This window comes from Chamaea fasciata, unplaced genomic scaffold (genome assembly GCF_029207755.1).
Source record: "Chamaea fasciata isolate MVZ Bird 193981 ecotype frontalis unplaced genomic scaffold, bChaFas1.0.hap1 SCAF_1, whole genome shotgun sequence".
NCBI classification, from domain to species: Eukaryota; Metazoa; Chordata; class Aves; order Passeriformes; family Sylviidae; genus Chamaea; species Chamaea fasciata.
In genome coordinates this window covers 122,461,651-122,533,739 of record NW_027094086.1, presented here as the reverse complement: position 1 = coordinate 122,533,739, position 72,089 = coordinate 122,461,651, and the positions used below count along the sequence as shown (strand labels likewise).

General features: G+C 38.2%; 1 protein-coding gene across 2 annotated transcripts; it reads left to right on the top strand.

Annotated features, from left to right (window-relative positions):
• Positions 1-19,796: 19,796 nt before the first annotated feature.
• Positions 19,797-69,062, top strand: ITGB8 (integrin subunit beta 8). Of its 2 annotated transcripts, XM_066196105.1 has the most exons (15): positions 19,797-20,068; positions 35,203-35,288; positions 37,875-38,049; positions 40,664-40,910; positions 42,664-42,829; positions 45,480-45,638; positions 50,375-50,470; positions 50,565-50,654; positions 53,272-53,406; positions 56,308-56,713; positions 57,837-58,062; positions 59,605-59,708; positions 60,823-60,986; positions 68,254-68,379; positions 68,627-69,062. In XM_066196105.1, the coding sequence occupies exons 1-15, from the start codon at positions 19,939-19,941 to the stop codon at positions 68,678-68,680; spliced, it is 2,364 nt and encodes a 787-aa protein (XP_066052202.1). In that variant the 5' UTR covers positions 19,797-19,938; the 3' UTR covers positions 68,681-69,062. The 2 variants fall into 2 exon arrangements, with proteins under 2 accessions (XP_066052202.1, XP_066052210.1); XM_066196113.1 differs by lacking the exons at positions 68,254-68,379; positions 68,627-69,062 and adding an exon at positions 61,080-63,877.
• The last annotated feature ends 3,027 nt before the right edge of the window (positions 69,063-72,089 follow it).

Below are 72,089 nucleotides of genomic sequence, written 5' to 3'. Positions count from 1 at the left end.
CTCCTATGACTGCTTTGCTTATCTTCTACGTTGTGTGTAAACCATTGTGCTCTACACTTCAGTTTTGGGGAGATTTTCTGGTCCTTGTGCATAACTGTGTGTGGGTGCAGGTAAAGCCTTCTTGTGGGTTTGTTTCTATAAAGTGCTCAGTTTTCACATACTCTAAGTAACACCAGAACTTTCATATGTGGTACCTTAATGTACTTTTTAAAACTAAAATACTAAAAATTTTCTTCCTGTTGAGAATATATAAAGAGACTATTCACATCTGGATTTCCGGGAAACTTGCTTTATGCAATAACTACGTGTTCTGCTGAAATATTTAGAGGAGGCAGACAATGAATTTGCAAGACCGGAAGGGCAGCCATCCCTACGGTTCTCAAGTTCTACTTTTCAACAAGTAGAACAACATTGCCTCTTACCTGTCCGTTGCTGATTCCTGGATTTCCAGCTATATTGTTCTATGTTGTCAATACCCAAATAACTCATGTCATGCTTGACCAATACCAAAAAAATTGGCATGTGCCAGAATACACAGTGGTGCCACAGCTTATTTAGAAATAATCATCTGGGTTTATGTCTTGCTTGCTGACACTGGAAGTGCATTTGTTCTGAATGTAGTAGCTCTGCTTGTCCAAGTGTATTCATTTTAATGCACTGCCTCTGCCTGAAGAATGCATTGCTTCTGCCTTGCCACCAGGCTCTGATTTGTTGTCTGTGTGGTGTGGAGCACGCTTTCTTCACTTGATAGGATTTTAATATAGCTTTGATTCTTACTAGTTCCCAAAGGTTACATTTTGCCACTTTTATCCGTGGTTTTTCTGTTTGTCAGTGGCATATATACAGCTTTTTCAATGCAAACAAAACTTTCAAACTACTAATTTTTTTTACAGAGCATTAGCATTTTGCCTTTCTGTTTAAGCTCTTAGTTTCACCCTAGTTACAGATACTTGGTTACCCTTGAAACTTCACCAAAACTTCAGTCAATTCCTGCCCCATTTTCAAGACCCAAACCATTTCTGTCCCACGCATAAATTAGCCTGCTTCAGACAGCACTGGGAATGTTTGTGTATCTTGGAAATTAAGCCTTCTGTCTAAAGAACCTCCATGGGCATACATAAATTCCTTTTAAACTTGACATTACTAGTGAGAGAATTAATCAGATTAAGCCCCTAAGAGCCCAGATAGGTTTAGGTAAAGAATAGGTACAAACAATACTTCTAAACTTCTAAGGCTGTCACTTTAACAATCTACTTCCAGAACTGAATGAGGAGGTGACAGTACTTCTTAACCTGGTCATTAGTGACTAGTTTTGGAGAAAAAAATCAATGTGATCCAAAAATACTTTTTTTAGAAATGAAAATGCAAGAGAAACAGAATTCACATTCAAGCATCAAGTTTTCAAGGAACTTAAACTCATTAAAGAAGAGGTATTTGTGCATATATAGAAGCACTCTGAAGGAGGCAATCTGGTGCCTACTTCCCATTTAGTCTAGCACTTATTTGGAAGGGTTTCCAAGTATTTTAGTTCTCTAGCAAGATTAATTCTGAGCACAGATACACATCTATATTAAGTAATACATATGATGTAGGGGACACATAAAAAAGCCAGTCATTTTCACACAAAAACTTGGCTGGTGGTCACAGTTGCAGAGAAATATTTTACAATCTGTGCAAATTCTTGTCAATAAAATATCTCTGAAGAGAAATCCTTTTTTTTTTTAATAGCTTCCAGATGTAATGTTAAGAACATATTAAGAACAAGGTATCCATGAATCTGATCTATCTAATCTATAGTTTGAATATTTTCTTCTTTGTCTTCACAGAATAACAGAATGGACGAGTTTGGAAGGGACCACAGTGGGTCATTTGGTCCAACCTCCCTGCTCTCAAGCAGGGCCTTCCTAGAGCACATGGCAAAGGATTGAGTCCAGATGGTTCTTGAATATCTCCAGCGAGGGAGACTCCACAACTTCTCTGGTTAATCTGTTCCAGTGCTTGGTCACCTGCACAGTAAAGACGTTCCTCCTCATATTCAACTGAAATTTCTTGTGCAGCAGTTTCTGCCCAGCGCCTCCTGTCCTATTGCTCAGCACCCCTGAGAACAGCCTGGCTCCATCATCTTGACACCCTCCCTCTGGATGCTTGTAGAGATCCCCTCTCAGTAGTCTCTCATTGTGGTACTACATGCTATAAAAGGCCATGTACACTGAATTCCACAAGCTACTTGCTAAAAATGAGAGACATGTGAAAATAATGCTTATAAGAAAAAATTACAGGAGCTATTGCACTTTTATAAATGCATTTCTGACCCTGGCAGTTAATTTCCATTTGGTGAATTACTGTGAAGATGTCCTTTGATCCAAAAACTTGACAAAGATTTTTGCTTATGCCAAGTAGCAGATGTATGGGTTTCAGAGCAGAAGTACTCATCATTTCTCTCTCAGAAGTTCCACATGGGCTCAACGTATTTTACAGCAATGAAGAAAAAGGAATACATTTTTACACATTTGTTGAGAATACTAAACTCACAGCAAGCAAGATCCTTTTGCATCATCTTCACCATTGCTTTTTCTGGGAAGTTTTATCCAATTTATTGCTGATTTACTCCTTTCTTTTAAGAACATTTAAGCAATATCAAAAAAGTTTCTTTTTTGTCTTTTATTAAAAAAAAAAAAAGGTGGACAAAATGTTAGAAGAATGGCTAACCTTTTAAAAGTTGAAAGGTTTAAAAGTTGTCCTAAAACAACAACAGATCATTTAGGATTAGGAATATTTTATTTTACATTTGGTGAAGAAAACAAGGCATACCAGGACACTGTTTATACTGTTTAAGCAGTGTACTTATGCCTCAAATTACATTACTCTGGGGAATCTTTTTGCATCTATATTTTGTCTTTGCTCTGGTCCATTTCCATAGCAACGTATTTGTTCCTATGGAGAATCTGGGTGGATAACTTCAAATTGAGCCTGAAAGTTTTGAAACAAGGTTTCAGTTCTCTGTAAAATAATTATGAAAAAAATTAATTTAAAAAAAAATAAAAAAATAAACATGATTTTGCCATTGTTTCTTTTACCCTACTCTAGGCATGATTAGCTCTGAACAATCCTTTGATCTCTTTCCCGTGATGTTCAGACTGGGAGCAGGCTTATCCACATGACTTCAGCAGCTGTTATAAAATCTGGTGGGGAATTTTTCATTCCAATTTCAATGGCTCACTGTATTCACTAATTATATTGTTATATACACACACGTTCCAAATTTTTACTCAGAAGCTGGGATCTACACTTAAAGAAACCCCTAATAAAAAAAACTCCCCTGAGGGGGAGGGGAGTTGGGAAGAACAGGGCAAGATGACTTTTAACATTACTTTCAAAACAATACAGTTCATTTTAGATGAGCACTTTAAACTCTTGCCAGTACCATTTCCTGTTCATATTTGTCACTGTCCACTCTTTCATTTAAGGGAAAGATTTTATAGTTGAAAATCATTGTTGCTATATTACAATATAATATAATAGTGCTAAATAATTTTTAAAAGATAACTGCTTAATTAATACTAATGAAACAATTGTTTCTTCATTTCTTCAAATGCATGCACTCAGAGAAATAAACAAAACTGTAAAGTTTTGGGGGTTTTTTTAAGAGGATATTTCCATCAGAATCCACTGGAAAATGAAAATAATTTTTAAAAAAATCAAAGGAAAGAAAATGAAGGAAAAAATCCCTAATTGTGGGGGTTTATTATGACTTTTCATAGAGTAGTAAGTCTCATAAGTTTAGTTGTAAAATGATCCAACTAGTTTTTCAGTCAAATAATTTCAGGAATTCTCTTGGAATTGCCAAATTTGTCTGACCAAACTTACCATTCCAGCAATGGAAAAAATAACAAGACTGAAAATCCTGTGTGTAAATGGGCATAAAAGAAAGGACCTCTGTTTTACTGGATTGGTCAGGTGATGTCAGCCTATTGAATCCAGCTCAGATTATGCCATTCATACAACTTGGAAAATTACTGCTGCAAAGATTGAACAATTTTGCGATATTTTGAGGCAGACCCAACATCTGCATCATGTGGAGATAATGATGCTTTCATTCTCTACGCCAGCAATTCAAGACTTACATCTGATACTCAGAAAGTTTTCACAGATGGTCCATTCCAACCTGCTCTTTTTCTGCTTTCCCTGGGTTTGTACTTTTTTAGGCATTTCCCATCTGCCTGTTTAAAAGTCTTTAAATAGGTGGAATTTCTGGTGAAAGGAATGAATACTTTTATTCTGCCTCCAAATTCTTTCCCAGTGATACCATATGCACATTAGAGCTGGCACGCCCATACTTTGAAAAGAAGCATAAAGTTAAGAAGAAAAATATGGACCTGTTTTATATAATAGTGAGTCACTGCTGCATTTTAGTCACAGGCTACAGACAATAAAAGAGAAATTAAGTGTCAATGATTGAATTGGGAGTAATAGATAGAAGCTCTGTAGAGACAGCATCATCTCTTTTCAACAGAAAAGAAACATGTTCATTTACAGGATAGGTGCCCTGCCATCAGCCAATGAAGATGGCTTTAAAAACCTACATGGCCTAAGTGAACAGTACATACAATCACAGAAGTGGTTCCTGAATATCACTCAGAACTATATGCTTGAATCATACAAAAATAACTGAGAAATAACTACAGAACAAAGAAAGATGGTATCAATAATTTTTAGTAAAAATGTTGACAGAAATAAATTCCTATTCCACAGTGGGGAAAAAAAAAAAGTAGCAGTATCAGTAACAATTGATTTTTATTAATACAAGCCCTACTTTTCCTAGTTCATCTAAGTTAAAAAAGGAACACAGAAAAGGGTAGCAGGTAGCAGGTAGGTAAGGAACTAAGCCTGGCTTTCTGTAAGAAAAATGGTGTGTGCAACCATCTTCAGATTTCAGATTGCAATCCACTTGGTTTCAGTGGGAACTAGAAGGAAAATCAGCCCCTGTGTAAGCTGGATATCCAAAATTATGTTGGTCAGTTCCAAGGTACTTTGAATCCAGGCCATTTTTGAAAATCTGGGTTCAGTATATGACAGTCCACTCATATTCGTAATTCAGTACTGCTGTTGGAAAACTATATGAACACCTGCAGAAAGAAAGAGAAGTATATTCACCAGAAGTGAAATCAGGTTCTGATTAATCAGGTTTGGGCAGTGTTAGTGTTTTCTGTCCAAAATGCAAGCCAATAAATATATCTCGTGTTGGAAAATCCATGTACCATGCCACAGTGAAAGCCATGGGCATTCATCAACTCATTGGAATATAAATTAAAAAAAAAAAAAGACAGTGAAGTACTGAAAGATGTTTTTATGTCACATGAAGATAGAAGAATTAACAAGCAAGCCATGAATAAAACTGAAATGAAATGAAATGAAGAAATGTGAGAAAACACATCAGATTCATTTCAATAAATTACAGTAAAAGCTGGAGGATAGATACTTCAATGAGATGTTATTAAAAGGCTAGAGGCCTTTTCCCAACAAAGTAATATTTGGAGACTCCCCATCTAATAGCAAACAGTCATGGATAAATAACTTCTTCTCTCCAAATCCATTAACTGTCTCTAAATGTCATATCCTATGAGCTATCATATGAAGCCCCTGGGAATACTGTATGTGCTTTTGAACACATAATAACAATGTGACTTCTAAGTGTGGTTATTCTGGCATCTGTGTCACACTTGAGGTTGTATGAGGTTACATAGGATAAGATTTAAACAGCTGGTGAAAAGAGCAAAATAAACCAGATTACTATTCAGTCTTTGGTACTGCATATATTTTGTATAGCCTCATCTCACTCTAAATAAATACTACACTTGTCTTCATGAAGGACACAGTGGAATGTCATGTTAGAACAGGTTCTTTCCAGAAATATCTTCCTATATATCTGTTAAAGAAAGACAGGCCAGAGAAATGTGCTTTGCACTTGAAAGATAATGGGAAAATAACTAGTGTTTTAAAACCTGTAGAATCCAATTCCACTTATCTTTCACATACATAAGTTTTACCTAAAAAGAGTTAAAAGAATTTTATGGAGCCAGAATAAGGGCACAACATACTATATCATTTGTGTACGAGACAGGCTGACATTCCTACTTACCAAAATCATAAGCTAGAAGGTGGGGCAATGTTCCAGAATTGAAACTTGTTGATCCAGGATATGCCTTAATTTCTATAATAGCTTTTCCACCTTGAGTTGGAGAACTTTTATCCATAATGAACTATGGGTATTACCATAGCCTATGTATTACCAGAAAATATTCTGATTTCAAAAGAGGAAAAAAAATTACAGCTAACTTCTTGATGGCTCTATGGAATCAGGAGCATGTTACTGACTGCTAGGATAGGACCTAGCTTACTGGGGATAATATTAACCATCAGAAAAATCTTCCTGTGGAGCATCCATAAGGAATTGAAAACAACTGAGATGATAGAATATGAATCAGCCAAATGTAAATGATCCTCAATTAGCCAAAAGGATGAACCCTTTAGACTCCTTAACACTCCCTCGACTCTTCTTGGTTGGCTTTATCACAGACTTCTGCCAGGAAATATTTTTATTTAATATTAAGTTGATAGCATGGTTCAAAGTGATGAACATTTGTTATAACATTGACATTTCACACTAAACACAGACACACTCATTAACATAAAATAAAATTCTTTATGTGCACCCTTATATGCAGACAAGTAGATTTTACTTGACAAATATATAAGAAGACAGAGCAAAACATGCTAATATAATAACAAAGTTGCCTACTTACAAATTATGTCCCTGTCAACATTCCCTAAGGCATACCCATTTGATTTAGTATGTCATGGATCGTGCCTTTCTCCATAAATATTCTTCCTCAGCAGTTGTTCCTGGAAAGGCTTACCCAGAAATGTGGATGTAATTTTTGCTTTTTCTATTTCATCACCTCCTCTGCGGCTCTGGCACTCTGTTGTGTTTTGTTTACAGAGTAAGAACACTTGTGCTTTAGTTTTTCCCTCCATTCAATACTGCTGTATAGCAGGCTGAGGGTGTTGTCTAATTTGAAAGCCTTGGCCACTTAAAACGTGGCTGTCAGCAGCAGTTGCTAAGAAACTACAACTTAACTGCTTTCAAACACGATATTGCTAAAGTGCAATTACCCACACCTGCTATTATTATTTATATGAGCTAATGTGTAATTCCTTCTTCACCATACTGGACACGTCCTCTCTTACCTCCCATCTCAATAAGCCCCTTCTTTCTGGTAACTTCTGAGATCATTCCTCATCTCATCCAAACAAACATTTCAAACCACCTCCATATCCCAAATATTCCCCAAGCAGGGAAATGGACCACAAAATATCTAAGTGTAGCTCAGAACAAGAGCACATAAATGCTCAGCTGGTCACTGTCACTTAGAAAACCATGATTGTGAGGCAGAGCCTCCAAATAAGTTTTCCCTTAAGAGAGATTACATGTTTGAATAGAAGTGGATGGGAATTTTTTACTTCAAGAAAATGTTAATGAAGTAATAAAATATTTAACTAAAAAGTAAGTAGATCATTTACTAACTCTGTTTCTATTAAGTCATCCTTCAATGTTTTGTTATATGAACAAAAAAATACCAGTAATAAGGAATATACATGCAAGAGGAGTGGGTGTCTTATGGGTGGAAAACTTTTGTCCTTACCTTTTTTATCTTGTAAACATCTACTGATGCCTCTTGAATAAAAATAGCATCCTTTAAAGTATTTTGGCTGCATTCCACATCAGCTCAGCCCATTCTGTTTACTAAGTAATTTCAACCATGTGAATTAGATGTCGCCTTCTTTGCTTTCCGGAGGTGAATGCAAACCCCTTGGAACCAGTCAAGCAGCAATATGAATGAGTAGAAGTTTGGGCCAGATAATGGGAGTGAACAATTCAAATGCAAAGAATTTTTAAAGCTTGATGCTTGCCCTTTTTCTGCAGGATGAGGTATGAAGCAATGCATGAGAGTAAGGGGGAACAGCCTTAGGAAAAGCAGACACTTCTTTACAGGTGGGAACACACAGCCTTGCTTTCCTCTTTCCTTCCACTCTGCTCCCACTCAGAGCTAAAGACACAAACCAAAGAAGAGGCTCTGCAAGGAGGCATCTGTGTTAGCCCCAGTCCAGCTATGCTTATTGCAGCTGTATATCTTCTGAAGAGACCCCTGCTGCCACATGAAGATTCAGAAATGCTGGAAATTGGGCTTACATATGTCTCCAGTCACCCACATGCGCTCACACAAAATAGAGAATGCGAAAAGGGGAAAAAAAGGAAAAAGAGAGTAGGGAAAAGGAAGAAAAAATAATCTTCTTAGCTAAAAAATACAATCAGACAGATCTTACACCTTCACAAACTCCTTAACAGAAAGTAATATATTCTAATGTTAATCTTGTTAGTCACTGAACTACTAGTTATTTAAGTTAAACTACTTGATTTTTAACATCTGGTTCACAGTCAGGGTACAATTCCTTGTCTCAATGCTGTATTTGGGTATTTGTTCTTCACATATGTAGTTTTTTGGCACTTCAATTTTGAGCATTTGAGCCTCTCGGTGGGGTGGTGAGGCAATGTATCCTGCATTAGACTGCAGAGGTAAACAACATGATTTGTAGCTGCATGTGATTGTTAATTATGCAAAGAAAAACTTTGGGAACAGTACAGTAAACAAATGAGGTTATTTGTAAATCTCTCATTCTCTAGTTCTAACTTTCAAACTACAAAATACAAATGCAGTCATATTTTCCTGAATGAAAATGGCAGCAAATTAAAAAAAAAAAAATAAAAGCAAGTTGTGCATCAAAAGATATCATTGTGTAATTATTTAGAAAAACAAAGATGCATTTCATTCCCTAAGGGAGACCCTTAAGCCTACAGTTTCTTTCAGACAGTTTTATTTTCATTAAAAACATTTTGACATCTCTAGATAAATTAAGAACACATTGTTAGAATATATTTCAACATATCTACTGCATAACTGCAGTAATGTAAACTCAGGAGAGCTCATTCTATGAAAAAATCAACCACGCGCCATTTTCACAGAACTCCGATTTAGTGGAATGGGAATAATAAGTTGGAACAATCATTCCTGAAGATACCATTTGAACGACCAACTTTGGAGCTGCTCAGGAGGTGTTACTTTGTGGGACAAGAAAGGGATCAGCCATCCCCACCACCCTTCTGTGATGGTCATCGGGCAGAGGATGTACATGCTAAGGCACCACAAAGGGTTTCCGACCTCCACCCTGATCTGCACACAAATTATCACTCATGTTCTGAGCACAACATGAAGGCACTAGATTGAATGCCATTTTTATGATAAATCTATCGATAGGAGTAAGACATTGGGGTTTAGGGTGTGCTTTTAAGAGCTCTTTGAAGGGAACAGAACTTGGTGGAAGGACAACAGACTGCAAAGAGTCCCAGGTGTACTCCTGTATATCCAGACATATCCAGCATTTAAAAGATTGTTTCATCTCCATTTTTACTTGTTTTACTTTTGTATGGATTAGAAATTCATTCTTCATCATATTTTGCTTGCTAACTGACGCAGAGACAATAAAACACACTACAAATAATTCTAGGGATTCAAACTGCAGCCCTTGGCTGCCACCTAAAGGTTTGCTATACTCCTTTAGAGGGATACCACCAGATTCCATTCCCGTGTTTGGAATAGAAAAATGCTTGTCTACTACTCTTACAGGCAACCTCCATGGCCACTATTACTAAAAGAGATTTAGGGAAAAAAATATTTGTTCTAAAAAAACCCCAAAAGGCCCCGCCAAAACAAAACAAAGGAAGGAAAAACCCCACAGTAGTTCAACAGTACTGCAGAAAGAATGATTCCTTGTTTCTGCATGCACCTTCAATGCCAGAACAAAGAAATAGTACAAACCACTGAAGAATTAATGGCTCAAGAACAAAAAAAGGGGTGGTGTGCATAGCCACCATTTGGGCAACACAACGAGGGCAGCAGGCAGTTTGTGTAGGCCTTATGCTTTCCACCAAGAAGAGATTGATCTCTCCAGACACTCTGGAAATTCAAGCTCCTTCAAAATAGAAGGAGTTGAGATGGAAAAGAAAATCCTGGCCAGGGCTCCTTTTAGCACCAACAGGAAGAATTCTGCCTCAATTCTCCCACCAGGTACAACTATCTGATTGTCATCAATTAACTGAAAATCACTGTTCCTTAGTCACAGGGTCTGTATTAGCTGGACAGTACTGACTTCTTTCAGAGGTTTTTTTAATCTATTTTAAAGTTTTCATTTTCAATGAACTATCAGTTTTACACAATGAAATAATTTGTTGGGAAACCTAGAAACGTATCTAGAATTTGTAACATTCCATGGTAAATGTTACTTCGCTCCTTGTATGAGGGGACCTTCTCTTTGTTTCTTTTTTTTTAGACTTAGGAATATTGGGTGAGGATCTGAATGAAAGTGACGTGGCCACCAGGCAAAAATGGAAAACTAGCAGAGAACCAGCCTACAGTTTGAAACTAACCTTTTGCATTACTAATGAACTTTTTATGACTTCTGCTATATGTTCATTGTATAAGTCTTATATCCTGCAGTACAAACAGCAAACAAAAGAATATATTAAGCAGAAGGTATTTCAAGATAGAAAAATACCCTGTACTATCATAGGCTCAAATTCTGGACAACAAAAACCTGTTATTTCCTATGGTTTGAGTTTTGAAGTTTAATCCTTATTTACACATCCAACTCCATTTTGACTTTTCACAGGATCTGTTTTATTTTTGCTTCATCCACTCCTCTTACAGGACTGACACCCCTCACGTTCTAACAGGGACGTGAACTGACAAACTGACAATGAAGCTCTAGATTGACAATGAAAAATAAACCAAGAATCTACAGAAAACTAGTGGTTTCCACCCACACATGGGAAGAAGCTTAGTGACAGTGTCATCTTGGCCTCCATTGCAAAAATGAAAACCCACAAGTAACCAGTAAACTCAAAATTGTGCATTTTCAAGCTCTGATCATTGTGTATTTGCAGTATTCCCTGGGGAACAGTTAATGGCTAAAGGCTAAAGATCTAGACATTCTCTTCTGTCCTTTTGAGTGATCCATATGTCTATGGCATCTGTGGCATGCACAGTTATATTTGAGGTCATTACCTGGATCATACTTCTTGTGATCATAACCTCCTGCGGTAGTTATTAGGATAGTTTGTGTGTAGGCAAGGAGCATGTCACTGATATCCTCTCATACTGCCTATGGTGCTGGTTCTTCTGTCTTTTGTTTTGGTTTGGCGCCTGTATTTCTCTGTTCAGCAAGATGAAGTTTTAGTTTAATTTGATGTAATGAAATCTTTACCGGTTACAGAGTCAGACAGGACATATCTGCATATTAACTTCATGTGTTCTGTTTTCTCTTCCAAGGCCAAGTCATATAGTTTTGTTAATCACCTGTAGAAATGTGGACACTTAGAAGACTGATAGAATTTAAATCAAGAGAGTATTGTAATGGTACCCTTTTCTGACCTCCTGTGTTTTATAGGTTATACAGCTTCACCTAGAAATATAACATGAATGCTTATGTTTCATCTATGGTCTTGTCTCTCATACAACCATTGAGCCTTGAATTCAAGACCACCCATGATGGAAAATGGTGCCAAAGGAGAAGTTTTATCAGGAACATTTTTCTTCAAACAGTTAGGATCACTAAATTACTCTGCAATCTCTATCTGCCTTCATCTTCCAGTGTTCATTAGTGTGTCATGTCACACGAGGATTATTTGCTGGTACAATATCATATTAACTAAATTTTAATGGAACAAAGTATTAGCCTGGCTGTAACTTAATTTTGTAAAATATTTTCCGTTTGCGATAAAAAGATACAGCCTGGCAAATCCTAAGGCAGCTGTGTACTCTATTCAAGCACATGCTAATTAGGGCCACAGTGTGGCCTTAATTTTGGTGCTCAGTTCATAGTGACTTTATATACTGCTGAACAGTTCAATTACTCCAGACTGCCTCAACTCAGGCTAGAACTGTCTGTCTCCAAAAAAGTGTCTGTTCCTTAGCAATACATTAATCCCATAGTCCCTCTCATGCCTTAGCCTGACTTTAGTCACAGCTGGTACCAGATGCTTCAGCAAAGATAGAAATCATCTTTAAAGGAACATGTCAAAGTGTGGTCGCAGAAGAAATTTCTGTGCCGCCTTAGAAAGTGCCAGTTCTTGTTCAGAGGTACAAAAGCTTACCTTTGTTATGAATTTTTATCCTGGCTAATGTAAAGGCACATACAATTCATATAAATATCTCATCTATTTTTAAATCCTACATATTTCTTATCTACAGCAAACGAATTCCAAGAGTTAATTATATGTTATTTTAAAAAGAATCTTTGCTTTGTTGTAGCTTAAAGGATGAACAGTAAAACAAATAACTACAGTGCCACTGGATCCTGAAATTAGACAAGAGTAGGCTAACTGATATGAACAAAAAAAATACAGGTAAATACCACACAGAGAGCAAGCAGGCTGTAATGTGCACACCATATTTCAAGGCTGAGGACAAGATCAGACGAAAGTCCACCAGAGATGTTCAGAATCTTTGATAATTCTGGAAAACCACCCATGTTCCTGTCCATGTTCCCCACCCCTCCCACTCCCCCCTACTGCTACACACACACACACAGTTTGCCTGCAGGATTTTTCCACTCATCGACCACTGCTCAATGCAGCAGCTTAGCTATGGGCAGGAGAAACGATTTGCATTCATCAGTTACCCAGGTACAAACTTCTGCTTTTGAACTGTAGGACACTTTTGAGCTTGATCCATACAGGTTATACTGAGCTAACGAACTAATGAACTTTAATTTCTGTTAAACAGCACTAGTGCTATTTATGAACCGCATCTTAACTTTCCCTTTCAACCTCTAACACCCAATTTCCTCAAAAGTTTCTCAGAAGGAACTTCAATCTTTCAGAAGTCCCAAGAAATATTTCCTACTTACTATCTACAATATTCTACCTACTTTCTACCAGTTCCTTGTAAAACATAACATAGGAAACCTCTGGGAAATAACAAATGAGCTAATGGTTGTCAGGGGCAAATATGGGAATTTTCTCTGAAAACTTCCAAAACTGTCAGGCCTACTGTACTATTACAGAATATTTCATCTGGACATTTGGTAACCCAAGGTCTTAAATCCAGGGGACAGAAAAGGGTGAAATTGCTGTGGAAGGAGGATGAGGAAGAGGTGAAATGCTGCTTGAGACAGCTGCAGCAGCAGCAATCACGCCCTTGGGACCTCGTTAGGGAAGGGAGAGACACAGAGAAGGAGTAGGTGGGGAAAGCAAGAGGCCTTTAACTATTTGAGGATCCATTCAAAGTGACTGGGCAGAGGGAGGGTGAGAAGAAAGAATAAAAACTTTTTAATGCAGATGAGTAAGAAGGGAGAATGGGAGTAATAGTATGTAATGGAAAAAAAATAAAAAGAGGAAAAAAAATTTTGAGGAAGAAGAAAATGAAAACACCTGAGGTATAGTACAGTCACGTGATGGGCACCTATGTTGGCTCTCAACACTAAGTGGAGATTACATACTTTTTTCAAGTACCAGAGAGAAAGACAGGGGACAGGCAACAAGAGCAGAGGCAAATGGGTGGAGGTAAAATAAAGCACATGGTGTGCCAGCGTTCTGTGGACAGTTTGATCTTGCAATAATAACAAAGTTTAAAAAAAAAAAAAAAAAAGTGTGTGACAGTGGTTGTTGTTCCTCTGTAGAAATAAAAATGCCATTTGTGCATGTCACCAACTATTCTGTGAAATGTGTGTTTTCAGAGCTCAGTTGACTCCGTGTCTGTGGATCTATACCCACATCTATCAAAATGAAACCTGGTCTTTTCCCATCCTCCATGGAACAGGGAAACAACATAGCTTCAAAGATACTATGACTGTTTTCGGGTGGGCTGCAGTCCTTTGTGAGTATAAAACTAAAATGACATGCTCTTCTTTCTCTGTTAGTCACTGAAGGAAAACAGGAAAATGGCACACAGATTAGTAACACAGGGTCAGGCCTTTGGCCCTTCAGGCCAAAGTCCCACTGAAATAAGGTTAATGAAATAACTCATCTGGCCTACTATTCACCCATCTATTCCTTTCAGAAATCAAGCCACGGTGACTATAAATCCATGAAGTAGTATCTGGAAAGTATTAATGCCAGCATATAGAAGAATCCCAGGTAAATTTTATACTTTGAAGGCAGACCACAGGGGAGCTCATATCTCTGAAGTCAGAAAGACTCAAAACACAGTGTATTTGTCGAAAGAAAACAATTCTGTCTAAAATACCAATTCTGTCACATAAAAATGCATAGTGGAAATACCAAAAAATCTTAGAGTAACACCGTTCTTTAAAACTTCATGTGACAACAACTGAAATGTTCTTCTTTCAGAATACATCTGTTCAACTAAATATACTACTGGGGTTTTTCAGTAATTATTTCCAGAAAGAGATTTTTAGACCATTTCAATAAACAACTTCAGCTTTGACCACTTGTTACAATACATATTTTCATGGTTTTGAGCATCCTAGGGGGATTACATAGATAATTTCTTATGCTTCCTTGTCTCTAAAAAACCCATCCCACTCTTTCTTAAACAGAGGACAGGAAACCTTCATTGAGGCCCCCTCAGTTCTGATTTACAGATTAGCTGTCTGCACTACAGATCTCTTTAGAAATGAGTGTCTGTATAGAATTTAAAGCACTGAGTTTAACCTAGTAAACCCTAAACAGAGTGATACCTTCTCTACCTGTGAAGAGACTGCTGTGTCTGTCCTAACTGCTTGCTGACCATTTCTCTGTTGAGAATCCAGCAGCACAGGATTTTTTCTTTTCTTGCAATAGTCTGAAGTATCTGAGGTTTATTGTCTTATAACACAATCTTCTTCAGGGGACTTGTCAGAAGCACTGAAGTACATAAGACCACGCTCTGGGACTTACATACTATTTTTTTAATATAAAAATTTTACAATTCAATTGGTTATATAATCAAGGAAGAAAAGTGTACCAGCAAGGTATTGCAAGTAATTTTCTCAGAAAAGCAGAATAGAGAAATTTCTGCCACATAAACCAGAAAAGAAAATCATTTTATAGTTAAAGCTTTCCAAATGAATTATGAATAACAACAACATTTAGATGCAGTATACATAAGTCACCAAGCTGAGCATATGGAAAATAAATAGTTGTATTCCACCTGTCTCTGCATGACATTGACCAAACTGTTAACACTGAGAGGGTAAATGAAAAAAGGTAGTGGTTCAGATGTTGTCAGATAATTTCATGCAGGCCTACTGAAGTTGCAAACCTAAGTAAGATTTGTACACTCACACAAAATGTCCACCTGAAATCAATGTAAGCCTTCACAAAAAATTAAATAGAGTATTGGACTATTTGGATTACTCTTTTACCTTAAAATGCACCATTTTCTCTTCGTGTCATGTACATCAGGGAGGTCAGTAGCATGGGCTGATAACTAAGGTAGGTATTAATGAAAAATGTAATGAAAAATACTGTTTTGGGGAGTAAAGAATTTTCTAGTTTGGAAACTGGCATTACCAGTCTGCAAAGAACTGAGCCTAGAAATGAAAATCAGTGTGCACAGTTTTAGCATCTTATACAGAAATGCATCTGAAATTTTTCAGAATTACAAAATAAAAGCATGTTTTGTAAAAAAAAAAAAAAGTGTACTGCATCACGCAGCTGGAATTATATGTAGAATTTTTCCATATTTAATAAACAGCATAGGTGGATTATTCATAGTCTGCACTTCTGAGGAAGAGGTCTATGGCTTCTTGGCAATTGTTCTTTGGGAATAGTCACTGATTTTGAATTGTTCCATCATTTTTAATTGATAGGTTATAAAGGATTTGCACAATACACTGACTTTTTTATACAAAACAGATGCAGTTTTAGATTCAAATGCAGTATAAAGAAATGAACCCAAGTCATAGCAAATGCAATTGTATCTGGCAGACAAGAATATGATTTTTCTAGTTAGTTATACTGCAAAAAAATTCAAATTGGCATGTCAGTGGGATCAAGTGAGGCCACCAAATCCAAAACAATTACTGCACTGTAGCAGGATTCTATACTATTAAAATAGGGAAGCTGGAGGAGAGTAAAATTAATTTAACAATAATAAAATGCTTTTTATGGGGATTTAAATTGTGTCTAAGATTCCATGATAATGTAAGAAATCACAAGATTGGATAATGAACACTTACTATTTAAAAAAAGTTTTGATATTAGAAGTTGTAAAACACCATCAATCTTCCCTTTGCAGTCCTGGTTTGGACTCTCCCCCACAAAATGGCACATTAAAGATGGTTGGAAACATTCAACCAAAAAAGGAACATGGTTTTTGTAAGAAAAGCTTTGGGGTTTTTGACCAGCTCTAGTTAACATTCATTGCAGATGCAATATTTTCAAAGCTGTTTCCTGAAAAGAGAGACTGTTCACCAACAAGGTGATAGACAACTGCATTTTGTTTCAATAAAGCAAATGTAAATACTGGAAAGAAGCCACAGTTATACTACTTCAAGAAATTTGGGATACACGTAATATAATATAATAGAATAACACACTTTCCACCACAAAAATTTGTAGAAAAACTTAGGTAGGAAAAAGCCCCCTGAGGCCCAACCATCCCTCTGCTCAAAACTGGTCCAATTAGTTCAGTCTGCTTGGGGAGATGTTCACCTGAGCTTCAACTCTCGCTAAGGACAGATATTCCATAAACTCACTGCTTCAAGGATTCATAGCCCTGTGGATGGGACAATGGATTGAGACTTTAAATCCATTTCCAGTGGTGTTAAATTCCTTGTTAAAGGAGTTTAAGAGTTATATACTCTCTTACGTGACCTTGGATGAGTCACTTTCTCCACTTGCAAGCCTAGAATTATTATTCAAAACTCCTGCCTAATTATAATATTGCATTATAAACACTGTCTAAATAACAATCTATTCAAAGATGCTATCACTGCAAAGTAAATGTTTTTAAGTCCTTGGATTCCACCATGGGAAGAACGAAGTTAAAGAAATAGGGCATTTTATATAAACCAGCAGACTACACTTTAAACTTTTACAGCAGCCTCTACACATTGAGGCCTAAACTATTGGCATCTTCAGCTCTTGGCTATTTTACTGGTGACTAAATTCAGTGTACATAGTTCTCACCCAATTATGGCATCCTTTTCACTATTTTTTCAAGGTTTAAGTTAATGACCAGAGTGGTTTCATTTTGGTTACCATATTATCAGATTTTATATGAAAATTATCAAATATTTTTTCTTCCACATTAAACTTTAGGTATTGTCTTTCTGCCCATAGTACCAAATCCTTGCATGATGTTCTCATCAGGAGTAGTGCATGTAAAGACTGACTCCTATTTGTATGCTGAACAACCTTTGATTAGAAAATCAGAAGATAATTCATGCTGTTGAGGACATAGCCATTTTCTTTATGCTGCTTATGATAATTTACATTCTGTCTAATAAATAGTTTCATGCACAATATATCTGTATGAGATATTTACTGTATCCTTCCTCCCATCTGCACCACTTAGACTATGCATGCAGGTGAAAAATCCAAAACAGGGAGATTCCAGTTTAAGTCACTTTTGTTTCTGCTGGCATTTTGTTTAAAGACATTTCCTTGAATTTCTTCATGTTTCATCTGACTCCTTTTTTCCCAGATATATTTGAATCACCATGAATTTGCAACATCATGATCTACAAATTAGAGTACCCAAGAGGAGTAAACTGAGTTTAGTTCACCCTTCACCCTTCACCAGTGTATCTTATTTCAAATAGCACCCAACTGAGTTCTGAAGGGACATGTAGCTCTCTACCTACAGTATTTGAGACTGTGACCTCTGAAATCATAGAGCTTTTAGGTTAAGAATGCCACAATATTTGAAGTCCTGTAAACGCTACACTTCTTTCTGAATGTCATTGTGTATGGCTTTCTCACATCCCATATCCCCATTTGGGCTGTGACCACTCAAGGAATGATAGTCAGATGTCTGAAATGGGGGATTTTTCCAAAATGAAGCAAAAAAAGATGATACATCATTTAAAAACTCCCAAGAGTGGGACCACGGGATTGCTTCATTGCCAACTCTTCCTCAGCACTGTTGAACAAACCTACCGTGTTTATTTCTGACCTCTGACATTCAGATGCTAAACCATCCACAGCTCCTCAAAGCTTAGCACAGGATCTGAAAAGGCTTCCGCAGCCCTTCATTCATAAAGACAGTGAAACAGCACATTATTTACACTAGTAGCATTTGCAGGACTTATTAACGATGTACCCTGCATAGGCAGACTCGGATGCGGCATGGAGATCCTTTTAGGATCCTGCGTGCACTGTTATCTCTTGCCGGCATCAGAAATGAAGGATACCATAGGACTGGCCATCAGAGACCCGAGGCCGGCACACCTTCCCCGTAACGCAGCCGGGCGGGTGCCCGGCCACCAGCGTGTGACAAGGGGAGGTGCCCAGGTGAGTTTTACCTGCCGGGAAACGCCGCCACCCACAGCCTCCCCGGGGAGCGGAGCCCTCCAGAGGAGCACAGCGACACGAGCTGCCGGGAGCTCCGCCGGGGAGCGGAGCCGGGCCGGCCGGGCGGCGGCCGGAGGTCGCACCTTTGCCCGGCGGGGCTTTCCTGGCCCGCACGGCGCGGTACTTTCCGGGCATGGTTAACCTTTGCGTTACTCCCACTGCGCCCAGAGGGGTGGAAACTCCGGGCAGAAATCATTCGGGAAGGGCGGTAAAGGAGGGGAGGTGTTTTTAGGTGACATGAAGCGACCGGGGGCGTTTTGCCGGCCCGCACCAGGGGCCAGCGCGCTGCTGCCAGCGGGACACCCCGGCAGAAACGGCGGCGTTGCTGCGGCCTGGGGCAGCGCCGCGGGCAGCGGAGCTGGTGATGGGGCCGAGGGTCGCACGGGCAAGCGGCGGCGGGGTCACATGGAGCGAGGCCCGGCCCCGCCGGCGGGGCGGAGCGGAGCGGCTGCCACGGGGCCGAAGCGGCGGGCGAGGTGCAGCGGGGGCTGGCGGCGCTGCGCTGTGCCCGCGGCCTTCGCCCGCTTCCCCGCCCGGGGGCAGCGGCCCTACTGAGATAGGGGAGCCGCGACCGGAGCCACCGCCGAACAAAGGCGCGGGCGGATGCAGTGACTTCACCGCCGGGCCCGCCCCCGCACTCCCGCCCGAGGAACCTGCCCCGCTGCCGTCTCCTGGCAACCCGCGGGCACCCGCGGGCTCGGCGCGCACCCTCCGCGCTGGGGCCGGACAGCGCCGCGCAGCGCCGCCGGCCAGGGTCTCCTGCCCTCCCCTTCCCGTCCTCAGCAGACCCCGTCCCCCCGGCGCGGAGAGGCGGCCCCGGCAGCGGCTCGGGACGGCGGCGGGCAGCGCCCACCTGGCCCCGGCGGGGGCGGGCAGGGGGCGGCTGTCCCCGCCCCTCCCTGCAGCCGCCCTCTTCGCCCGAGGGAGGTGCGGAGCCGCCGCTCCCCGCGCGGTGCCAGGAGCCTCCCCGCGCCCCCCAGGCAGGGCGGGCGGCGAGGCGCCCCTGGCGCGCCGGGCTGGAGGCGGATGGAGGGAGCCAAGCTCCGCGCTCGGCAGGGGCCCCGCTGCTGCCGGGGGGGGTGCGGCCCTGGCGGGGCGCGGGGGCGCGGCAGGCGCTGCCCCCGAGATGCGGCGGCTCCCGCCCGCCCGGCCGAGGGCCCTACCTGTGCCGGGCCCGCCGCCGCCCCTCCCCCGGCCCCGCCGCCGCCGCCGCCCCCGCGGGGGCCGGGACTGAGAGCGCCGCGGCGCCGAGACACGGCCCCGAGAAGAGGGTGAGGGAGCGGGAGCGGTGCCGGCCGCGGCGCATGATGTGGGTGCCGCTGCTGGCGTGCCTCACCGCGGGGATCGTCTCCGTGCCCAGGTGCCAGCGCGGCCCCGGAGCCTTCCTCGGGGCGGCCCGGCTGCTGGCGGCCGTGCCGGGACTCTGCCAGCGCTGTAAGTGTCCGAGCGCCTGGGGCTGCTCGCCGTGCCCTGGCTGGTTGGGGTTGTGGCTGGGTTTGGGTCTGGCGCGGGGTCGTGCCTGCGCGGGGGGCTCGCCCGGGCCCGGCGGCTGCCTCGGGGCGCAGCGCTGACAGCCGGGATCGCCCGGCGCCACCGGCACTCGCCGGCCGGGCGGGCCGAGCTGGCGGAGGGACGGTACCTGCGGGGAGAGCCGGGCTGGAGCGGCCGGCCCCTGCCCAAACCTCACACCGCCGGGGCCAGCCCGTGATTTAGGATTTAGTCGTCCGCAACGCGGGCGTCCTGCCTTTGGGGAGCCGTGGTAGCTCCCGGGGAGCCGGCGGGAGTATCGCGCTCCAGGGTGCTTCGGGTCCTGAAGTGCACCCTCCGCAATGCTCCGTGAAGCGGCACGAAGACCCGCCCGGGGATCCCAAGCTAGGGTTGGACAGTTCTTGGGGATGGTAATGCTCTGTTTTACGTCGTTTATATGGCAAGCAGTGGCAGGGTTAAATAGGGATAGAGCTACGAGAAGATTGTCTTCTGTTTACCTTGGGATAACGCGCATGTTGATAATGCCCCAGGAGCTACGGTCCTCGGATAAAACAGGCTCTGGTAAACGTGGGTAACCCCTCGTGTTGTGGAATTGCTTCCCAAAGCCCTGGGCATCAGTTTTAATATGTGCAGGCTGAGAGGAGTTTGTGCAAATGTACCTTAGAAAATGGAGCAGTTGACAGAGCAAGCAGGTTAGTCAAGTTTTTCATAAAGGAGCTTATTTATCTAGCAGTGGTCATAAAAGCAGATCTGGTTGTCAATAATCTTTCTGTATTTTTTCTGCTTGTGGGATAATTGGCATTTCCCAGTTCAGGCCTGGAGCTGATTTAAAATGTTAACATGTAACCTCTAAGATTTACAATGGGAACAATGTATTAGTCTTAAATTCTTTGTTGCATATGTGACAAATTCATGCCTAATTCAGTAGGATTTGCCCAGTGCTATTAAAAACAATGGAATAATTTGTTAACTTTCATAGGATAATTTATCTTGCTTTTTTGGCTTTGTATTTTGAATTCAGAACCAAACTCAATGTCAATAGGAAAAATAAAATATATTATTAAATTTCTTATGAAACATGGCATCTTGTATGCAGTATCCTAGATTCTTTTTTATGCAGTGCAATTGAATTGAAAGGCTAATTGAAACTTTATGAAGAGGATGGTTCTGTGCCTGAATGCAGTGTTGTGCTTGCTCATGAGTGTAGTTCCTGGGTAGACGCTAGTGCAAATAATACATCAGAGCAGAGTGCCACAGGGGGGAGGTTGTGCATGGGGCTTTTGTGCCAAAGGATGCTTGCTGTCTTTGTTGTGCTTCATAGTGAAAATATATATGGGTGATGCGTCATGGGTTATGTGTTTATTGTGACAACAGCTCTCAGATTGGGCAGACTGTAACTCAAATAGACCTTGTTTTTTTCCTTTTCATTTGAAATCTCTGCTAATTCATGAAAGCTGAAAGGCACACTGAATTCTTTCCTTCATACATAATCACTTTACAGGCTACAGCCACTGTTGAAGCAAGAAGAGTGTTCTGTTTTGTTTTTCTGTGAATGAACACATGAAATCTTTTTGTTATTATTAATGTTGTTTGTGATTTTTTCATTCGGTTGTGATAGCCAGTGCAGCACCACCTGGATTCTTTGAATGTCTGCAGGCTGCTTTGAAAGAGACTGGGCAGCAGCTCCATGTACAGATACTTGGCAGCAAGGCTTTGTTCAAGCAGCCACACCTCTTTGCTTCTGCATTGACAGTGCTGGGCATGGAGAAAAGCATCACGCTGTTCCCGTGCCATCGACAAGTCCAGTTTATTTATGTGCAGAGTTGGCAGAACCCACCTGAATCTCCAGTTCTAAAAGAAACTGGAAATATGAAATCTACATGGAACTCACATTTATTTCATTCTTGTTGGAGCATTTGTGGCTCTTCTAATTGAAAAATGGAGAGCTTGATACTACCTGAAGTATTTGTTCTGCAAGCTGCAGTTTGGGATGTGAGTCATTGCTTGGGGATAAGTAAAGGTAGAATTTGGCACAGGGTTTGAAGTTACAAGGAGTGCAAAAGGAAATCTCACAATGCTGTAAATTTGCAATTCCCAAATTACAGGTTCTGTAAGCTCAGATAAAAAGAGTAGTGTTGCTGCCTTCTACAAAGAGTCCCTTGTTCAATAAGTCTCACCAAAAGGAAATTTGCAGTTCAGTAAGCCAACTATAACAAATACCTGACCTAAGAATCAAGCCAGTTCTGTAGGGATTTCTACAGATCCCTACATTTATGTTTGAACATTAAAACCTGACAAACTCCTAAAGATGTAAACCAGTGAACTGAATAAAAGCTGGATTCTACAGCGAGACCATGTGCATGCATTGTGCTAGCCAGTTGAGTAAGTGCTCACTTCAGTGAAGGCAGTTCCCTTGCCTTGTTTGGAAACCAACTGCTGAAATTCTTATTTTTTACCTGCTGCATAAGCCCATGGGCTATATGGGGCTTTAGTACTGAAAAATGACTGATTGGTCAGGGTTAACAAAGGACATTGGTTCAAATCTCAGCAGTGTCCCCAAACCAGTTATAATTAATATTGAAATCTGAAAACTAAGGTATTTGGTGCTTTCCAAAATACCTAGGGAGTTATTCTTCTGTGAAGCTCAAGTAAACTGAGTGTACTTGTGATGTGCAAACAAGGTTGGGATGGAATGAAAATCTTTATCTTGGATTTAAAAGTTGGAGAACAGTCACTCGGCAATTCTCTTAGATAGTTGTGATTGACAGGTCTCTTTAAATACCAACTTTAAAATTTTGTATTTTCAGTCTTCTTGAGAGTGTAATTTGGAAAGACCACCAGGGAAAGTGAGGGATCTGTGATCATGAAGGGGTCAGTTGTAAATTGACTTATGCCAATAGCCTGACTTTTGATTAATTAACTTCCTCCCATCAAAGCCTTTGGTGCTTTGCCAGTCTTGTCACATCACATTTCATGTGTTCCCTCTACTAAAAACGTTTTATAAACCATGACTGTGTTACTTCTCAAAGAAATAAGAAAAGCTGTTCAAACCACTCATAGAAGTTTTTGAGGAGAGGTGATCAGGAAATGTCCCGTGACACGCACAGAGGCACACAAAAAAGTCTGAAATAAAAGATACATCATGATAGCTTTAATTGGTGTTTGTCTGTTAATTCTCTTGCGTACCCATGGGGCTCATTTCCCTTTGGGACATAGTGAAAGAAGCTGAGTTGTATGGAACACACAACACTGAGCCAGTTTGCCTTTCCTGAGGCTTAAAACAAACCAAGATGAAGAGAAAACCCATTTTTCATTTTCCAAGTCTGTGTGGGTGATCTGCTCCCTAGAGGTAATGGACCATCTTTGGGAAAGCCAACCTTTTGGGAACCTTTGGGAACCAGCCTTTGGGAAGAACAGCCTGGGTGTTTGAGAGGGCTGTAAGTTGCAGTTCTGAGAAATAGCCAGGTTAGTTTATGTGCGCATTGCTCAAGGAGCGTATTTTGCCAGTAACACGCATACATTTGCTTTGCAAATTGCACACTTCTCATAATCTGTTGTAATTTCATGTCTCTTCAGGGGGCTTCTGTGGTAAGGGGGTTTTTTTTATTATTTTATGGTGTTTACTAGTTGAATGAAACTCGTAGTTGCATGTATAGTATTTACAATGTTTTCATGCTACAGATGTTTGAGATGAGACTGGGAAAAGAGGAGAGGGACAACTGATGAACTAGTGGAGCAATAACCATACTCTTGATGCTCTGGGAAGGTTTTCTCTATCATTTTGGATATGCTATTGCTGAGAAAAGTTGTCAAGGCAGTCTGAAGATTGCATGCAGCAGTAATGCTCTCTACAGTTCGAAGAGTCAGTTGCTTCTTTTCAGGCCTTTAAACTTTCAAGGACTGGAACTGCAACTGTGAAAGCAAAAAATTACACCCTATTAGTCAAGAGGCCTGAATGAATAAATTTGATTTTCCATTAAAGAACAATCTAAGTTTAATTTACTTCCCCAGACCATCAGAAAGATGTCAGAATGTGAACTTCATGGAAGCTAAAGAAAATCTTTGTTAAAAGACCTCCATTCCACAAGAGAACATTAAAATGTCAAATTATAATCTCCCATATGCTTTATAGAGCACATATATTCTGGTAATATTCTTCAAATCCCTATGAAGAATTTGTGATGACTTGTCCATGTTGGGTCTTGAGTTTGGGACAATTAGAACTAACTACAAATTACTGTAGGGCAAGAAAAATTGAAGATATTTTATTTACAAATTGTGTGAGTTGATATGGGCTGCTGATATTTATCAAGACTTTTTCAGAAAGTCAGAGTCGTCATTATTTTTGTAAGTTCATACTTAGAAACTAGGGACTTCACATTTCTGGGCGCCTTCTCCCAAGCAGCAAGTTGTAGGATGAGTGGAAATAGCCTGAAGTTGTGCCAGGGAAGGTTTAGATTGGATATCAAGAAAAATTTATTCACTGAAAGGGCTGCCAAGCCTTGAAATAAGCTGCCTGGGGAAATGAGGGAGTCACCATCCCTGGAGAGATTTAGAAGACACATAGATGTGATGCATAGGAACATGTCTTTGTGGTGGGCTTGTTCTGGGTTAACAGTTGGACTAGAGGATTTAAAGGATCTTTTCCAGCCTAAATGATTCTGTGATTCAAGGAGGTACTCCTGAGCCTTTCTTATCCTCATCTCTGAGAAGTTCTGGCACTCAAAAGCCTGAAGAACAGAAGCCTGAGACAGGTGCACTTAAACTCAAGTTTTCTGATGTAAATATATATCAATGTAGAGGATTAGTGGTGGACTTGGCAGTATTGGGTTAAGCGCTTGTCTACATGATCTTAGTGGTCCTTTCCAACCTAAATTACTCTGATTCTATCCTGTGATTCTATGAATAGATCTGATATAAGAAACATTAACTTTAATATACAAATTAAATCTACATTACCTACATGATTTTTTTTCAACAATGTATGTTTTAAACAGTAGAATATAGGAAAACTCTACTTGTTTAGATCAGGATTGGTGTATCTTAGGCAGTGATTTGGATTTCATGAGTTCTCTCAGGGTAAGAAGGACAAGTGGAAAAGCTTCGTGTTCTGACCTTTAATGTTTGCTCAAATAATTAAATATTATTAAAATATATTAATGGCACTAAAGTCATATGTTATATTTTTGAAACTTATATATGTGAACTGTTTAGTGCTTTTACTGTAACTGATAATCCAGACATTTTGGTATAAATTTGACTTCTCATAATGAATTTACTGAAAACTGAAAACTGGACAAGAAAATCAGTTCCATTTTGTTAATAAACTTTTTGTGGGTTTTCTTTTTGTTTTAATAAAATTCTTAGGGCCTTGGTGCTTCTCATTCTACTCGCATCCTCCTTTTCAATGAAGTCTTGTTTTCAAAGTTCCTGTATCTCCACTACTAATTGCTGATTTATGTCTAACAGAGTGGAAAGATGTAATAATTCTTTCTCATCTGCTTAAGCAAACATAATTTTTGATGGACAGAGTAGGATATGGTCTGTTATTCCTTTTTAAGTACTTGAACTTTATTAATTTTTTTTTTTCTTTTTGGCAGTTTACATAAATAGACTTGGGCTATTTAGTTTAACTTTTGGGAAGGAAGTGGGGTTCTAATGAATTAGTTCACTGTACAGTGTAATGGAACCTTTCTCCAAGAAGAAAAGTAAGCCTCTTGCCAGCCATTCAGGATTCCCCATGTTCTGGTGGCAGAACAAGAATAACCCCTTGAGTAAAATGTGTTTCAGGATGATTGGAATTTACAGCATTAGAAAGCTTCCAAAAAAGCAACTTCTAGCTGAGGCTAAATTGGCCTAAATTGAAAACTTTGCAAAGCTCATAATTGACTTTTTTCTTCATATGTTTCTCTGCGTCCCATGACTTCACTGTCATATGCCTGTGGTGACTTCATGGTATTTACCCATGGTGGCAGGAATAGCAAGTCTGAAATATTTATGGTCATCAAAAGATACTGAGACAAATATTTTAACTATATTTATTGGCAGAGAAAATTTCTGTAGCTTCAGGCAAGTAGAATGATGTTCCTGAATGTTTGATTTTTATTTTACTTTGGCCCTTCTCTGCCCACTGATTTGGGAGTTAAGTTGTTAGCAGCAGTAGTAGTTCGTTCGGTTTAGATATTGAAGACTTAAATGTTTTTGATGTTTTGCAGTTGTAGCAGTGTTATGAATACTACTGCGTGATGTATGGTAGCATCACAAAAATAGTCCAAGTGTGATTAAACCAGTAGCTGCCCTTTCCAAAATAAATTCTGTTCCTTCTCAATGTTCAAGGGAATTAGGCTAAGTGAATTCTGTTCTGTGCTTGAGAGTACAACTTATTTCCATCTTACTCTGCTGGGTGGTACTCTTTGTACTGTGCTGAGGACAACTTGCTTCTCTCAGATGGGAGCTTCTTACTGGAAACAACCAAGTTCCCATCTTTTTGTTCAAACAAGACTACCAGGAAATAGGAAAGCTTGTACCAACTTACACCCTGGCACAAATGGCGCAAAATAACTAAATATAACTAATGACATCAGCAAGCAGGCTCTTCCAATCTAAGCAAAATTGTTGGAGTGCATTTTGCTGTTAAAAAATGTTGTGGCAATACTTCAGAACATTAAATAAACCACTACCTGTTTAAAACCTAGAATTTGCACGTTTGAAGTCTGTCCTTTAGAGAGCACTTAAGCTGCACCTGCAGACCATACATATATGTGAATGCTTCCTTGAGGGAGCAGAAGCAGAAGCTTGCATTCAAACAGTCTCTGTGCACCTGCAGTTTAGTTATAGTTAGTATGTGAGTCTGCATATTTTATAGCCCGCGGTCATGTTTTGTGCAACCTTTGCCCCCAAATTATACAAATGTAACAGGTTAAACCTAAAATAGAGGTTGGCCAGTGTCTGTTCCTAGACAGGTGGGTTGGGTTTTGAGATTTTCAATTATGAAAAAGATCCCAGAAAGCTTTTTACTAATTTGTCTCAGGGGCAATAACCATCTTCAGAGATTGAAAATCCTATGGAAAAGCAAATTACTGAAACAACAAATACCAAAGATTTGGTATTCTAGTAAACAGTAACATTTTTAAAATAGCCCTCTTGAATAAATTCTCCTCCCAATTTTGTGGACTACATGCAAGTCCTTACGGAGTGGTGGTTATTCTCTCTGATACCAGTTTTAAGTTTTATTTAATATTCTTGAGGTTTTCTCATTACAAGTGTAAACTATGTATTACATGTTCAATGTTTTATTTCAGCTCTGACCTGTCTCCCTAATCCACACATGCACAGCTTTTGGTTTGGGGATTTTGGTTTGTTTCAGGAAAATCTTCTGTAAAGGCACAATTCAGTTTATCATTTTGTGTTCAGAACTGAGGGACTTGTTCCCCTAGGTTGTCAGCTTTTGGAATTTCAGTCTAAAATGCAGAGCAGGTTTGTTCCAAACCACCATGTATGCAGATAAAAGAGAGTGAAGTAAGCTGTTTGCATTGCTATGGACTAAGAACCTATCAGGTGATCTTTGGTGACACTATGTGGGAAGAAATAGCTCTTGAGCTATTCTTAGCAGTTGCCAATCCTCCACACTGCTGCTGGGTATGTGAATGAAGACACAGTGCCAGGATGAGGTCATGTTTCTATGGAGCAGAAAGCAACAATTTGGTGATGATTACATAAGAAATTAAAAGGTACATTAGAGAAACAACTGGAGGGTTGAAGGCCTGGTTTGAGGTGGTAGAGCTATAGAAGATAGGTGGGAGATAAAGGTTGGGCTTGTCTTCTACTCAAGGTTGAACTTCTTAAGCAGGCAGAAAATAGTTATTTTTATTTAACTCTATAACCATGACCTAATTAGTTGAGACTTGATAGAATACACAGGAACATACCAACCATTCAGGGCTCTTGATGGGTTACTTGCTAGCAGTGCTTACTAATGCACAAGAAATTAAATTAGCAGTGATATATGGCAGTAGCCATTCCAGGCTTTGCTCAAGCAGCATGGCTATTCAATCTGGTCAGCTCCGATGGAGCTTCTAGCAGCTGTAGATGAGTGGAGCACAGTGATTCCTATGCCCATGTCCCATCCTAGGACACAGAATTAACACAACTCCACACATTTTGAAGTTTCCTTGAAATGAAGGGACTTAATAAAAAAATATTTTAGGCTCTCTGGTTCCATATACTTTGCATTTTTATTGGTGTAAAGGTGTGCTAACAGGACCACAGAACCTGTGCCATAGAAGCATTAGCTTTTATGACTGTGGGGAATGAGTCTCTTCTAATGATACAATCCTAGTACATTTTCCTATATGTTTTTATTTGTAAGAGACAGGATAGATTAGTTTCTGAAGCCAAGTAGTCTTTGACTCATTGTTTGCAGGCATGGATTGCATCAACAAAATGTAACCATCTCCCAGAAAAGCAGGAAGTTTCATAGAAAGGAGAGGTTACAAGTAAAGTTGGCCAAGAAACAAAAAATGTGTTGTGAAAAATTTCAAGGTTGCATTGCTTGTTTTCATTCTGTGTTGTGGCTTGGGAACAAAGTGAGACCAGAGTAGTCAATAGCTCTGTCTCTCATAGTCAAGGCCATGTCTGAGGCTGTGGTTTGAACATTGTGTTTTTGAGTCCTAACTGCGATACCAGTAGCTACTATGAGTAGTACCTTTTCTAAAATTCTGTTATATACGTCTTTCTGAAAAATAAACAAACAAACAAACAAACCAAAAAAAACCCCACCAACTTCAAAATTTATATATTCTTGAAAAACTTGGGTTGCTAGGCATCTGTCTGAAGCTTATGTTCCTCAAGTCTTCATCTTGAATGATCTGCAACCTTCATGTAAGTGTGGGAATTTTTCAGAGAGATGGGATTAAGACACAAGTAGACTCAGAGAATGTCAGGAGTATCTCCTTGAATCATAACATCATTTAGGCTGGAAAAGACCCTTAAGATTCTCTAGTCCAACTGTTAACCCAGCAAAAGCCCACCACTAAAAGATGTTCTTAAGCATCACATCTACATATCTTTTAAATATCTCCAGGGATGGTGACTCAACCACTTCCCTGGGCAGCCTGTTTCAAGGATTAACAGCCCTTTCAGTGAAGATATTTTTCCTGATATCCAGTCTAAACCTTCCCTGGCACAACTTGAGGCCATTAACTTTTGTCTTATTGCTTGTTAGCTGGGAGAAGAGACCAACCCCAGTCTTGCTGTCACATCCTTTTCAGTTAATTGTAGAGCATGATAAGACCCCCTCTGAACCTCCTTTTCTCTGGACTAAACAACCCCAGCTCCCTCAGCTGCTCCTCAAAAGACTTGTGCCAGACCCTTCCCCAGCTCCGTTGCCTTTCTCTGGACATGCTCCAGAACCTCAATGTCTTTTCCACTAGCAGCTTTCCAGCCCCTTTTCCCCTCAGCTTGTAACACCACATGGCGTTGCTCTGACTGAAATGGTGAACCTGCCACTTCCCCTTATTGAGCCTTATATAATTGGCTCAAAGCCTAGTATGAATATCATTCTCTTATTACAGAAGTAGTTCAAGAATGATATTCAATGATTGCACTTCTTGGGAACTCCATAACTACCGCGCCATTACAGAGCAGACTTATGATGCATTTTCTGTCCTCCAGTGTCAGCTGTGACTGTCGTTTTCTGCCAGGGCTTCCCTAATGCTGTGTTGACAGAGGTGTCCTCCCCTTTTGTCTGCACTGTTCAGCTGAAATCCAACGTCAGGTCTCTCTGGTGGCATCACTCAGACCTTGCACAATGTGCAAAAAAGGAAGATCTTGGCGTTTTGTCCTGCATGCTTTGCAAAGGCACAAAGTCAGGACGGGCAGACTGCTGCTTTGGTTTGCATTTTAATGACTTTTTAAATCACCTGAGTAGCTGTTACTAATGACCCTCATGTTTAAAAGATACTGTGTTCATACAGTAATGCAGATTAATTCGGGAATCCCAAAACTCTCAGGGGTATTGGCAGAGCTAGGAATGGAAAGTCCCTATCAGCTATCAGGACTTGTTCACTAGCGATTCTTTTCATTGCATTTATTTAGGTACGGGAAGACTTCTTACTCAATTCTCACCTCTACCTCTTACCATCTCTGTAACCACATTAGGGTTCATCTCTTCCAGTTCCATTTCTCTTTTTAGGAACACTGTAACAGTTGATTAGTTGGGGGGAGGGGGGTGCAGCGGTGGTTAGCTTGTTTGTTTGTTTGAAAAGGTGTTTTTATTCACTTGCCAGGTTTACAGAAGTATTTTTTGAGAGCTCAGAATTTAGCTGTGTTTTACACCTTTGTTTTACACATCTTTATTTTCTTAGCCAAAACATGTCTCTGCCATACAGAGTTTTAGTTTACTGCTTCTTCTGTTGCTGGCCAAAAAAAAAAAAAAAAAAAAAAAAATTAAAATCTGCATGCAGTGTTCTTCATTTCACTGAATAGTGAAACTAAAGTGCCCAGCCATTAATGGAGAAGTGAAACAAATCAACAAATAAAATATGTAATAGAATGAAAGGGACAGAAAAGTTGTTTGGTATTCTTCTCAACAAATCATAGGATTTTATTATAAAGCATAATATTCAGTGGTATTCAATTTGAAATCTCCTTTCCTGGGCAAGGTTGAATACCTTTTAAAGCTGATTTTGAGGGATAACCTGTAATTGTCTTGGAAAATTTGGTGATGACATAGTGTGTTTTTAAAGCATGGCACAAAAGGCAGAGAGAATTATTTCTTGTTTGGGGGGAAAAAAAAAAAGAAAAAAAAAAAAAGGGGGAAAAATCCCTAATTCCAGGACTGGGTTTTAGGATTGGCAGTTAAAGCACAGACACTCGTTTTTTTCCTGTAACCTGCGCAAGTAACAGTCCGACACAATAATCATGGAAAAATAGTCCCTCCTCTGTAGCATTTTTGTAATGCTTTTTATTGTACCTGCATGCTCAGCCAAAGTGAATCAGGAAGCCATGTGTTAGGTGGGACAGTTGCTGTCTGTCCCCTCTGCAGGGTCGTGTTGCTCCGCTCTGAAGACTGAAAGGTAAAGGTAACTGCAGTGTACTGCGTAAAAGCTGCAGCTTTCCTCGTAAATTAGGCTATATATGAGTTACTGAAGGCCTCATTCATTATCTGTGCAGAGGGGTAGCCTGGCTGATTGCTGCCCTAGAACGAGATTAGATGCACAATTGAAGATGCACAGTAGAAGCCGGATAATTTCGTATCTTCTTGCCTTCATGAGTGTCCACCAGACTGATGGCCATGATCAGAGAGTATAAGCTGCAAACTATATTTTGGCTTTCTCTTTTAAGAGAGCAAGTGGTACACCCTCCAAAACCAGCACAAGCATGTACCAACTGTGAAGCTGATACAAATCCGAATTCTTGGCTGTACTTGAACAAAGTTCTGTCTGTTTGAAAACCTGTTTAACACCCCCTCTGAGATGCCAGAGTGCTTTATTGCTATTTCATCTCTCAGATAAATACCCCGATTGTGATCAGGTTACTTTCATAATAAGGAGGCAGGATATAATTATACCAAAAATGATGTTTGTCTTGCCTTGATCCCTCTTGTTCTAGAGAGTTTAGGCTTGCCACACCTGTGATCACTGTAAATAGCTGCAGTTGTTGGAGCATGGTTGTAATTTTGTGGAGTAAGCTGGAAAAGTGTAGTTTAACCTGATGCACTTTTTATTATATGCATATGCCTGTACGGTTCCCAGCACAGAATTTGGCCTTGTAGAAAATACCTTTTGGCATACATCAGTACAAATGAAGCCAGTAGAAACTAGCCCTTAGCTTTGGCTGAACAGTAACTCAGTCTTGTCTGGACTCTGTTTTTGGTGAAGTGGCAGGAAAAATCTCAGTTCTTTTTTAAGTCAACTCATAAAAAAATATTCCTTGCTGTACCATGACTTTTTTTTAAAGCAACTGCAAAGTTTATACTTAAACAGTTGGGGTTTTAGAATAGGCTTACAACCAAATAATAAATATTTGATGAATTAAAGCATGTCCATAAATGTTACTGTTGTAATGGACTCTGTACTTGGGAACCAGAGTAGTGATGTAGACAGAATAATAAATAAAGAAATTAATTCAAGTTTTTTCAGTTTCTTGTTATAAAAAACAAAAAATTTCAACCTTTTTCTTCAATGGCACCAAGCTTGTCTATTGCCAACCTGTGACTTCATGTTGTGAAAATGGAGCTTTTGAGACTGGAGAGTTATCAGCACAGAGATTTCCATCCAGCAGTACTGTTTATCTCATTTGTTAAAGTCTTTTATCTGTTGTGATCACACTGAAACTGGATTTTAAGATTTTTTTTCTGTCTTAGCAGTCTGCAAAGGCACACAGACCCCCCTATATTTTACTAGACAGGCTGTATTAATAAACTATATCAAGTTTCAATAGATTCAATAAAAGAACCATGCAGAAAAAGAAATGGGACAGTAATTTTTCAGTCAGTTTTCCAATGCGTCTAGAAAATGGCACGTAGAGACATACTGCTGGTTTTTTTAGCAATTTTGCATATTAAAAAAAGGTGTCAGTATTTTGTTATGTGGTCAATGGCATTTAAATTAAAGTATGAGTTTTGCAGATAGGATTATATGTCTTAAGAAAGGAGTCTCAGATATTATTGTAGGAAATTAATTAGGCCATACTTACTATTTGACTTATTTGGTTTACTGATTGCAATGACAAGGAATTAATCTTCATTATTCCTTATCTGAATAGCTAGAAACACAGGTTTCTCTTTTTTTCATGTCAGCTATTTATTCTTATCAGAACTGCCCTGTTTCATACAATGGATATTAACTTGAATGGGTGACTTCAAACTTCATGTAATTTTCTCCCTATTTTGCTCCATGGTGGTCTTAAAACCACTATTATGCTGCAGATCAGGAACTTAGACTTTTCCTCATCCTTTGACACTTTTACTGAATCTCTCACTCATTTTCTTGTAACACCTTTCATCTCTGCTCTCTTTTATATCTAGTTGAAGATGAGTGGGGTGTTTGTGTGCCAAGAACAATTACATTCCTTTTATTTTTACTCCTTCAACAAGGTTTCATTCAGAGTCTTTGCACTTTATGAATACTGTCTAGAAAGGGATCTGTGGCAAGGTCTACAACCCTCTGCATGTCAGTACCTACCCAAAATCTTCATACATTTTTCCCGTCTCCTGCAGTATGTCTTAATGTTTTCTATGGCCTCTAGGTCTGCTCTTTCAGCCTGCAGAACATAAAGGGCAGTTGCTATCTTCTAATAAATTAAAAAAAGTTTTATTGTGTCAGTGCTGAATGAGCTTGCTCTTATTTCACATCTAAGTAAAACTTGCTGTTTGTTTTTATAACAAAAAAAGACCGAACAAAAACCTTTCAGATTTTGTGTTGTTCTTTTCTCTCACCTTTGCAGCTCATCCTTTATTTATTCCTACCAACCTCTCCCACCCTTTAATCAGTTTTCCCTGTGTTCCAGCACCTTCCTGGGCTGCTTTTCAGCTTACTGTTTTTATCATACCTGTAGCTCTTCTTTTCATTTATGCTTTTTTTATCTCACATTGCTTTCATGGCAAAAATTGTCAACAACAGTTGATATGAAATAGAAGTATAAATCTGACCTTTGAAATTATTTAAATTTCTACTAACCTACACATTATCAGTATAATGCTGCAAATGTGCTGCACTAGGCTTGTTAATACAGATAATGGTATATGTGTTGTTGATACTAATAACGTGCAAACTGTTATTAGTGCCTTTCATCGGCCATCATTCTAAGTGACCTGTTGAAAAGTAGCTGTCTATATGATACAGGATATCATCTTACAAACCATAGCTGAAATCAGCAAAATAAATATTAAAAAAAGGTTTTATAGTACGTATTTTCCTAATGCAGCTGTTCACTGTGAGAAGTTTGTCTCATTACATAAAAAGAGAGATTTGCATTTTTATTGCAGGTTGGAAAGAAAGAATCTGAGAGACAGTGCATATAGCCAAAACTTTGAATGAAAACCAAACCTGTCATCAAACTGTTTTGGTATGATGATGCACGCTATCACAATGGACCAATTGACATATGTAGCCTTTTGTTGTATGGAGAAATTAAATTTATTTTGTTCCCTGTATACTTTCTAATATGGCAGGCTGAACATGCCACAGAGCAGTGTTGTTAAACAGCACTACTACTGAGCTGTGTATTTTGTGCCCTCCATATAACTCTTAGCAGGTGACTTCTGTCTTGTTTAGAGGTGCACTGGTGTGCAAGAGACTTGTGCTCAACATGCTGAAAGGATACACTAATGCTGGCATTCAAGCTGGGCTGATCAAGTCCCTTGAAAAGACTCTTCTTCTCAGTACCAACTGCCAAAGTTTCATAGGAAATAGTAGTAGCTTAAGCAATGATCTATAAAACAAAGATGTGAAAAGGATATAAAGGACTTTGCTGGTAGACATGCAAGTGGGCACAATTTTTGCAGTTGTTGGTACAGAAGGATGTGTCTTCAATCTGTGACACGTAGTGTTGGATACATTTCTGTTTGCTTCTGGAAAAGAAAATCTTCCTCTTCTGGGAAACTATTCATTGCAAAAATGAATATGCAGAGGGGGAATATTTATAGAAGGTGAGAAAATACTTTGGGTTTCATGAGGAGTGAATAATGAATAATTCAGTCAAGTGTAAATGACTTAAAGGGAAAATGTCTGTGCAAAGATAAGCTACCTAGTACTTTTTTTCTGTTAGGCAGTAAATCAGCAAGATACATGCCAAAGATAAACTTGCACTTCAAAATTATTCTAAATCAGGATCTTAAAAATTTGACCTTGTGAATTGTGAATGGAGTTTATTTAATCTGTGCATATAGTTCTAGACTGTAAATAAAAGAAAAGTATTATCTCACCACAGTGCCTTTGTTGTGATTTACTTCTGTTTTAATAGATTGCCATCGCTTAATCTGGAGAAGTAATTTTTGAAATCTTGGTTTAAAATTAGATATCTTACAATTTCACAAATCATCATAAATCATGAATGTTTGGGTTTGTATTTTATTGCAGCGGAAAACAGATGTGCCACTTCAAATGCAGTAACATGCACAAAGTGTCTTGCTTTGGGTCCAGAGTGTGGATGGTGTGCTCAAGAGGTATGAGCATTTTACATAATTATATTTGACTTTGTATTTTAGCTGCTTCTGATCTTTATAAAAAGACTTTTAAACTGAGAAAATTATAGTGAGAAATAGCACGAAAATCTTTAAATGATCCCTAGAGATAGAACCTGAGAAATCATGTGAAATATATTTTGTTTCCAAAGGAGAAAATGCAATCTTTTATTTGGAAAATTGCAGTAATTTTAAATAAAGTGAGACCTTTCTAATGCATTCCATCTGCTTTGTAGACAGCTTTGGCAGACTTACAGTAGCTTTGAGAGTTTAACAGTTTTTGGCTACAAAAGCAAAATTACTTATCAGTACTTTATATTATAAAGTCCTCATCATATATGAAAACAAGGATCTACATACATGTCTACTGCATTTAGTTAAAGATTGTACTAACAGCGGAGCTGACTTCAACTTCACCTTATATTATGATCCCATCACAAATGAAAAAATGATGCTTTTCTCATTTTGACACTTGAAACTGTCAGTTCTGAGACTTAGCACATAAGATAGATCTTAGGTAGCAAGAATTATTCTGAAATTATTGTTACTTTACAAACTGCAAGAATATGGGATTTTCTGGTTTTGTTTGACAGAAGAATAACCCTGTTGACAGCATGATTTTGAGTGATCACTTCAGAGGAGCAAGCGTTTTAAGAATATCACTGACAATCACAAGCTTGTATGCTCTTTAAGCTCACATGGAAATTACCAGTAGTAGCTTTCAGGTTAGCAGAGAAGGTACATAAGTTCCTGGGGTGTGTCTGGCAGAGATAAAGAGGGTAAGGCACTGGCAATATCTGAGATATTATGTCTTGGAATCATTAACTTAGTCTGCTAAAGGTACAAAGCTAAGTAATGCAAGGATGGGTAGAGGCATGCAGGGCTTGTTTTTCCAGAAGAAGCTTAGCATGTACAGATGGCACAAAGAATTACAGTGCGGAGGAGTTCATTATTCTGGCCCCGTGTCCTGTCTTACAAAGGGCAAACCTTTATCCTCCTCCACCTGCATTTATCACAGGACAGCATTTGCTAACTTTCCAGTGCTATGAAGTTGCATTAAGTCCCCTTCTAAGTAGGCACACGGACTTGGCCAGTTTCCCTTCTGCTCGGCTTGTCTTGCTTCACTTCTCAAGTCAATCCTGAGAGCTGTTCACGGACACCAGGACTTTGTCAAACCCTCTTAAATCACTGGTTCACCTCTACAACATCCATGGTTATGGAATGGCAAAACACATATTATTGCAGATGGAAATACTGCAGTGCAGCTTACCCTGACTGCTTCATGTGAACAATATTTTTAATAAGATAATCAGCCCTGAGAAACTCTTGAGATGCTTTGAATTTATACCCACACACAACCAACCTCTACAGAAAACACTACAAATCTATTAGTTATTACTGGTAATGGAAGTCACTAACACCTTTACACATTTAAAAATCTAGCTTTTTGAAAAGTATACACTAAAAAGAGTATATAAATAACAGAAACTTAAAAAGTAGTCTCTGTTGTTTTTAATAAGGTTATAGAAAAAAATCAGAGGTAGACTACAAAAATAAGCTGGAATTTGAAAAACAAGATACAGGACTGTCATATTTCATTCTTCAGGGGCTTTCTCTAGTCTTTACAGGGTCTTGATGACTATTTATTGTCTAATAAACAGTTGACTGTATTTTAGTTTGCTTATTTTCCCTATTTGCATCTGAAAGATCAGAGATTGTCCTTTGTTTGGTTGGTCTCCAGCTTTGACTCAGTCTACAAAAGATCTCGTCTTTTTTTTTTTTTTTTTTTTTTTTTTTCCCCCCTACATGTTCAGAATCATATTAATCATCAGACTAGTGGTCAGGAAGGAATTTTGTGTTGGATCATTTTGGCACAGTTTTTGACAACTTTTCTCTTTCAATGCAGCAAAGGATGGGCTGATTCTGACATCATCCTTCTATTAATCACTTTTTTGTGCTACAAAGGCTTTTTTATGTTGGTGGCATCTTAAACTGTCCACTCCTGTAATAATACATGTTTTCCTCTTTCCGGGAATTGAAATGATGTAGTTCAGCAGGTCTTTGGATTTTGTGGAGTGGGATAGACAAATTCTGGTTGGTTAAATCTAGAGCTGTCCTCTGGTGTTCCTACTAAATATCAGCCTGAGTAACGTTACCAATGGATTCTTCTGAAAACTAAACTAATTTGATGTTGAGGTAATGATGCTTTCTTGCTAAAACGACCTCATAGCATGGCACAGAACTTTTTTTTTGTGACATAACTGTGTAATTTCCTTTTTCTCCAAAGTCAGCTTGTTCTGATTGTGCAAGATCCTATTTCTCGTTAAAAATATTTTCAGTGTAGAGAAGGGTAAATGTGGCAATTAAGTTCAACTTCTAACTCAAGATTGCATCATTGCCATTATTAAAAACATATGGCTTCATGAACTTGTTCTATAATTTATGCAATTATAGTAGCATATTTTATTGTTTCAGAGACTATTATTTTGGTTTTCTTCATCCTTTGAAGGTAGTACAGAGTTTTTTTCAGCTCACATTGTTTTGTACTTTTTGTTTCTTGTTAAACAGGATTTCATGGCTGGCACAACACAGAAGGGACGCTGTGACACTGTTTTCAACTTAATGAAAAGAGGCTGCCAATCAGATTTGGTTGAAAACCCCACAGTTCATGTCACAATACCTAGTGACCATGAAACAAATACACAAGTGACACCAGGAAAAGTTTCAGTCCAACTGCGTCCAGGTTGGGTCATCTCTAACACACTGATGTTATAATAAATTTAAAATAAAAACAGTACTTCTAAGTACAGATATTTTATGAAGAGACATCTGGAATAATTATTTGGAAGAATGATGCTATAACATTGTATTATAGAACTGTGATGGTGTTGCTCCCATATTCAGGTATCATCTTCACCAAGAATTGTTTCTGTCAAACACAGCTGAAGTCAGAAAAATCCAAGTAATAAGTGGAAAGGGACTTTTCGGTAGTTTTTCCTGTCTTCTTATGTGGTTTCTTGATTCTTTAGCCACTTACACTAGCAGTTTTGCCTTACATGTGTATAAACTATTCCTTCAGAAAGTAAATAGAGTTATAATTCCTAAATTCATAATTTCATAAACTTCTTGATTATTTCTTACTTTCAAGTGCATTGACTAGACAACTAGAAAAATACCAAAACCATTATATAAGAAAAGACTTAATTCCTAAAGAAGACTTAGTTGTTCACTGCCTGAATCTTTATAACTAGTATATCTCCATTTGCCCTCAGCTCAAGTCTAGTTAAATCAGCGTTTGGTTAAATCAGTGTTTATTCTCTGTCTCTAAAAAAGCTGTAGCCAACAGCAGAAGTGAAGGCGATATAAAGGGATTCAGGGTTATCTTTCACTCAATAAAATTTAATTTATTTCTTCCCTTTGCGAAGAATAGTTGGAGAAAGAAATATGTGAGAGGGATCAGTCTTTGTCAGGAGTGTTCATTAAGTGTTCAGGAGAAGTATTTTGCCGATCTTCACTGTAGAAATTATAATCTTCTGTCAATTACAAGGGAAAAAGAAAGGATCTGCATGAGTAAAGCACAAAGGAGCTGTTTTTCACTCTTTATAATAATAAAACAGTCAAGGTAACATTAGCACTTCTTCTTTCCTCACTCTGCTTCCAAAGTGATTGATACTCTTCTTCATACTGAGAAATGGTTTCAGGAACTGAGCTGCCTCTAAGTTCTGTCTGTAATCACATTTATTTCCAAAGGCATACTGGATTAATAGGAAAAAAAGTTGGCTTTCTATAATTTGTTTTCCTTAACCTTTTTTCCAGTAAATAATGAAATTAAGTTTGGAGTTTCTTATGCTTTGCAGAAGTTTTTGCAACAGGGAGGCAGAAGAATGAAATTTCAAGGGCTCCAGAAGAAAAGCTTTTTATATATGGATATCTTGCCTATATATTCTGCCTCAGGAAAACACACAGATACATCACTATAGTTTTCCCTCAAAACAGACATTTGATACGGTATAATCACGCAGACAAAGATGCTTTTGTTTTGTTACTGGGGGATTTTGTCACTGTTTATATATACTCCTTATTTAGGATTTATGTGGGAAAAATAAAAGCTGCACTCAGTATCTCACTATATGCAAACTAGAGATCTGCAAGGGTCATTTACAAAAAGTAATTCAATTTACGTTGGCAAGGAGGAAACATAAATTACAGCACACTGGAATTGTTTTCCTCATGCAAGACCTAATACAGACTAATCCTGACATTTTCAGATGGATTACATTCAAAGACCATTGGAAGGAAGTGCTTTGCATATTTAACTTTTCTGAGAAGGATCTCTGTATTGGATATACCTTTTGATAGCTTTTATTGAAAACCTGTGTAATTCAGTATCATCTTCCTTCCTCCTGTCCTTTGTTGGATCTTCATTGCCCAATACTGGATTAGATTCTCCACTCATTACATGAAGACCCTAAACTGATTTCTGCTATGAGCTCACGATTTGGGTGACATAAAATCATGGCTAATTTGAAACAGTGCATTACTGTACCTGCTCTGCCCACACAAATTACTGCACTCCTTTTACTGACATTACAGAATATTAGACTACCAAAAATGTGAGGATTCGTTTTAGCAGCTTCCAAAGCATTTATGTTTTTGTTATATATGAGACTATGTTGTGATTCTGCAGGAGACCCAGACATCTATCATCCTGAAATATAGAAAACTCCTGAAACAGAGTTCTGGTTTTGTGTATGCCAAAAGAGGGATTTTTTTTTAATTAAAACCTTTTTTAAAAAATATATATATTTTGATCCTATGGAGTTTTCTCATCAAATCTTTGGAAGCAGTTTGGGATACACTTGTATCATTATTAATGTGAGTTTTTCAGGCTGTGCTGTCCTTGTGGTGTGTATGTAGTGTTAGATTGTGTCATATGACTAACTATTTGCAGGACACATTTACATACTTTGAAGTGACAACCTTGAAGTGACTGACCCCAATTTGTATGCAGATCTGCGTCCTTTGTGAGCCACAACTGCTTTTTGTTATAATGCCAAAGGGATTGCATAACCATGAATTTAAAACAAAATGGGAAGAAGTCAGATTTTTACAATAAATTGCAGTGCTCCTGCAAGAAAAAAAACCCCAAGATGTCCTACAAAACAACCCTTTATGGCTTAATTTCGAATGCTTCTTCAAGGTTTCATTTACTCTTGGGAGATTTTCTTGTTTGGTTGGTTTTTTTTCTCTTTGCTGACACAAACAACTTTGTCCTGAGGTTGCTACAAAAATAAATGTATTTTTAAGCATGTCCATTCAAAAATAGTAAATAAACATGTTTGTCTTTTTTTAATCAGGAAGTGAAGCAAACTTTATGTTAAAAGTTCGTCCTTTAGAGAAATACCCTGTGGACCTTTACTATTTAGTTGATGTCTCAGCCTCTATGCACAACAATATAGAAAAGTTAAATTCCGTTGGATTTGCTTTATCTAAAAAAATGGAGAATATTTCTCTTGATTTTCGACTTGGATTTGGATCCTATGTGGATAAAACTGTTTCACCCTATATTAGCATTCATCCAGGTAGAATCCATAACCAGTGCAGGTATGTAGTCTTTTTACATTTACTGTAGCACTGAAATGTGTATTTAATGACAGAAATATGCATTATACAGATATATTTTTTAAATTCTTCAGAATTTATCTTTGTTTCCTTTTACCATGGTTGACAAAGTTTCTAAAGAAATGCTGAAAATTGTTTTACAATGATTATTTCTGGTGAGTGATTTCAGAAAAACTGTTTCTGTATCAGAAAAAATGTGTTGTATTTTCTCTAGCAAAACAAGCCAAAACCCATGCTGCTTTGGAATATTTGGGTATGTTTAAAGTCAACTGTCATGATTGTGGTTGTTTTGGATATATTACCTAGATTCATGACAAAAGTTTTTACTTTCTGACCTATGTACTTTCTAGTGTATGGTCATGTATTCTTTAACTCTTTCCTGAAAATTCTACTTTTGTTAACATGATGTGGTTTTTTTCAGCTCATTTAATGAACATAAGCAATCCTCTGATCTACAGTTCTAATGTGAAGGAACTCCTCTTTTAAATAGATGAGATGTTCTGGACTGCATTTCTTTTTTCATGCCATGCCTTATATACCTTGGGTTCAACACATGTAAAGGAGGGATCACTTCCAAAACCCCCTGGAGAACAAGATTATTCACAACAAATTCAGAGCTGTAGAAATTATAGTAGTTGGAAAAGCGAATATTAGTTCTTCATTCTTTCTTGCTTGCCTTTCCGGGGAAGACATGATCCAAAGTTCTCTGAAGTCCCTAAGTACCTTTTGTGATTTCAATGGGTTTTGGATTGGTTCCTAGTAGTGGAATTCATTCTAGACATGTGACTATCTATGGATAAAGCAGTTATCTAGACCATCTATATATAGTGAGAGGATATTGATGGGCATTTCTAGGTCATGATGCATTTTGCCTAAGAGGAGACATCTGCAGAGGCATTAATCCTTTCAATGCCAATTTCTCTTCTTTGACTGTACCTTGATTTGGAGGAGGGCAGGTTACAGTCTGGATGCAGTAGAAATTAGGAGAGTTGAAACCTGCTCAGCATCTCTGAAATGGATGAGTGCTTCAATTTGGGCCATAAACCATGGCTGTGAATGGGTCCCAGATCAATGACCTCTATAAGAACTGTTTCACTAGCTTACCTACCACAAAAATCAGACTTTCTCCCTTATGCATAATTTGAGAAAGTATCATTTGCTATGATGTTACTGAAAATGAATTTTCTCATCTCTTTGATGAGGTAATTATTATTAATATCAATATTAATTTTATGTACATTTATGTAACACTAGGGGATATAGGAACTCAGATTTTGTTATAATTTGATCCAGTAGCCTGTGTAGCAGCAGTAGCAACCTATTAAAAGATCTTACTGTTTCAGTGTGATAGTCCTTTCTCAGGATAATGACAAGCAAAGCTGTACCACACTGTAGATATTCCAAAAGGGTTTATATACTCCCTGAGATCATACCATCCCTCTTGTTGCATTTTTGTTATTTATGAAATACTACATATATTGTTACTATATTAACTAAGTTATTATATACACAATTCCATAAAATACAAGATAATATACATTTTTGTAGTTAATTATAACTACTTCCCACTGAACTTAATTTCACATGGCATTGCTCTTTTTTTCTGTAAATGTTTCTTATTCTGTGCTACCTACATCTTCATTAGTATCAGGATTTTATTGTTTAATGGGGATGCAATATTTTCATCTCCTTCAAAGGAAAAATAAGGCTTTTGATTTGTTTTGTTTTTGTGCAGTGATTACAATTTAGATTGTATGCCTCCTCATGGTTATATTCATGTGCTGTCCCTGACTGACAATATAGCAGAATTCAAAAATGCAGTGAATAAACAAAAAATTTCTGGGAATATTGATACACCTGAAGGGGGTTTTGATGCGATGCTCCAAGCAGCTGTGTGCCAGGTAAGGAAGGAGCTTATTTACAAAAGAGTAAAGAAATAGTAATTCAAGCACTATATATATATGTATGTATAGGTAGACTGGTGGTCAGTGTTCCTGAATTTAAAATGCCAGTGCTATGCCTGATAATACCAAGATTTGTTCCTCCTTTTTCATTATTTCCCCCTTTACTATACATTTCCAATTGAAACTGAAAAAGGAGAGCATGAGGGAACATCTTTCAATATTGGTCATGGATCTTCAATTTCTGGCTTTAGCCAGCCTAAGCAACATAAGATGGATGATGAAAGCAACTGCTTCTTGTTTGAACAGACACATGTATTAATTTCAGTCAATTACATAATTAGTTTCAAAAATCATTAAATCACTGCTTGTGTTCCTCAATTAAGACATATCATTTGACATTTTTTCTTAAGAAGTTGAAAATTGAATTAAAAGTTTTACGTATCTGCTTGCGTATATAAGGAAAACAGAAGAAATTCTATGTTCTCAGCTTTTAAAGATTTCAAATTTCAAAACAGTACAAATCAACTAAAAATTAACTTTTGTATATTGATAAAATTTCATCACAGTCTCTTCCATGCAGAAAAGGATGGAAAAGATCTGCATCAATAAGTCGCAAGCTATAAGCATATTAGATAAAGAGAGTTTGGTTTGCTCTAGAGAACTACTTTGGTTGTTGTTTTTCTTATGCATATTAGTGCAATACAAATTTTGAAATTTGGCTGGTTTTGGGGTTTGGTAATGTTCTATTCAACTCCCATCGAAATCACAGGCTTGGCGTGTTTCTCATCTGTTAGAATGATGACAGGACAATTGTTTTATCTTGTCCATCTTCACACTCTTTTTCTGAGCAGTACAATATCTCAAGGACAAAAAGTAATCCAAACTATGCTAAAAATGGATTGTTTGGTCCGATTTTATTTTCAAATTTTGATGAACAGGTATGTAAAAACCACTCTTCATAAACACTGTGATTGAAGCTGTTACAAAAAATTATTCTGGAACTTCAGAAATATTCCTAAAATTTCAGTGTTTCTCACTGGACACATTCCACACTTATGACATGTGAGTTCTAGTATAATATATGCTTCCAAGAACAATAGAATGGAAACATTCATGAGAATGTGAAGGCTTTCCTGTTAAGTGAATTGTGAACTGAAATGGATGGGAAAAATGTGCAATTCATAATGGCCATCATGAACTATAAATTATATTAACGTGCACTCATTTTGCCTACAATAGACCTTTATAACTTGTTCCATCTTGCTTTAAGCAATACATCATAGTTGCGAGAGGTAGCAGGTTAGGACATGGAGCTACTTTTAAATTTTGATTGCTGTGACCTGTGTAGGTAGGAATCGTAGAATCACAGAACATGTCAAGTCAGAAGGGACCCATGAGGATCATCGAGTCCAACTCCCTGCTCCTCACATGATTACCTAAAATTAAACAAGTCCCAAGTTGATATAGTGAAATGGTGGAGTCTTGGAAGAAGAGGTTCTTACAGTGCTGGAGGAGAATTTGGAATTATTTACGACAAAACCTGTTTAAAAATAAAGCTTAAAATACTCATTCTTTAGAGGAATGCTGTCTAGGAGTGTCCAAGGGACACTGATGCCTAAAGTATAAGTTGGTAAAGACATGACATCCCTCTGTATTTGTTATTCTTGCTGGCTTGAGATATTTAATCCCCATTCAGAGATAGTAGAGTGTTGCTGAGAACGTGGACTGTATTGCAGGCACTTGTTTCACACAAGAATGGTAGAGATTCTGTGTCATAGGAAGGAGAAAAAATGGAAGCAGTGAAAAAGAAGATGGAATAAGCAAGAGAGAGAATAATGAAAAAGCATAAGATGTGTTTCCTGTGTGCCTCAGAAATTTGATTATGATCAGGGTGTTAAATATTTTGAAAATACAAATTGGCATCTAAATCAATTTAGATATAAGCTTACCCTGCTGCATCTTTCACATCACCTAAAAGAATTCCTAAAAGACATTCAATTCACCCTTGAGGCTGGCACTTTGCTATCAATCCCTTAAGATGGTGGATAAATGTAGCATTTTGCTACATAATAAGGAATTTCTCTATTTGTAATTGCATGAAGACCTTCAAAGTTTAGTTTATTGATTTGCGATTGCATACTAATGTACTTTCCAGAAAATTGTGTAGGAAAAGGAAATTATAGAGTGGCTGTAATTAAAGTAATTAAATCAAAGTAAAAATAGAACAGAGTGCCAAGTATCAATATGGATGAATGCATTTTTAGTGGTTGTAATGCTTCCTTGGACCCCAGAGGATTTTACAAACTATGTGCTTTGTATTTGTACACAATGGTGATACACACAATGTGGCAGCTGTTATCAAGCCCACTATTTAAAGCATAACTGGCATGTCTAGTGGGACATCATCCCTTAAAAAGCAAAGAAAATGGTAAATGGAAAAAAAGCAAAGAAATTGGTAGTTTTCAGATGTAGTACATTATGTCTATTTACACACCAAATGCTTTAAATAGCCTGGTTTAAATGCAGTGCTGCCAGGCAGTGTAATATCTGAAAGTGATATTTCATGTTAATTTTTCATTTTGTTGTTGATGATTTTAGAAAAGAGGTAGCTCCTGCTTTCTTATGCCTAATTCTGTTTTCTTTGTAGACCCATATTGGATGGCGTAAAGAGGCAAAGCGACTGCTTCTTGTCATGACAGATCAAACTTCCCATCTGGCCCTTGACAGTAAATTAGCAGGAATTGTAATTCCCCATGATGGAAACTGTCACTTGAAAGATAATGTGTACATCAAAGCTACAAGTATGGTAAGGTATATGTCATAGATTTTCCTTTCAGAGAGGCAGTGCAAAACTGTGTAAAGGCGGTTTTTAGACTGCTCTCCAAGTGTTGCTTTTATTTCAATTATTAGAATAGTTTTTTTATTTCACAACTGGGATATTGGCATTTTTTTTGTGTGTGGACTACCGTATTTTGGAGCCTGAAACAAACAGTACACAGCAAAGGAGGATATGTTATGGTTTTGGTGTGGGTTTTTATTAGCATCTCATAAAAATCACTCACATTTTGTATAAAATATAAGTAAGAAGTGTGTGGTGTGATATTTTGCACAAGTAGAAACTGGTAATATGTAAGAGTAGTACAATCCTGCTCACAAGAAAAAGGTAGTGACTATGGTTTATGGTCAGAGGACGCACAGGAGCATTGGTTGAAAAGGCTTGGTAAGAGTAAACCAGAGGGCATACAAGAGCAATGAGCTACCTCAAATGGATGGACTAGCATTAAATGCACTCAGATTTCACAGTAGAAAGCTAATGTGTTCTAATACACACCTCTGCAAAAAGTTGCATCAAATCTGCTGTAGCAAAATAAGATGCCTTCAACAGATATTTTTAGCTTTCAAAATATTTTCTTCAGTAGTAGATAAAGTAGTCATAAGTGACTGAGGAAGGGAATTTTTGCCAAAGAATTGTAAGTTTCAACTGCTTTCGGTATTTTCTTAAATAAATATAAATTGTTTATTTAGAAACATGAATCACTGCTTGTGATATATTCCCCAGAAAGTAGAAGTATGAATTGTAGTACAATTAGAGCATGTTAAGTTTTGTTCTCAGTGGTAGCTGCACTTAGTTAAAGTGTACAGTCTGTGCTCAGCCAGAGTCAGCAATGTGCAAGTGAACTCCAGTGAGGGCTCGTGTGAGGTTAGATCTGAATGTAATCCCGGCAACTGTTATTTACAAGGATGGTGTAGCATCAGGAAGAGGCTGCTGACTCTTGTGTGAACGTGAAATACGGGAGTTTTCTGGGAAGCGGTGAGTGTTTGGGACCTTGCTGAGCGGAGGAGGGAGATCAGTGTGTGCTCACAGGAAGGTTATTTAGGTTTCTGATTATCTGATGTTCTCGCATTCATATACTCCCTCTGTCTCCTCCTGGATATTTCCTCACAGATGTCAGAAATTTTTCTTTTTCTATTCTAATCAGTCTATTTAGTTTATTCTATTTAGAGCAAATAATCCTGAAACTTTCCTTTCCCAAAGCAGAACATTCTCTGTCTTTCTTTCTTTTTAGTTTTCCTAGTTGGAGTGCTATAACTCAGAAGATGTTTGCTCTGCTTGTTAAATAATTGCTAAAGGTACAAATCTTTTTCTGATGTTCAGGATTGTTTAGATAATAAAGGTATTGTCTGTTAAAAAAATAGAAGAGAAACAAACAACAAAGCTATATATATTTTTATTCCAACTTCGGCAAATAATTTCTTTTGCAACTGGAGAAACTCACCAATGAAAAATATAGACAAAATTAATTAATAACTTCCTAAACAGCTATGATGGATTGATGGCTGATTGAAAAAAAAGGTATTTAAACTAATATTCTGGATTCTGGTTTGAAAGATCATAATTTTACTGTCCCTTATAGAAAAAGAAATTTCCATGATGACTACTATTGACGTGTTTTACGAATTATTTTTTTTTAACCACTCAAATGAAGTTATCTTGAAAGATACTTCGATCTGTGGGGGCATATTTAAATCCGTTTGTTTTCTGGCTGCTAACCCTTTTTTTTTTTTAATATGGGCTGATTTTTGCATGCCCACATGTTAACAGTAGGCCTGCACTTAGTAGTAGGAATGGCATTTTCTGGAGGAGATTTGATGAGAAGACAACAGTGTTTGTAAGGGAAGTGTGCTGGTTTCTTGCTTTTTGTTCTCATCCATGGTACATGTGATTATTTTAATCACAGATATCCATAATGAAACTTCAAATGAATGACTGAAATCAGGGGGCTGGGAAGACTATTTGATTTTTGAATGAAATATCATGAAAGTCTGTCAGTCTTTTAGAAAACATAATATGAAATATATTTTAGGATTTTTTTTCATATCAATACAGTTTTGTCTGCCTGTGCTAATTTAAAGAGACTTCTGTAATCAACTTGTTTTCCTGCTTTGATTCTTAGCTTTGCATACTCATGAGAAGATTGTATCTCAGCGTATTTTTATTTCTAACTTGTTACAGTTAAGTGGACTTTGTTTTATTTATTTAAATCAGCTTAGCCTTTACATCAGAAATGTTTCCACTAAGACATTTTTCTGCATGTTTCTTTCTAACTTTTGCTAAGCAGCCACAGAAAGGTCGGCAAAAAAAATGCATGACAGGAAAAAAATCTAGTCTCTTTTAATTAGATCTGTGCTTGGTTAACTCCCTTTCTGAAATACTTAACATTTGTATTACTTATTTTCTCAGCTTAACACAGTAGGCTAAAATAATAAAATGAGTGATGTAATTGAAACAAGAAAGATGATCTAAAATTAAAGTGTGTTTATTTGAGCAGTAGTGGGGAGAGATAAGATAAAAATACATAAAGTACAGCAAGGTTTTCACAGCAAACAAAGTGAGGCTCCATGAGTGACCACTGGTACCTTATGTCATTTCATTACATGCTTAAAATTAAAAAGTTAGTGTGGGCCTGTTGATGCTTTGGGCTTTGGGGGTTTTTTTAACTCAATTCTAATAAAAAGAAGCAAGAAGCTGGACACTCTAGAGAGTTATTGATGAAGTACAAGTACATGGAAGTTCAGCTTTCCTTGTGAGCAGAAGTAGTCCGGGGATCCTGTCCCTGCAGCCCTTGCATGTCTATGGGTGTCATATCTTGACTTCAGTAAGCTCCCTCTGAATAAGTTCTTGCTTTATGAAGGCTTGGAAAGCTATTTCTTATACTCCTGATGCCAGAGTTCAGCTAGTAGTTGCAGAGTCGTTGAGGGGCCACTCTGATGGAATTCAGGCAGGTCTAGTATCCTGTGCTAAGCAGGAAGACTGAAATAGTTTGCCACCATCTCATGATTCCTTGATACTGCCCTTGTCACTCCCACATTTGTGGTGCAGGAGGTGTTTGCAGAACATCTGTCTTTACTCGTGTCCTGGGACCGCTTGGTGTGTCTGTGGTCTGCCAGCCGATTGGACGTGGCCTGTAGGGTTGTGCAGCACAATGGAGGCCCCACCACTGTGCTCTGTGCCACAGAGAAGGAAAGAGGGCTTAGCACTGTGTTGGAGGCTACTCTCTTCAGCTGGAGCTGCAAGAAGGCGTGTTTAATACTGTGTTATCTACCTTTTGTCAATTATCTTAAGGAATATAATCTTTTATGAAAGCATTGAAACATTGAGAGAGGCGGGTACCCTGGCTAATATCAAACTGCACCAAAAACTCTTTTGTTCTCTCTGTACAAGGCTCTTTATAATGCTGTAATATAATGGAAAATAGATTTTGCTCCCTTGGACACCTTTGTCTCAGTTGTCTAGCTATTCAGATTATCGCTAGGAGAGCTGCTGACTTGCAGGGTCAAGAAACAAGGGACAATTTGAGGAGAAAGGAATTGTTCAGGGTAACAGACTGCGTTTGTTCAAGAGAGAGACAATATGGAGTAGATGGTGAAAAATACCAGCAAAAGAAAGACAACAAAAGTATGTGGGGGATAAATGTTTAAGTACCTGACATAAGTGGCGTGTCCAGATGAAATCTCTTTAAGTGGAATCACAGGCCAAGGCCCCAGTCACTTCTTTCTTTTTAGTCATGAATTTTAAGTGTTGAATTTATTTCTTGAGAACTATTCACTTAAGGCTGATTTTTAAGTGGTGATTTTCAGATACAGTTTGGTTTAGAGTACTGGAGCTGAAGGGATCTCACCTAACCCAGGTGTACAAAGCACACTGGGACCACAAAGACACCCTTGAACTTCCCCCGATCTTGGATGAAAAGATAGCAACACAGCTCTTGTTCTCAAATCCATGTCAGATCTCTCAGTGAGAAGTGTAGAAGGAGCAGGTCATTGGCACAGGACATGCTGTCGTAGGTACTCCACCAAACAGAACAATTCATTACTGAGAAGAGCTGTGAAACTCTTGCCATCTTCTTCAGGCATACGTGTGGTTAAGAAAATGTAGCAGGTCATCATGGTGAGGACTGGGGTGATCAATCCTTAAGTAGCTCTTGAACACGCAGAGGAGAAAGTTGTCAGTCATAAGTCTAAGAGTGTAGAATAAGTGTAGAATACTGACATTGCCAGAACCTGATCCAGTGGCTGCATTTGATGCCAAAATACACATCTGAGAATCAAACATTTTTAAATACCCTCCTTGCTTTTCCCAATAGCGCACCTCATATCAGTGCTTCATGTTATACTTTCTCCCTGATTTTTGCACAAGAACCCACCTATCATTCCCTGTTCTTCTAGATGGACCATGGACCACATCGTATCCATATTTCTTAAGCATCGGACTCAAACCAACAAAATAGTACTGTAGAGTTAGTCTTTCCACTGTGCAGCAGATCTACATAATTGGCAACAGATAAACCTGGCTGATGCCCTGATGATTTTTTTATTGTTTATTCAGATGGCCCCATCCTGGTTTTGATGTCGGTCTAGCATTCTCTGTACATTTAGAAGTTAAGATTGGATTGGTTTTGGAAATCTATAATGTGCCATATATGAAATACAAGATTTTTCCCTACTAATCTGCAGTCTTCTCTTTCCTATTGTATTTTGCAGGAGCATCCGTCTCTAGGACAGCTCTCTGAAAAATTGATTGACAATAACATCAATGTTATTTTTGCCGTTCAAGGAAGCCAGTTTCATTGGTATAAAGTAGGTTAGAAACTTGATTCCTTTTTTCAATTTTGAAGGCACAATATTTATACTTAAAATTAAAACTGTGCATAAATTGTTGTCTTTTTCATAGGATCTGTTACCTCTCTTGCCTGGTACTGTTGCAAGACAAATAGAATCACAAGCAGCAAATCTCAATGATTTGGTGGTAGAAGCCTATCAGGTATGATGAGAGTGACAATATTGTATGTAATATTTGTACATTTTTCATCTTTCATAGCCTGAAGTTGGAATTTCCAGGATCTTGTCTTCCATCTAAAATCCCCAAAGATACATTTCCTACTTTTCCTAACGAGCAAGTGGATAGGTGATTCCATCTTATGATAGCTCTCATAATCCCAGGCTGTCAGGGTCTCAAAGCCAAGAGCTACTGTTTTTTAATTTCTAAGGATGCTTCTAAATATCCTGTTTGATTCTCTGCACCTGTTGCTATGTCACTTCGAAAGACAGTTTATTTATTTCAATTTTGGCACCTCAGATCTTTAGTTACAGACCAGACCAGACACTACTGTCTAGGCACCATATAAATTCAGAGAAAAAACCCAGTGCAGTATCTGGAAAATATTGCAGCATAATTTATATAGAACAAACAAGAGATGGGAATTTACAAGGAGGTAGTTTGAGAACAGTGGATATAGCGAAAAGCAGTATCTATACTGTATAAAGCAGTGTGATGACTTTGGAGTTTGAGGCATGGAAGTGAAGAAGAGTTTTATAGGGATTTGGGAGAGAACAATGGAAATGGCTTTGTGAACTCTTGCTTGGAATCATCAATTGAACATAATAGTTTGGGAAAGAGAAAGTAACAGTATGGGAAATAGCATAAAGTCATTTTCCACACATAGTTGACACAGAATAGCAGTTTGAAGGTGGAATGGGCCTGTTGTTAGTGAAGGAAAGAGGATATAAACAGCTTTGAAAATGAAGCCAAGAAATAGATATTTGAGGTTCTACAGCATGAGGAGCTCATAGAGCAGCATCTAAATTAATGTGATGGGTTGCATGGTTGAATGTTCTTAAGTTGTGCAGTTACACACAAACATTCAGTTTCAAAAAGTTGAAAACTCAGCTTCAAAAGTAAATGCAATGTGTCACAGGTATCACTTCTTATTTTTAAATTAGTTGGATTTGGGAGGCTGAAATTACCCATTTTACTTGATTAACCACAGAATCAAGCAATTTGCTGACAGCGAATTTGCTGTAATGAAGAGCCAGCCCCCATGTCTGTTCCTAGTCCATAGAGTGCTTTTGCACACATTTTTCTCATTGCCACATTGGAGACACTGGGAAAAAAAGCAAACACTTTCAAAAGCAGAGGAGTTTAGGGGTAGTCAAATTGCAGAAAAGTTCTCGCTGGTATTTTACTCCCTCTTATAAAGTCAAGAGATCTCATTTTGAATATGGAGGTTTGCAGGGAGTTTCTGGCATAAAATTTTGAAAATCGTAGTCCTTTTGTATGACAACTTTACACTATCCATACTAAATTGAAATGCATTTCTTACTCAGTGCAGGGCAAACATTCAAGGGAGGAAATGAAATTTTATGAAACAATTATTTAGTTCAATACAAGATTCAGTGGGACTTTCCTCGTCCAGCCACCCCCAGTTTGCTTTTGCTTTATTTTTCATTTTTTAGACACTCTCTTTCTTCCCATCCTAACCTTCATTGGATTTCATAATTTGAGATTTTTATCATAGTTTTAGGGGCTTTTTAATATATAAACACGAGGTGAACAGGTCTCGAATGTGTTGCATTCTAGGAAAAAAAAAAAGGATTTAGATAAGAAAATAAATTTTGTGTTGATATTCAATGACTGTGGGCCTCTTGTACTCTTGTTCCAGGCAGGGAAGCGTTAGGCTTAGCTATGGAAAACCCTGGCTGAAAATCCCTGGCTAAAAAGCCAAAGATGAGTCACTAATTTTCAAAAAGTTAGTAAAATAAACATGTGTTAAGATTCATATAATTGCATTTCCATTTGTAGCAGTAAAAATATCCCACTAAACTCATTTTTTGATAGTAATATGGCAGGAATTTTAAAAATCCCTTTGTGTAATTTTTGGCTCATAATTTGTGCAGAGATTTAATAACATTTTAAATGGTTAAGGAGCAGTATTTCTTCCTTGAAGGAAGTAGGATTTTAGGTCATGTAGTAAATGCAAGTTACAAAGTAGTTGCTTTTTCATTATTTTTTATTGCAAAATGCCCTAATGGGACCGACCAATTGTTGGCTTATATAGTCTTAGCTGACCCAGAAAAATCAGTAAGAATAATCCCAATAGCCTTTATGTCACCCTAAGGTTTGTTCAGAGAAAACATTTTTGAGACAGATGCAAAATATCAGAAGTTTTTAAAGTGTCAAGTCAATTAGGAAACTTTTCTGCTGGCTAACAGTGGTTGTATGTATGTTTCCTGTTGTATTTTAGGTGTGTGGCTAAAAGGTAGTGTAGACTCAAACAATGAGCAGTTTTTGTTGCGCATGGTTGTTGGAATAGATTTTCAAATTGTGAAAAATGCAGTCTCAAAACCATGTTAGCAAAGCTGAAAACATTTTTATCTGGAAAACCTAATCCTCTTTATCAGAATTACCAGTTCACTGGTTGTGTATATTTGGAATGTAATTGGGTCTCTACATGGGAAACAATGCTTTAATTCATTCCTTTATTCACACAGACAAGCTTTCTTCATTTTTAGTCAGACGTAGGAGCCATACTTGGTGTTAGTCACTAATGTACATTATATTTTGAGATGCAATGCAGTTAAAACTTGTTTTCTGGTTACAGAAACTAATCTCTGAAGTGAAAATTCAAGTGGATAACCAGATCCAAGGTCTTCATTTCAATATCACTGCAATCTGTCCTGATGGAAGTAAAAAAACTGGCATGGAAGGATGTAAACATGTGGGATATAATAAAGAAGTATGTTGATAGTTCTCATTCTTCAAGGAACTGGAATACTTATTTTTCTGTTTGGTTGGGTTTCAATGGTGTGAAATCTTCTAGGGATTTACTTAAACTGGAAATGGATTTATGTGATTAATGATCACAGGCTCTCTATTATTCTCTGGGTTTATTTTTCCTGAATCTTATTTTAATTCTCACTAATCCCATGGAACTAAGGCTCAAAGGTTTTCCTGAAAGCTAACGTCTATTAAACCTTTCCTTCTTTGTCCTCCACTGGGCACAACCACCACATCCATTGTGATGAAATCCGTATGTAAAGAGGTTGAAAGATAATCACCCAGTGGAAAAAAATCGCTGGAATTTGTGTTCCTTGGGTCTGTGCTAGATATCACCTTTCTCTCTTCTTGCTTTAGTAGTCTACCTGCACAATCAGGGTTGTTCTTGTCAATAAACAAATTAGTTTATTTTATAAATCCAATTAATAAAATAATTTATTCCCATTTGAATTGATGCCACCTACTGAATGAAACAGAGCATCATGCACCATGACAGTGCAGGGGATGATTTCTGGCTGATGCAAAGAACATGGTTTTTTTTTCCCAGAAAAACTTCTCTGCGCCTTGATATATTTATTTAGTTGCTTGGACTGCTGGAGTAATTCTTTTCACTTGCCAGGAAGAGGTCTGTGTTTCTAGAGAGCAGGGTCAAGGAGTTCTTTCCTGCTTGACATGTACATGTGTCTCAGCTAGTGTGAGAAATAGCTTATGTCTGTGTGTAGAAATAGCAAAAGAAATTAAATGTGTGAATTGTAATGTAAATTTGAATTTATTTTATGGTCCTCTAAATTTTGTCTGCATGCTGCTGATTGTAGCTTCTACAGTTTATGGGAGATTTGCTGTTTTTGTTCTTAACTCATCTTTTCTCCACTGTTGTTCTGTGGGTATGTCATAAGAAACAGGACTGGAATTTGTTCTGTTTAATGAAAATAAAAATATTTATATCTGTTTCTTTTTAATAAAAAGCCAAGCCAGTTGATTGTAACAGATTGCATGTGGTCCTAAACCTCTACGGTTGTTGAAAATGAGCCATCCTTAAGAGATTAATTTATTTTAACTGTAAATCCTTCTTTCAGTATTTGTTTACAGACAAAATGCTTTTCCCTAATTCTCACATTCCTTTCATTGTCTGATCCTTCTTCCTTCCTTTTCTTACCAAAACACAAAGTGGATTAAATTCTGGAAGAATCCTGTGGCCTCTTCAGGGTGCAAAACTAACTTTGGCTATTAGCAAGTGTCATGGTGTTGTAATTATTTAGTCACCACAGGTTTAATCTGTCTGCTGCTGTGTTCAGAATCAAATTTCACGACTCCTATGCACGACATGATTTTCCCTTCCCTCCCATCTCCCTGCCAGTACTGTTTTCCCCGCCATTCTTCCAGTACTGTTTTGTACATGAAGATGATGCTTTCGGGCAGGGCTCTGAAACAAAAGCACATTCCCTAGCTGCAGCCTGTCCTCCCCGTGTGATAGGCACCTGCTGTATGAATCAATTTCTCTATAGACACACTTTTGCACTGCAACCCAAGGGAAGAAACCTCAATGCATGGAGAGTTTGGGCTACTGAGGGGTTATGTGTGCAGTGGCACATTTGAGAAATGAGAAGAAGAAAAGGAAAGGGTGAGACAAAGCCGGTGTGCCCCCTCAATAAGACATTAAGTGCATGTTTCTGCACAGCATTCTTCTCCTGTTGTCCGTGTAGGCAGCCGCAGCCCCACTCGCCACAAAGCCACCATTGTCCCTGGGGACTGGGTTGTTCTCGTGTGGGGGCGCAGCGGGAGGGAGAGACAGTGATGAGAGATGAATGGCCTTAGTATTTGGGGTAGTTTCAACCTCATATACAATCAGTTTCTCGGGGTTTCTCCTTTTTTATTTGGAAATCTTTACTTCTTGGCAGTAAAGATTAAAGGTACTTGCTCCTCTTGCATTCCTTTCTCACTTTTTCCTCCTGGTTACATTTTCTTTGTGAGGGGATGAGAAAGAGTTGTTTTACATCGGGAAGCTGAAAAAATTCAAAACCTTAGAGAGAATACCCTGTCAGAATGGTACTGGTCCAAAAAAAAAAAAAAAAAAAAAGTGAAATACAAGGCCGATATGTAGTGTGTCAGATATGTCAGAGCTGTCAAAAACTTTTAGGGGTGACTGATGGAAACTCTGGAAATCACCTAACAACCAAAATGATCCTTAGTCCTGTGCCAGGACTACAAAAAGCCATAGGAGCTGCTGCTGTAATGGGCACTGCTGGGATGAGGACCTGGAGGATAGTGGTGATGGCCACATGGCCTGGAGCTAGGCACTGGGTCCACGGAATTGGGAAAAGTAACTGCTAATATGTGAGCCATTTCTGTATTTTAGTAGGCGTAGCCAGGGCCATCCAAAAACCTCTGTGGTTTCTTATGTGCATGACCAATTCTGCAGCAGGACATTTATTATAGATTCTTTTTATGAAGAGTATCTCTGCTTCTGTTTGTGTATTTTTTTGCTCAATCTAGTCCCACTTCTTACCTGAGTATTCCTGTGGTATAACAGAATATACACATTAAATAATAGCAGGAGGATGGTGATGATATTTCTATTTCCATTTAATTTGTATTAAACTTGTCTTTTGCAACTATGCTTTTTTAACTTGAAAAGTTGAATTCTGTCAATCCTCTGTTGTTACCAAATTGTTACCTGTATTTGTGATGCCTATCATTACGAATATATCATGTTTGACAAGTGACCACTGTGTATTATTTTGCTCGTATCAGCTAGTACACATTCATAAACAATATAAAATTCTGCTTTATTTATGTGTCAAAAATTTTAAGCAAATGTGAGCAAGAAAATAATGTTAAAGCCATCTTTATTTCTTCTTAGGTACTTTTCAATGTATCAGTTACAATGAAAGGATGTCATACAACTGGAGGAAGAAAATACGCCATACTTAAGCCTATTGGTTTCAATGAAACTGCCATTGTCAATGTGCAGCAAAGCTGTGCCTGCCAACATGGACAGGGCACAGGGCACAAAAGAGTGTGGGCTGATGAAACTTCTCCTGACAGCAAACAGTCCCAGTGCAGTGACAGTAACTGTAGCTCTAACAGAGACACACTTCCCTCAGAGAAGTGCAGGCAACACCAGGACCAACCCATCTGCAGTGGTCAAGGAAATTGCATAGATGGAAAATGTTTCTGCTACAAAAACAAGCTGGGCAAGGTGTATGGCAAGTACTGTGAAATGGATGATTTTTCCTGCCCATATCACCAGGGAAACTTATGTTCTGGTAAGTTGCAGCATGTCTGCAATATGTCTGTATTTTCTTGGTTTGTTTTGTTTTCTGAGGCTACCGTACATGATGCAGGTGAAAATAATGATATAAGGCTGTCAAGAACAAAAATTGTTTTTGCAGAATTAGTGTGGGAAATGTTCTGAACATCCTGTTATGAATTCACACTCCTGGGTTCTCTTCACCACAGACATACACACTGTCTTCTAAATTTCACTACCATTTTCTAGGGGACACATTGATATTTTTCATAAGTTTAGCTATTTTAATATTTAAATCTCAACATTCTTAATAAGTAATGATACTGATTTCTCAAACAAAAAAAAACATTGTTCCAGAAAACTAGTTGATACATTTCAGTCTGATGGGAATATGAGATACTGAGAGATTAGGAAGGGATCATAGCTTCCAGGTGAGGTTCTGATTTCCTACCAGCCTAAATCAGTCCTGTGAGAGATACAGTGGCACTTGATTTCAAATACTGATATAAACAAGAACACTGTAGGGAATGCCTGCTTCCTAAAGGAGACACTAAGTGAAACAAAGTTGTTAGAAATTCTTTTTTTTTTTTTTTTTTTTTTGTAGTCCACTTTATGGTAGGGAAGAAGAAAAAAGAAATTAGGAAAATGAAAAGGAAATTGAAATGGAAATGGAAAATGAAAAGGAAGGAAAGAATCTGGACTATGCACATGAACTCTATACTCCTTCTTCCACAGAATATTGCTGTTTATTTGAATGGAATGTTTTCTTGCTAAAGAGGAGTTTGTTTAGTTTGCCTGAAGACTATTTTCCTGGTCATTGTGTTATTCCTAATCTCCATTTTTTTGATCCAAAGCAAAAGAGAAATTTTTTAGTAAAAGGTTTTAGGGTCACATCACAGTAGCAACTTTTGCTCAGTTTAACGATGAACACCAGCCTTCAGGACTGATCAGGCCAGTAACTTCTGTCCAAGTTGTTAACTTAAAAACTAATTAGAACGTCCATGTCTGAATTTGCTCTGTTTAAGCAAAAGCACAAGCACCTGTTTAAGGTAAAGCACAAGCAATACAAATGTATCCATCTAAAATTTATTTTCTATGTTTTCATGGAAGCATATGACTCCAGACTCTCTGTGTTGTAGGTAATGGTGAATGTGAAGGTGGTAAATGCAAATGCTTTGCTGGCTGGGAAGGTGATCGTTGCGAGTGCTCATCACAATCAGCAAAGCACTGCCTGAATTCAAAGGGCCAAATTTGCAGTGGAAGAGGAAAATGTGTATGTGGAAAGTGTGAGTGCACAGATCCAAGAAGCTTTGGCCGTTTCTGTGAATATTGCCCTACTTGTAACAAAGCCTGTGAAGAAAACTGGTATGTTTCTTGTGCTAGACTTGATTTTTTCACTCTCTAGTGTTGAGCATGAAGAATGAAACATGAAGAAATATTTTTGCTTGGCTAGATGCTATATTTCTTAGCTATTTAGATTGTAAGAAATTGGTACAATTCATACTTGGTACTTCTCTGTGCAGTTGGATTCACACTGGAAATTAAGAGAATTGCATGTCAGCATCTATTTTAACCATTCTTCATATGAGATCTCCTGGGTAGGAAATAAAACCATGAATTTGTATTTTTAAAAATAGAAAATAGGTCCTACTTTTGAATGCCATCAAGTCCAGTAATATTGTCCACATTTGTTTTTGCACATTCCTTGTGCATCTTAGCCGAAAGAAAGAAGTGTGGAAGTAGAGCAGTACTTGTGCCTTGTCACTGCTATTGATCAGCGGAGCAGATCTGGTCTTACCCAGAGAACAACCTTCTTCATCGCTCAGTTTTAAAACACTTAGTCTTTGCCATGCTATTGTAAAGCATGGCATTTTTCCTTGCTCGTGTAAAGGAAGGGACAGTGTGGAGGTCAAAATGTGCAAGCCCAGGAGGAGAGAATCTAGTCCAGGCTGTCAGTGGTGCTCTGTGTGATTTTGACATAGAGAGCAACTGCAGCCCTTTCCTTGGGTACAGCTCTTCTGTATCCTCTTGTCACATGTGTAATGTTCTGCATCTCACCGTAATGCAGAGGGTGAAGGATCTGCCTTTCATTGGAAAGGTCACTGTGCTCAAAACAGAACCATTGTTTGCTTGCATTTATTTCAATTATAGGTCATCTGGTGAAAATGCTGGAGAGCTTGGCCACATCTGGAAAGGTTGCTGCTAAGATTTCACTAGATAAAATGCAGTTAATCTTTCTGGCTTACGCTTGTTCAAAGTCATTGTGAAATCTGTGCCTTTGATAAATTTAGAAGATGGCATATCTTCATTAAAAATCCAATTAGGACTTTTTTGGGGATCTCTTGTGATGTCTGTCTCCTTCAGGGCTATACAGTGAAGACGGTAAGACTGAGAGCATTGCCTCCCACTTGAAGCTCTCTCTCTCTTAACAGCCCAGCAGTGCAGACTTACTTGGCTTTGTCTTAACATAACATCCAAAAATTACTGGCAAAGCTGTGTTTCCTCTATTTACCTCTACCCTTCAGTTCCAGCGTGCATCCAAATGAGATCGATAGGTAAGGGAAGACTAGAAAGGAACTGGAGGCTGAAAGCTGAAGAACGCTGGACCTCAGCTACATCCTGTGACGAAGTCACATCACAAAAGGCAGAGCAGGTCTTGGATGGAGGTGGCTCGAAGCCAAAGACATGTTTTAGTTTGCAACTTCTGACTAGCTGGTTCTGAGAAGCATCAGAGGGATAAAACACTGAGCGAGGTATCGCATTTCAGAAAAAAATAAATAAATGTTGCAATGTTTTTACTAACAGGAAAGCATTATGTGCAAGCAATACGTCAGCCTGTTGATACAATCTCTTAAAGGGGAGTGCAGAGAAAGACATAGGGTTTTAATTATAGCTTTTATTTTACAGGAACTGTGTTCAGTGCTATCATTCTAACAATACATCTCACTTAATATTTGACCAGTGCACAACCTCATGCGCTTACCTACTGCATTATATTGACAATACTTCAGGTAAGTGGCATTTTCTAGGTAATTTTAATAACAGATTAAAATTTATTGCGATTAGTAATCGCATTTGCCAGTGTTAGAATGTCTTTCAGAAGTATATCACATTATTACAATAACAAAGAAAGAAAGCAGGAAAAAGAGAAAAATCATACATAGCTTTAGGGAAAGTAAAAGATAAATAATAACAGGAAATAAGATTGTCAAGCATTGCTAAGTCCAGTTTTCCCAGCTCCTCAAGGAGTCATGTCTAATAATGATGAATCCTCCCTGAGCAATGCTTAAAGAAATATTTATAAAAATTTGTTATGGCATCTGTATGTTTTATTACTTTGAACATGCTTATATTATTTGACATTACCAGAAACAAAAAAAAAAAGGAAGTAGAGTGCTTACCTTTAGTTCAGTAATGTTTAGAAGTTCCTTTCAAGTATAACAAACTGCAGTTATGAGGGCTGTGGAAGAATAAAATCTTTTTTTAATAAAATCTCATAAAGTTTAATCACTCCATGCAGCAATAAAAATGCAGTTAAATGGTAACCTTTTGTCACTTAACATTTATATAAATCTTTTTATACTACAGTTCATAAATGAGAAAACTAATTGTGAATACTTTTTCGTAACTTTACTATTAAGCAAAGCTTACTGTGTTAGTCTACCAGTGTGGAGAGCACTGGAAAAGGATTCAATAAAACACATTTTCTTTCAAATTTTACCAGTGATCTTCACTGTCGTCTTGTGAAGATTAGATTATCTCTGCCCCAAACATCTCGAATATTCCATCCTCTCTACTTCAGCTATAAACTCACTTATCTACAGAGAATTTAAGGTGGGCAATACAATGAGGCCTGAGTCTTGGTTCTGTAGATTAAAGGAATAAGAATTTCACTTTTTTTCTACAATGGATCTGGATCTGTATTGCCTTTCTCGATATGCCCAACTTTAAAAGCTTGCATATGGCAACTTTTCCTCTTAATTTCCCTTAATTTATTTTCCCTTAATTTTTAACAGGCTTGTATTACATTTATGCAACATTGCTAAGCAGTGGTGGATATGCCTGCGTTAGAGGGATGTGCCTGTTCCATATAGTCTTTACCCTCGTGTTTTCCTTTCATTGCAGATTGTCTCTCTGGACGAAACTACTTTAGAGTCTTTTCCATAATCGTTATAGTTACCTTTCTGATCGGGTTGCTTGTTGTCCTCATCATCAGGCAGATAATTCTGCAGGGGAGTAGCAGTAAAGTTAAATCTTCATCTGATTACAGAGTATCTACAACAAAGAAGGTAACTGATTTCAGAGCCATCCTCTTCAGTAATCTTTTTCTTGCATATAAAAGTTAGCTAATTGCTGATAAAAATTGTATCTTCTCCTTCAAGGATAAGATGTTTTTGCCTACAGTTTGTACAAGAACAGTAACATACAGACGTGACAAACCAGAGGAAATCAATATCGACATCAGCAAGCTGCGATTAAACGAAACGTTCAAGTGTGAATTCTGAAGACTGCAAATGTCTAATTCCATCATGCTCCACTTTTAAATAATTACCTTTTGTACTCTGTGGGAGTCTTGACTGTTGCTATATGGTTTTTTCTTGTGCATTTCGTTGAATACTGTAACAAAGTGACATGTAAACATATTCACATTATGTGATTATGTTTGGAACTATAGCTGCTGTATTTTCTTAAATTTTTTTTGAAAGAGAAATGTGCGTTACTACTGTTCAGAAACATTAGTGTTGATGTAGCACTTTAACATATTCTAATTTATTTAGTTATGGCCTAGAATGTAGATACAAACTGGTCTGACAAAGCACTGATCTCAATCTACATGTAGCTAGTACTGATGTGCTCTGTGGGAATGGACAAAAGCTGTGACTGAAGTATAAACATTGCTGTATATTATAGCAACAGATGAAACTATTAAAATGCTCTTAAACAGAGTAAATGGTACCGTTATAGTTCTCTCAGTTGACAGATTCCACTGATTTGTCTGCTTATGCCTCTTATCTTTTCCTCATAAAAAAGATGGGATTAAATGGGTGCTCAGTTCCTGGTATGGGTGTATGTTGTGTGTGTACACACACATATGCATGTACACACAGGTAAATTATATATATATATATGTATAAATAGGGGGTTTTGTATGGATGATGTCACTTAAGGATAATTTATATCGGATAAAGAGTAATTTCTAGCTTTTTTACTTGTTTAAACATAACCCACACCCCCACATCCCCCCCCCTCCCATTTTATACAAAATTTAAGGTGTTTGGAAACTGAGTTGCAACAAAAAATGAGATTTTCTCTATCCAACAGCATAGTATACATGATAATCACTGCCAGCAGACTATGCCTTTAGAGTCAGCAGCATCAATTCCATTGCAAATAGATAAATTTCACCAGAGCTGTGTTTGGTTTGCTAGCTACATGTCAGTGTTTTGCCAAATAAGGGCTTGGATCTTTTTGTATGTTGTCAGGCATAAGTCTGATTTTACATGTGCTCTTTTTCTCTGTGTAAATTAGTTGATGAGATTAGGTTTTCTAAGTTTTTTTGTAACCACTTCAGTTTTTTGTGACTGTACATTGAGAAATGTGTACAGTGTGTGATGGAGAAAACAACCTGCAATTTAGAAGAAAGTGAGGGAAATGGGAGGCTTTTTCTCAAAAGAACACATTAATTGACTTTATAATATGGATCAGATTCTGCCTTCAGAAATCAGGTAAAACTCTTCCAAATGTGGTGGGACCAATATAAGCTTATCTGAGAGTAGAATGTGAGCTACAAAGTCAAGCAGAAGCATCTTTTTCTTTTTTGTCCCTGAAACCAGGTAGAGTGGTAGAAGACACGTTATTGTTATATGCTCATTGGAAGCGTCAGTCTGATTTACTATATGCTGCTGAAACCCTGTGAAAATCTGATCAACCTCTAATGCACTAAAACCTTGCTGGCAAAAAGAAAAATCATCTCAGAAGACAGTGTGTCAGTCTAACAACATTTATTACAATACTAAATATTGTCACTATTTGTCATAGATAAGAGCTACAGAAACAAAGCAGGACTTCCTTATGTGCAGTCTTTAGAAATTACTTGTGTTTCCTATCCTGTATTTCTTCTGTAAATTCCCACTGAAACCTGAGGAGTATGAGGATTGAAAGGAAGGCAGAATGTAGAAAAATGATGAGTGGTTTATGAGCGTTAAGTTTCTTGGGTAATGGTTCAAGGGGAATTGAAAAACATAACATAGACAGTGGGCCTTTCATTAGTCATAAAAGCTCTAGACCTTAGGGATTGGGTTTTTTTTAAAAAAAACCCTGTAAATTGGACTATTAAATGTTTTAAAAACAGTCTCCAAATAGGTCCTGAGCTTTCTACCATACAGATAAAAGTGTCTCCTTTAACAAAAAGAGTGTTTCTTTACATAACCCTGACTTTAGTATAGGTTAATTGTAGAACCTTAATTATAGATTAATTCTGTAATCTATCAAGTACATCTTAAACTCCCGTTTTCTTTTAAAGTGTATAGGACCATTTTCCTCCTGTGTAAATCAAAAGATTCTGAACAATTGATTTTGGTGGTATAAAGATAAAAGATTGATATAGGTTGACCTGCTGTTACCCTTGTCACAATTCGTGGCTGTTTGTGAGTGGGAAACAATTTCTGGTTGTCTATTTCACTTAAACAAAAAAAAATTCTTAGTGGAGTGTATCTAAGTATATAAAAAAGAGACTAATTATGTTCTATAAACAGTGCGATAAACCCTTAAAAAAAAAAAAAAAGATTCCTCAGAATGTATTTTCACTCCATAATGGCCTTTAAAGCATGTACTAAAGCTTTTACTGAACTGATAACTATCTTTTTTCAGTAGAAATTACTTTTCACTGTTAGAGGGAGTTCAGTTTTGTGGGTAGGGGATAATGGAACTGGGTTCTTGGTGGAAGAATGACTTGAGCTGTAATACCCATCTTCCAGACACATCATGCTGCTACTGCTTTTCTCCTGTAGCACTTGGCACTGGAGTGCTGCCTGTGAAGGGGCATGGCCAGTATTTCCTTGTCAGACACCTGCCTGAATGTTTAAAATGCTCTGGTCAAATAGAGCAGGCTCACAGGACAAATTGCACTGTAAGCTGCTTGCTGTCCTGAGATTAAAATATATATTAAAAAAAAAAATTATTTAAAAAAGGCAAAAAAAAGCTTCTTTTTTTTTTTTTTTTCATCTCCCTCATGGTTTTGCTGTATTGTGGAAGAGGCTAGTGAAAGAGAATAAGCTGCTGCTAATGTGACAGGTCAAGGCTTTTAGAAGGCCCATGGGGAGCTTATACAGAGCAGGATTCTTGGGAGGAGGCTTTGTTTCTAGGGATGGAATCTATCCATGAGAAACTCTGCCTTTGCTTGGTACTTGTTTCCCTCTGCCTTTGACCATGTTTTTCAGAAGAGCTGCTGCAGGAGATGAATAGCTAAACAAAAGCCTCACTATTTAGGGAGCTGTGTTCCCTCAGCACATGACCTTAAATGAGAAAGCAGCCTTTAATTCACAAGGAATTTCTTCAGTGATTGCAGAAGGACTGTGCTTCCTATAGTGCTTAATATGGGAGATATTAAAGACAAATTAGTTCATATTAGTTTTCAATGTATTGTGTGTCAAAGATGCTCATAAAAATAGGGGAAAAAATAACTAACCTCAGAATGGAACATTCCAAAGTTCTCAAATAACACTTCTTATACTGGGCTTTAAAAAAAAAAAATAGAAAGAAGTCAAATAATCCTACTGCATGCTTATATCCAAAAATATACCAGCAGATACTTCTATTTCTCATCATTGGTTTGGAGAATTGTTTTTAGATTTGATGGAGCATGTGCATGACTTTTCACATCATATTTGTTACTGTTAAAATCCGTATGTATAGTTTTCAAATTCTAGCCCCCTTTTTTAGCCTTTGACTTGTTATTTGCTTGACACTTCAGAAATTGCATGTTTATGTAATTAAAAAGTATGTATTTTACTTCAGATTTTTTTGAGTACTATAAAATGAAGAAATGCTATGAAATAGTTATTTCCAAACATCATGACTACACTAATAAGATTGCTGGAAAAGTGTGTGGGAAAATATCTGTTTCATCCAGAAAACGTGCACATGGTATGCAAGGAATTTTCATTGTGCCCAGCTGAAATTCCCTTACATTTGCAAGGACCTTAAAAATGAGCCTTAAAAAGGAAGGATGTTCATATGGGCATAGTTTACATTTTAGCTGTTATTTACAATTGGATTTATTTTTTCCTTTCTGTGATGTCATGAAAACCTGCTATGTAAAGCATTCTTCAGACTGCAATGGAAAAATATTATTTTCCCAGTCTGATCAAATATAATATTTATTTCCTGCTTAGTGTGCATGTTTTGCAAATCATGGGAGTAAATGTGTGCAACAGCTTCAAGCAACCCTCCATCCTAAAATAGGCATAGGGTCTGGTGATGCCCAGGGTAGACACATGCCAGGGCACGGCTGCCTGTGTGGAAACTTCAAAAAGGACAGTGCTGGGGCTCCCCACAGCATCCCTGCAGAAATGGTGCTCTGTGATCTTGCTTTGCCTTTTGTCAGGGCAGGAAACCTCTTCAAACTAGGATGGCTTGGCAGCACTGGTGTCCTAGGTTTGCATTGCAGGCACTTGGCCCCACACTGGCACTGCATGATGTGCAGTCTGAACCCTAATGCTGCGGACTTTTCTCATCTTTACTCATCAAAAATGCCTGCACACAACCCAGCAAGGGACAGCCTGTAAACGTGGCTGCTGCAGACCTCCATTACATCTCCTGGGGATCGTTTGGGTGCCTGCCCATTCACTTCCCACCAGCCCCGGGAATCTCCACCAGCCATCCTTAAGGAATATAAGTAGTAGCTGTGAGGGGCACTTCTCACAGAGGCATTTGTGCTGAGTCAGTGCTGGGTGACTCCTACTCTGCCACGACTGACTGGGAATGACGCATGGTGACAATGTCCTGGATACCATTTTGCATCAGAGGGGAAAGCAGAAATGAAGCAATACTTAACAAAAACACTAATTTTTAATTCTGATCTTGAGACTGCTCTGGTACACAGGTATCTTACAGAGATAGATACTTGTTGGCTCCTACAGAGAATTGAAATTCATGGAGGGGGTGGGGGGGAAAGGTTAAAGTTAACCAGTGGGAATGCATCTTTATATCAAGTCAAATCAGTGGTGTTTCACTGAGAGCAAGCCAGCTCAGAATGGTTGGCTTATCCGGAAAGGGGGCAAGGGGGGAAAGAAAAAACCTAAAATTTCTAGATTCTTAAGCTTTAGAAATGCTCTTTGAATTTCCTTTTCTGAACCTGCTAAAAAAAGGTACCTATTAAAAAAATTAAAATATCTGACATTTGTTAAAATAATGACTTTTGTCCAAATTCTATCATTTCATCCTGATACCTATATTGTATTTGGGCTGTTTTGGTTATATTTTGAAGGGAGATGTTGAAAAATGAAAGTCTTTTGCTGAGGCATTAGTGTTGGATGAATTCACTGTTCTGACATCTTCACTCTCACCTACTACTGCTTCAAAAATAATGCTACTTTAAAGTGTCTTACTTAGAGATTATGTGACAGCTATTAATAATACTACAGTTTTAAACTTTCTATTTAACATATACTACCTTTTGTAAAAAACATAGAGTGATAAATAATGTGTCTCTAGATTTTATGCATAGAGAATGTTAGTTAGGGAAGAGGTTTTAAATTTGATAACTTCTTACTGCTCATTTGACATTTTAAATGATACTTTTAAATCACTACTTTTGTTCATCTGGAAATATACTGAATATTTTATTATTTAAAATAGTATACTTTTATAGCTGTTTTATTAATTTCAGTTGACTACTAACTTCTATTGTAATATTTATTAATGAATTACGCTGTAGCATATTGAGATGTTTATTTTTCTATCAGAGCTGTAACAACTATGACATAGCATTATTTTAATGCAACATCATTGTACCTGCTCTAAAAAATAAAATCAATATTTAATCCAAATGGTTTTTTTCATATTTTTAATATTAAATATGTCTCTGACAAGGAAGAGATACTCACCTCCTTTTAAAAGTGTAAAGCACATTTACTGAGGTGCACTGATATCTACAAAGGGAAGAATATGATTGTGGTTATTTTAAGATTGAACAATACTGTGTCCAGAGAATATACTGTTTATTGGATGTAGGCAAATGGGTAGATGCACATTCAGGGTGAACTTTGAGAAGATGAGAAGGAACAAAACACTATCAGTTTGCAGGTGCAGCTGGTTTACCTTGTCCAAGCCATGTGAAACATGAATGCACCAGGAGGTGCTAGTACTTTGTAGAAGACAAGAAGATACCTCCTGTGTAAATACAGTCTCTAGATTGATGTGGTTGTGATAGCCTCTCTTCTCCCTTGCTCTGTTGGGTGGTAGAGGAGCTGGATTACTGGGAATGCGTAAATCTCTGCAGATGCCTCCTCTATACCACTCACTGCACACTTGGGTAACTTTATTAGTACTAGTGAAAACATATCACTGGTGAGGAAGGTGACACATTCTGTCCTTGCGCAGAATCAGTCACAGCATTTGCTTTGCACAGTGGCACAAAATTGCTTTTGAAAAGGACTTCAGATATGCCCTATATAAGGACATCTAAAATTTGCCATGATGCTTCAGTAAGACACATCTGTGGCATCTGCCAGACATCTCTGGTAAAATTACCCATCCATGCTGCCAACATGATCAAGTCTTTGCTTTAGGAGTGAGAGGGCTAGAATCAAGTGAAAACTGATATGTTCTCAATCATCATGTAACTTAGTGTCCAGGACTTAACAATAAAAGAGAAACACTAAGAAAAGGTCAAAACTGGAAGGAAAAAAATAAGTAAATATCACAGGGAAAATCTGTAAATCTTTTTTGCGTCTTTTATCAAAGCAAGGAACATCATCTTAATGTATGCATGGTGAGACTATGGGAAATTTCCTTTCAGAAATGCCGTAATCAGCCTTCACTGACACCCAGAGCAAGCAGAAGCAACTAGTCCTGTGAACAGAAATACACATTTTCCTTGAAAGCTCTTTATTGAGAAAACATTAATGTTATCATTACTCAGGGTAAACATAAACCTAGATCTGGATTTCAGGTGTAGAATTCAAGTGTATAACTTGAGCCAGAGCTACTGGCCTCCATTTTGCCATTTGGCAGTACTCGTGCAGCAGAGGCTTTGTTAACACTAAAGTCTCCCATAGCCAGTGATCCTGGCACCAAGCGGTGCTGCATATCCTGTAGGTTGTGAAATGATGGTAAGTGTTCTGTATAAAATCTTTCTTTCTGTCTTCTTTCCTATGTTCTGTAATCCAGTAACTAATTCATGCCTATATACCTTTAAATATCCAGGGTAGTGACAGGGTTTTTGACACTGGCATTGTATTTACCCAATTTTTACCCATATATACACAGTTGTCAGCAGGGTACAACAGGACCGAAATGTGTCTCTAATGTAACACAACTGCTATTTTGTTGCAGATGCCATTGCCAAGGAAAAGGCTTGCTGCCCAGACTCTCCAAAGAGAAAAGAAACCTAAAGTACAGCCTCTAAAGCCGGAGCAGGAAAGAGATCCTGATTTCAGCCACTTTTTTGACACCAGTCATGTAGGTGTATGCTATTACAGAATTTCTCTGCCTGCATGATTCCTTCTGTGGTAACTGCAGAATTTGATCCAATATTCAGAGGGAATGGTATAAGGGAGAGTTGGTTTGAGTGAGTATCTGAATATGCCTGATGACAACCAGAAGACAATGATTAGAATGAAGAATAAAAGCTTTGTTAACAGACTAGTTAACAATTTTGACTAGTAAAGAGTTAATCTGACAAGTAAGTGATTTCTTTTGCTTTCAGGTCTTCAACAAAGACAAGAACTTTGGAAATGCATTCCTGCTACCCTGGGTTTAAAACCAAGGAGTTTAATATATTATATAAAGTAAATAAAAATCTAGTTGTACAGAAACTCAAGTGGTCTGAAGCTGTGATTAGAACATAGGTGCTGTCAGTTCTTCTGGCTGCTCATCTTCTGCTTGGGAGTCTTTGAGGGGTCCAAGTTGGGTTGGACTGTACAGAATTCATATAAAGTAGACATAGGTTGCCAGTCTGATTTATTAGTACTCAAGAGGCCCCAACATTATCATCTGGTTCCTCGTTCCAGGGAAACTGTGGTGGGTGGCAGAAAGCAGAGTTTTCCTTATTTTTTGCAAAGCATTCTATCTCCTCAGCATGGAGCATAGCATGGTCTCTGATTATTTTCTTGGCCTTGAACTGCATGATTCATGAAGGACAGTTACTGTTTAATAAAGATGATGTGTATGCAAGCAGATAAAACTAAATTATTAACCAGAAATGCATAATAATGCCAAGTTATGTTACATATGCTTATTGAAATCAGTACATGTGCTGTATTTCTTTCAGCTCTGCAGCTTGCCAAGTCCCCCTTTTTGGGGCTCTAAGCCTCAGCCTAAGGCTTTTGTTTATGCCTGAGCAATCTGGAGAGCTCAGGACCTGTTTCTGAGTGGTGTTCCTCTGCTCTCAAAACTGCTCACAGGAGAAGCCTTTCTCACAAACTCCCTTCTGACTTTTTGGGCTTTGACCATAGCTTTACCACAGGCATTCTGAAAGCATCACTGAGGCTGTAAGATGTGTGGCCTACTGAGGAGACTGGAGACATGAAAGTGGATGGGTTTTCCACAAATTTTTAGACACACTTTTGCTTTACTCTGCTCTAGACAAAGGGGGAATTTCAAAGACTTACACAACATAATCATGGTGTTCTCTAGATTGTCCTTGTCTTCAGGGGTGTTTATGGCCAGCTTCTTTCCTTGAATCATTTTCCAGCTGCACTCAGGCTCCTATGGAAAATAAAAAACAAAAAACACAACAGCTAAAATAAATGCTTCCTGTCTTTCTCAGCTTCTCTTCTCCTCTTCTTGTGTATCTTTCTATATCTACATTGAGCTCTACCTGTGTCTTCTTTGAAAATTGCAGACACAGGATCAGAGGGCTTCATCAGGAAACAGCTGATAAGGAAAGCTTTTTTACTTTTAGGCAGAAAAGAGGAAGTCTATAGTGCAAAGCTAAACAGAGCATTTCTGAACTTGGTCAGGTGCAGTCCCATTCCCCTGCTCCTTTCCAGAGTTAAGGAGTTGGGGCTTTTTCTTGGTATACTAGCCAGTCCTCAGATACCCACAGGAATTCTCCTGCTGTAAGCTTTCAGTCACAGCTTCTCCAAGCTGTATGCAACACACAAACCCCAGAGACACATTTCTTCTCTAAAATTCCCATTCTGATGACAATTTTTTTCATTTATAAATATTTCTTTCTGTATAACTTTGTGTGTGTGTGTGTAGTAGTTTGAAGGCAAAACAAAGGAGAGGCTCCAAGTCAGAGACACAATTTAATAGAATAAAAAGGAAAGAAAGTAAACTAGAATAGATGCAATAATACAAAAGACCACTGACAGAGTCAGAATACAACCTGAGCGTAGTGATGGAAGCAGTCCAGATGAGGTGGTCTTCCTGAAGCAGTGATCCTGTAGAAAGCTCTGGTAGCTCGGGCCCTCTGGGAATCCAGTGGGTAAGCGCCCCTCTGGTGTTCAGAGTCTCAGCTTATATCCAGGCTGGAATGCTTGGTTCCTCCCTCTGGGCGGAGCATCTCACAATGGGATGGTGAGTCATGTGATAAGGCCTGATGGGCCCATTAACAGGAGGTAGTCCAGGAGGGGGTTATCTGTGAGCTGTGTAGCAAAGGTGCTGATGGGCCCATTAACAGAAGATAAGCCAGAGTGGAGGAGGCAGGGAGCACTGCCTCACCTGGTTTCAACAGTTCATGAAGATGGTGATAGAATATACTTCAACCCAGGACAGTGTGTTTATGTGTGTGTCTGCATATTCCACCCAAATTAGCTTTTCCTCAGCATCAAGAAGTTCATCTCTGATTGCTAAACAGCCTGTCAGTCTGTATGCAGACATGCACACACCTTTTTTGTATATGCTTCAAGTCACTTCATATGCCTCCCCTAATTTCTTGTGCATAGGAGGATCTTCCTTTTAAAATTCCTGTTTCTGTTAATGGCTAAGCTGCTATCATGTTGAGACTGTGACTTGAAGTGTTCCCCGGTGTCCTTATTTATTCTTTGTGCTTTTATCCTTTTTGGCTGCTGCCCAGCACATTAAACCTAAAACATAGAAGACAGACACAGCACCTTACTCAGGCATTTTTGGTTCACAAACAGGTTCTAATCACAATGTCAAAAATAATAAATGAATGTTTCCTTAGCCAGTTTTTATCTCATGCCTTTGAAATAAGAAGTTTTTTCTTCATGCCTTTGATTTTTTTAAAAAGAAAGAATCATTTGGCCCAAAGAAAGAAAAGATAATGTGTCAGATCATTTTGAAAATCCAAAAAATGTCATTCTTGGAAGGAAGATTTATTATTGTGTGACAGACTGAAAGTGTTTCATGCTGTCTAAAATGAAAACCAAGTAGATTAATTTCCAGACCCAAAACCAAACAAACTCTGGTTTCAACAATTTTTTCCAAGGTTCACTTCAGTGAAATTGCTGGGCCCTTGTGGTTCAGCTGAAGACTGTGTTAGAAGTGAACATGCTGAGCATCTTTAAATATCAAATCCATAAGATCCCCTTTGATATCAGATATATAGGAATTTAGGAATGTTAATGTAATATGTTATATTCCTTATTTAAAAAAAAAAAAAAAAAAAGACAACCTTACAGAACTTGTTCGGTAATCCAAAACATAAGAAGCTTTATTTATTGTCTTATCTGAGTTCTCTCTTGAATCACAAAGATTTTCTGCTAGCACATATTGTGAAGTATTCCTACATTTTCTATTTTCCCCCTTTTTATCTGCAAAAACAAAACCAAAAAAAGTAGTTTGGATTTAAACTATCTGAAAAAAATGCAATGCATAATTTCTTGTAATTTCCTATACTAACCAAGAACTTTGCTTGTCTAATTACCTGGATTTTTGTCAAGTGTGTAATTGTACCCAGTTACATTTTCTCCCTTCTTTTCCTTTTTTTTTATCTCAGGAAGGAAAATTTAACAAATATCTGTCAGCATCACTTGAAATGTCACGAAGGAAAGTGTATTACCCAGTCTAATTGTTATTATTTGAGTGATTTGATATATTTGGTGCCCTAATCCCTATGGAATTCAAGGGTTTTTACCTTGCGAGATTTTACTCCCTTACTTGGTCAGTGCTTGGTTCCTGCTTCTTCCTTAGGTCAATGCAAGTGCTTGCCAGCAATGTCTGCAATTGTCCTTTGAACTAATGAAATAAGGGAATTGCTA

Coding starts and splice junctions, on each gene's coding strand:
- ITGB8 (XM_066196105.1), top strand. CDS start 19,939: ATGATGTGGGTGCCGCTGCTGGCGTGCCTCACCGCGGGGATCGTCTCC. Junction 40,911..42,663: donor AGAATCCATAACCAGTGCAG/GTATGTAGTCTT, acceptor GTTTTTGTGCAG/TGATTACAATTTAGATTGTA. Junction 56,714..57,836: donor CCAGGGAAACTTATGTTCTG/GTAAGTTGCAGC, acceptor TCTGTGTTGTAG/GTAATGGTGAATGTGAAGGT.